Here is a 72,089-nt window from a genome sequence, read left to right as displayed (position 1 = left end):
GTCTTATGTGTACGTTCGCTATAACATTAAGGTCCCGTGTAGCTTATGGTGTTATGTGAGTTGGATGGCCCTCGAGATTCAGGTCACTATTGCACCTTAGTTATGCTTGGGTTTCATAGCGTATGGCACTATCTATCTCCCCGGGATTGGTATTATGCACTTGGCGTGCTTGTGGTCGATATTTGGGCATTTAGTAAGTATAAGCGTCACGACTTGATGTATGTTTTTTCTTCTTATTATTATGTGGCGATCGGGTGGCACGCTGCCACAGGTATATTGTCTAGATCGGGTGACACTCCGCCATGGGCATGTTATGTGAATCGGGTTGCACGTTGCAACAGTATCATGTCGGATCGGGTTGCACACCGCAACAACGAGATGTTGAGCATAGTTCCTTACACTTATTTTGTGTGCCTTTTTTTCATCCCTGAGGTAGGCTTATAGCATTTATTCGGCTGTTTTATTGGTTACGCGGGTTGGGTAGTTCTTTTTCCACAGTTCATTTATGTATCGCATTCGAGTTTGTAACTTGCTGGCGCACTATTGGCGTCATATGAGATTTTTGGCAGTATTTGAGATGGCTTATTGTCTGAGCAGCCTGCACTAGGTGAGGCGAGGTTATTGGACGTGGGATCAGTGAGATCAGAGTTATGAAGGGTATGTTAAAGAGAAATATTGTTATTCAATTCAGAACGATGTGATGGTTCTTGTCCGGAGGAGAGAGTACATGATTTATTGATTTGGCAAGTGGTTATGAGTTTCTACACGTCTATTTTGTCGTTGCAGTACTGCGAGAATTGGAACAGGGCTTATATGTGTTATAGGGTGTATTACGGGTATCAGATTTGTGAAATTGCAGCTATTTTGGTTGGATGATGTTATTATGTGCAACCGACTTATGTGGTGCATGGTGTGATTTCAGCACATGTGCATGATCATGTTTTGGTACAATGTGTGGTGATTGGTACAGTATTCGTATGTTAGAAGCAAGACTTGTAGGAAACATCGGAGGATGGAATTTGGTTCTAAAGCTTATTGACTGAATAAAAGGAAGGCTCTTCAGTCTGACTCGAGCTAATGTGTCTGACTGGGTTGTGGTGGCACGGGTAGGTGCACGAGGTGTTAAACAGCGATTTTGGACAACTCCGGAGCAGTCCTTAGCACGTTCGAGGACGAACTTATGTTTAAGTGAGGGAGAATGTAAAGACCCGACCGGTCGTTTTGAGATCTACCGCATCGTTCGGTGGTTTGAGTCCCTGAGTAGCTTCCATTCAGGTATTATGACTTGTGCGTGTGGTCGGAATTGAATTTCGGGAAATTCGGGAAGTTCAGGATTAATTTGGAAAGAAAATTCTAATTTCGGAAGCTTTAAGTTGTAAGAATTGACTAAGATTTGACTTTTGAGTAAACGACCTCGGAATCGAGATTTGAAGGTTCCAATATGTTCGTATGATGATTTCGGACTTGGGCGTATAGTCGGGTTGAGTATCGAATCACCCCGGGAGCATTTCGGCATTTATTTCTGAAAGTTAACATTATTAAAGTTTAAGAATCTCCTAAGTTTGGTTTGGGGTGGGCTTTGGTGTTATCGATGTCCGTTTGGGACTCCAAGCCTTGGAATAGGTTTGTATCATGATTTGTGATGTGTCCGCAAAGTTTGGTGTCATTCCGGAATGTTTTAATATGAATTAGATGCGTTCGACGAAGTTTAAAGGTTTGGAAGTTTTAAGAAGGGTTTTGATTGTTGATCCATAGTTTTGATGTTGTTTGGCTTGATTTGAGGCCTCAACTAAGTTTGTTATGTGTTTTATGACACGTTGGTATTATTGGTTAAGGTTCTGAGGGCCTCGGGTGGATACCAGATAGTCAACGGATCAATTTTTGGACTAAGGGAATGTTGGGATATCTGGTTGCTGTTGCGATTGCTTCTGCGGAAGCTGGGTTGAAGAACCGACATCACAGAAGGGAGGGTTGCGCCACAGAAGTGGCTAGGAGTTGAACTGGCTGAGGTTGAATTCCGCAGAAGTGGAACCCCACCTGCGGATGAAGCATCGCTGAAGCGAAGGCACAGAAGCGCTGGAGGGGCCGCAGATGCATATGTTGAGGTGCCTGAAGGGAGCCACAGAAGCGGACTCTGAGCCGCAGAAGCAGCTAATGTTCCGCATATGCGAGAGGTCACTGGGCAGTGTGTTCTTTTAAGAACGGGATTTGGCCCATTTTCACTTGGTTAGGGCGATTTTGGAGAGCTTTAAGGGGAGATTTTCATCAAGAAACACAAGGTAAGTGACTCCCACCTATTACAAGTTAAATACATGGTTTGTATATGGATTTAAACATGGAAATTTGTTGAAACTTGGGATTTTGGTAGAAAACCAAGAATTTGGAATAAGTTATATATTGTAGTTCGTGGTGTTATGGGTAAAGTTTATCTTCGAAAACTTTCAAAATTCGGGCAAGTGGGCCTGTCGGTTGTCCTTGTTGGCTTTTTTAGTGGAGTTGGGAATCATTATAAATTTCTAGATTATACGTATTGGGGTATATTTTGATTGGTTTGCACATTGTTTGACTAGTTTTGAAGAGACAGGCTTCGGGTTGAGGTGTTTAAGTGGATTTGGAGTCGGTTATGGGACTTCGGAGCGAGGTAAGTCTCATGTCTAACCTTGTGAGGGGGAAAACTACCCCTAAGTGATCTTTGTTTTGTTATGTGCAACTAGTTATGGGTGCTACGTACGCACGAGGTGGCGAGAGTCCGTACGTAGATAAAGCATGTTTATGTCTAGGTAGACTTAGGACCTTATCATGTAATATTTGAATTATTTGAACTCATTTTGTTGGCTTAATTAATTGAAGTTATAAATGAAGTTAATTTAGAAATAAATATATGTATACTAGTCCAAGCCTTACCACTATGAGTAGTGGGCGAGTTATTTGAGAAACAGTAAAGATTATATTCATTATGTGCTCATGTACGGTATTGTAAACACATGTCTCATAATTCGGTAACTTTCTTCCTTTTCTTGTGGAGCGGGTCGAACGTCATGGCAGTATATAGATACATCTATGGTTCACGCTGCATGACCCTCGGCAGTGTACACATAATTCTGGATCGGGCCGAACGACCTCGGCATAATTGTGCTATATATCGCTAGTAGTATGAATATTCACGAGCTAATCTTTCTACTGAGGACCGACATTTATATGGTATTACTTATTTATTTGATAATGACACTTTATATTTTCTGAGTTGTCAAGGTAGAATGCAAAATTTAGAAATTCTTGTTATAAAAGAAGTAATTGGAAGATTATGTAACTTACAGATTTACCCATCATTGTCGTATGCTTCATATCTACTCATGTTTTATTATATTGTTTTATTGGACCTTTAGTAAGTGTTGATGTTGACCCCTCGTCAATACTTCTCCGAGGTTAGGATTGATACTTACTGGGTACGCGTTGATTTACGTACTCATGCTGCACTTCTACACTAAATGTGCAGGATCTGACAGGTTCAGTTGATGATCACCTTGGCGCGTAAGCGCACCTGTTGAGGAGACTTTATGTCAGCTGCATTCCAGGCTATGCATCGCAGTCCATCGAGTCTTCATTTTACTCTTTATTTTATTCTATCTTAATACACTCGGGACAGATGTATTATTATTGTACTCCTTGGAAAATGCTCGTGCACTTGTGACATCGGGTTTTGGGGGTTCCTACTGGTTGTTTGTTATTGTAGTTCACGTAGTTATTATCTTTTTATCCTGTAAAATACATTTTATACTATTTAGGTAATGGAGATCATGATCTTGAAAGTAACAAAATGAGTAAATAAATGGATAAATCAACATTTGCTTGCCTGACGGTGGCGTTAGGCACCATCACGACCTATAGTGGATTTTGGGTTATGACAACTTGGTATCAGAGCATTAGGTTCACTTGGGTCTCACCAGTCATGAGCAAGTCCAGTAGAGTCTTGCAGATCAGTAGAAGACATATGTACTTATCTTCGAGAGGCTACAGGGCTGTTAGGAGCACTTCCCTTCTTGATTTTCTCATCGTGCGGTTTGATTCCATTAGGCCTTGTCCCTTTATTTCCTTCCTACTTAATCTTATGCGACGTGAAGTGCTTGTTGTCAATTGGACATCCAGGAGTTGTATTGGTACTGCAGACGTGGTGCAGGCCATTATCGTCATGTTCAGACAGGCTGTTGTTGTCGCCTTGCGGAAGGGTGTTATGTCGTTTTAGTTCAGTATCTGTACTTCCTATGATTTTGAGGCTATGCATGGATTGTTATGATGTTCATGCGTTGTTATCGCACAGTGTTGGTGTAATGGTAGGGTGTTGTCTATGTGTTGAGACAGTGACTGACTTGAAAGGAGGATTTTCAATGCATAATTTAGAGGTTCAACATTTAATTCCACCAAAAGAAGGGAAATTGGGCTATAGATGTTCATGCTTTGGTTGATTGAGTAACGAGACTTGATATTTTCGCACGTGGGGTAATTCTCATTTGTGATGTGGTATCGTCGTCCTTTTTGGATCGCATTAAGGATTCACAGGTGTTATGGTCTTCTTTAATTTTTGACTTCGGGGCAAGGTGTTGTGAAATGGTGCCTAAGACGCTGTTGTCAGAGATAGCAGTGTGTAGCGGTTCCGAATCAAATTGGTTATTCTAATGTTGATGGCTCGCTAAAGATGATCTTCCAGGAGGTTTAGAGTGGGTAGCAATTCATTAGTTCCGGTGCTACAAATATGGAGTTGGTATAAGGCAGCAGTTGGGCAGCAAAGTATGAGGGAGGACATGGCAGGAAGTGTCTCGCGGTAGTTGAATTACTAGCAGGTCAAGTATGAACAACAGAGGTCGAGGAGTTGCTTAAAGGAGATAGTTTAACCGAAGTAAGAGTGGCAGATTAACATATGGATCCTGTGGTAGGATAGCCGCGTGCCTTAAGAAATTGTAGAATGGTTTGGGAATCGTGATGGAAGGTGATTTGGTCTACGGATTTTATTTGGAATGATGGTTAATGTACGAAGAAAGATTGAATATGGCAGAAAGGAGGTTGCTTGAAATGAAGAGGCGTGTGAAGATTTGATTATCACTTCAGATGCAATATGACTTAATTTTGGAAGGTATTGTTGAACTTTCAGTTGATGTCAATGGGGAAGGAACATATCTATACGGCTGATGGGTGAGCATGGGCTGAGGAGAATTTACTGATTACGTGGTAGTTGTAGCCAGTGCAACATCGTTGGAAGATGTCGGTAAGGAATTCCACATGTGAGTGATCTCTTGTGAGCAAAATTAGCGGTTGTGTGATTTTGATGAAGTTTCTACGAAGAGTCCAACTTACTACCCAACAGAAGGTCAGGTGTACTATCGTGTCCGATAATTCAGAATGTTTCATGAAAAGGTTAACAAAAGAATTCGAGAAATTTGGCGGGTTAAGGGTGCGAGATCATGGTAACTGAGAAGGAGGATCCTCGTGGGTTCTCGGTTTATATAATGGTAGCTTAAAGCTAAATGGGGGAGCCCTACCATTTATGATTGGATCGCATGGTTGTCTTCTTGTGCGGTTGCAGTTTATCGATGCGTTGGTGGATTAATTATGACTAGGAAAAAGGAAATGTCAGGAGTAACTCGAACAAGGAACTCGATGAGTGTTTGCTATACTTCGCTTTATCGACTAAGGTGCAGCATTTAGGAAGACTCAGAGTTTATGCTTCTTATAGATGTATTGTACAAGGAAAATAATTCAGCCTCTTTGAGAGGGTGTTCATGTGCTAGCAGAGCGTTGAAGTTTTGTTATATTCGGGATCAACTCAGAGTGGGTGACTCTCAACAATGATTCTAGTGGGTTCAAGAATTAAAGTGCAGTGCCTAAGGATTTCGGGTCCGTTGTGTGGTTAAGGATCGAGTCTTCATAGTGGATAGAGAGCGGGACTTAGAATATTTTATGTTATCATCGGGTATAGAGTGCAGTATTAGAGGAAAGGGAGAAACAGTTTCGGATTCGCGAAAGGTCTTTCAGAATGGGTATACCAGTCGGAGATGCTATTGTGCGCATAAGGAGAGTATGGGATGGTCCAAGAGTATTGAGACAGTGTGGTCTCGTGATACGTGTCAGTCGGTATGAGTGCAGATTTGGTTCATTACGTTTGGGAATGGAGCTACAATTATTTCTAAGGCAAGTCGAGATTAAATTGAAAGAAGTTAGGTCAGTTTGTAATGATTGAATCAGCATGATTGTGGCAATGATCAGTCCCTTCAGCATGTGAAGTTATACATGTGGTTTGTGGTTGTACGCGCGGACTTGACAACCATTACAACCCGATTTATTTGTGAGGTATTTGATTCAAATGGCCTTGAGGTGTAAATGGATTTCGGAGGAGTCATGGAAGTTTAGATCACGACTTGAGGTTTGTATTTCTTGCGGTTTGGGAATTCATTTGCGTGTTGCATTGGCTCTTCTTGAATGAGCTAAGTGAAAGGTTTCTAGCCAATGAAGTGTTTATTCTACTGGTAGTTCAGGGGTTATGATGAATTTGTGTATTCCCACGTAGCGGCAAGATAGGTGCAGTGAGCACCATGGGAATTTGAAAGTTGAGGATCAAGGTTGTAGTTCGATGATGATAAGAATGTCACGAGCTCGAATGAGCAGGGGAGAATTCAGATGTTCAGAGTAAGCTAGCATTTTCTTTAGTGTCTCCTGAGAACGGCGTTCTATGTAAGAGGCTTTGTGTATTGATTTGCGGATTCTTGATTTGCTTTATAGAATTTGAACGGTTGGTGGTATGGATGTGCGGACTTTGATACCTAAGCGGAAGGTCGTGGGAGCGTACCCCACGTGGAGATTTGTATAAGTGTGGCATGTTAATCACTTGATTTTTAAAGATTAAAACCAAGTATGGAGTTTATGGTAGTATCGCAAATGCGAGAGTTTATGCCCGAGAGGTGTCCTATTCCTTGGACTGCGGACCGTGTGAGTTTGTTTTGGGTTTGACGATTGTTCTTATGTGTCACCAATAGGGCCATTATGGATCTTTGGAAGGTTATTGGCCTAGTATTGTATGATCAAAATCGGCGTGAGCTCCGTTGGTGGGTCTAATATGAGTGTGTGCTCTACGTCAGGTCGGATGTGTTCGTTCGTTATAGCATTTCTCGTGGAGGCATCGTCGAGCATGGGATGTTATTTCAGTCGTCAGCTATTCCTTGTAATCTCTATTGTTCCATGTGGGTTGTGAGACGACTTGATTATTCTCACACGTGTTGAGGTCCCGTGTAGATTGTTGTGTTATATGAGAAGGATGGCTCTCGAGATGCATGTCATCATTGCACCTTAGTTGTGCTTGGTTTTCGTAGCGTATGGCACTATCCGTCTCCCCTGGATTGGTGTTATGCACTTCGCGTGCTTGTAGTCGATATTTGGGCATTTGGTAAGTATATGTGTTACGCCTTGATGTGTGTGTTTTTCTTTTGGATGTTATGTGCGGATTGGGTGGCATGCCTCCGCGGGTATATTTCTGGATCTGGTGGCACGCCGCCACGGGCATGTTATGTGGATTGGGTTGTACGCCACAACAGTGTCATGTCGGATCGGGTTGCACGCCGCAACAACGAGATGTTGAGCATAGTTCCTTACATTTATTTTGTGTGACTTGTTTTCATCCCTGAGGTAGGTTCACAACATCTATTAGCTTGTTTTATTGGTTTCGCGAGCTAGGTAGTTCTTTTTCCTGAGTTCATTTTCCCTTATGTATCGCAATCGAGTTTGTAGCTTGCTGGCGCATTATTGGCATCATATGAAATGTTTGGTAGTATTTAAGATGGCTTATTGTCTGAAAAGCCTGCACTGGGTGAGACGAGGTTATTGGACTTGGGATCAGTGCGATCGTAGTTATGAAGGGTATGCTAAAGAGAAAATATCGCTATTCAGTTCAAAACTATGTAATGGTTCTTGTCCGGAGGAGAGATTCCATGATTTATTGATTCGGCAGGTGGTTATGCATTTTAACACATCTCTTTTGTTGTGGCAGTACTGCGAGAATTGGAACAGGGGTTATATGTGTTATATGGTGTTTTGCGAGTATCGGATTCGTGAAATTGAAGTTATTGTGGTTGGAGGATGTTATTATGGGAAACCGACTTATGTGGTGCATGGCGTAATTTCAGCACAGGTGCATGATCATGTTTTGGTACAATGTGTGGTGATTGGTACAATGTTTTATGTTAGAATCAGGACTTGTAGGGAAATTTGGAGGTTGGAATTTGGTTCTAAGGCGTATTGACTAAATAAAAGGGAGGATCTTCAGTCTGACTCGAGATAATATGTTCGACCGGGTTGTGGTGGCACGGGTAGATGCACGAGGTGTTAAACAGTGATTTTGGACAACTCCGGAGTTGTCCTTAGCACGTTCGAGGATGAACGTATGTTTAACTGGGGGAGAATGTAATGACCCGACATGTCGTTTTGAGCTCTAGAACGTCGTTCGACGGTTTGAGGCCTTGAGTAGCTTCACTTTAGGTATTATGATTCGTACGTGTGGTCAGAATTGAATTTCGGGAAGTTCGTGATAGATTTGGAAAGACAATTCTAATTTCGGAAGCTGTAAGTTGGAAGAATTGACTAAGGTTTGACTTTTCAGTAAACCGCCTCGGAATCAGGATTTGAAGGTTCCAATAAATTTGTATGATGATTTCAGACTTGGGTGTATGTTTGAGTTGAGTATCGGATCACCCAGGGAGCATTTCGGCATTATTTTGGAAAGTTAACATTATTAAAGTTTAAGAATCTCCTATGTTTGGTTTGGGGTGGTCTTTGGTGTTATCGATGTATGTTTGGGATTCCGAGCCTTGGAATATGTTCGTATCGTGATTTGTGACCTGTGCGCAAAGTTTGGCGTCCTTCCGGAATGTTTTGATATGAATAAGACACGTTCGTCGAAGTTTAAAAGTTTGGAAGTTTTAAGAAGGCTTTTGATCGTCGATCCATAGTTTTGATGTTGTTTGGTGTGATTTGAGGTCTCGACTAAGTTTGTAATGTATTTTGGGACGCGTTGGTATTAGTTTAGGTCCCTAGGACCTCAGGTGGATACCATATAGTTAACAGATCAAATGTTGGACTAAGGGAATGCTGGGATTTTCTGGTTGCTGGTGCGATCGTTTCTGCGGAAGCTAAGTCGTAGAAGCGACATCGCAAAAGCGAGGGTCACACTACAAAAGCGACTGGGAGTTGAACTGGATGAGGTCGTAGGTGCGAATAAATTCCTGCACCTGCGTGATCGCATATGCGTCCATTGGAGACCTTGCTAGGGGAGGCTGGGACCGCAGATGCAGTCGAATTCTGCAGAAGCGGAACCACACCTGTGGATGAAGCATCATAGAAGCGAAGGCACAGAAGCGCTAGAGGGGCCGCAGATGCAGATGTTGAGGTGCCTGAAGGGAGCCAAAGAAGCGGACTCTGAGCCGCAGAAGCAGCTAATGTTCCGCATATGCGAGAGGTCGTTGGCCAGTGTGTTCTTTTAAGAACGGGATTTGGCCCATTTTCTTCCATTTTCACTTGGTTGGGGCGATTTTGGAGAGCTTCAAGGGGAGATTTTCATCAAGCAACACAAGGTAAGTAACTCCCACATATTACACGTTAAATACATGGTTTGTATATGGATTTAAACATGGAAATTTGTAGAAACTTGGGATTCTGGTAGAAAACCTAGAATTTGGTATTTTTGGATTTTGACCACGAAGTTGGACATGAAATTTAGAATAAGTTATATATTTTAGTTCGTGGTGTTATGGGTAAAGTTTATCTTCGAACATTTTCAGAATCTAGGCAGGTGTGACCGAAGGTTGTCCTTGTTGGATTTTTGAGCGGAGTTGGGAATCATTATAAATTGCTAGATTATACGTATTGAGGTATATTTTGATTGGTTTGCCCGTTGTTTGACTTGTTTTGAAGAGACAAGCATCGGATTGAGGTGTTTGAATGGCTTTGGAACCGGTTATGGGACTTCGGAGTGAGGTAAGTCTCATGTCTAATCTTGTGAGGGGGAATACCACCCTTAGGTGATATATGTTTTGTTATGTGCAGCTAGTTGTGGGTGCTACGTACGCATGAGGTGGCGAGAGTCCGTACGTAGCTAAAGCATGTTTATGTCCGGGTAGACTTAGGAGCTTATCATGTCATATTTGAATTATTTGAACTCATTCTGCTGGCTTACTTAATTGAAGTTATAAATGAAATTTATTTAGAAATAAATATATGCGTACTAGGCCAAGCCTTAACACTTTGAGTGGTGGGCGAGTTATTTTAGAAACGGTAAAGATTATATTCATTTTGTGCTCATGTACGGTATTGTAAACATGTGTCTCGTAATTCAGTTACTTCCTTCCTTTTCTTATGGTGCGGGCCGAACGCCTCAGCATTATACAGATGCATCTATGGTTCACGCCGCACGACCCTTGGCAGTGTACACATTATTCTTGATCGGGCTGAACGACCTTGACTGAATTGTGCTTTATATCGCTAGTGTAACGACCCGACCGGTCATTTTTCTTTATAGATCCCTGTTCCCCTCAATAAGACTCATGTATGTGCTTTTACTGTTTAATGACAAGTGGGGATAGTTAGTTCGAGATTTGGAAGTGTTCGGGTTGAAATCGGAACACTTAGTTCCTTAATGTTGGCTAAAAAGGGTTACGTTTGACTTGAGTCAACGTTTTGAGTAAACGACCTCAGAACCGGGATTTGATGATTCCAATAGGTTCGTATGATGATTTTGGTCTTGGGCGTATATTCGGATCGGGTTTTAGATGACCCGGAAGCATTTCGGCGCTTAATATAGATAGTTGACACCTTGAAGGTCTTAAAGTTCTTTAAATTTGGTTTGGAGTAGATTTTGATGTTATCGAGGTCCGTTTTTGATTCCGAGCCTGGGAATAGTTCCTTATGGTGATTTAAGACTTGAACGCAAAATTTGGTGTCATTCTGAGTAGTTTAGGTATGATTCGGCGCATTCGGAGCAAGTTGGAAGAACTTTAAGTTCATAAGTTGAATTGATTTGGTTTGGGGTGTGATTCTTGCTTTTGGTGCTGTTTTCTGTGTTTCGAGGGTTCTAGCAAGTTCGTCTCATGATTACAGACTAGTTGGTATGTTTGGGCGAGGCCTCGGGGTTTCGGGTGCAATTCGGGCAATGCACGGATTGAACTTGGACTCAAAAAGGCTGCTGGTGCACCAGTTCTGGTGTGCCCGCACCTATGAGCATTTGGCCGCAGGTGCGAGCCCGTAGATACGTGCATTTGGCCGTAGAAGCGGCCTTGGAACATTTTATCAATGGTTCGCAGAAGCAAAGAGGTGTGCGCAGAAACAGCCTCGCTTCTGCGATGAAGGATTGCAGGTGCGCAAATGCCGCAGATGCGCTTCACTTCCGCAGAAGCGGGACCGCAGAAGTGGGATCCTGTCCATAGAAACAGCCAGCACTGGGCCTGGGGAATTCCGCAGAAGCAGACCAAGTCCCGCAGAAGCGGTACCGCAGGTGCGGCCCCGGGGACAGTAGGTGCGAAAGTTCTGCTTGGCAGAACCTTCATTTAACTCGGGACTCAACTATTTTTGAGTTCATTTATTACACACTTGGGCGATTTTGGAGCTTTAAAGAAGGGGATTACAACCTAGTTATGTAATGTAAGTAATTCCTACCCAATGTAAGTTTAATACATAGATTATGGGTATATTTTAACATGAAAAATTGTGAAAATTGTGAGTTTAGTTGAAAATTTTAGGTTTTGATAAAAATGGCATTTAACCACGAAAATGGTTGTGGAATTGAGTGAAAATTATAAATTTGAATTCGTCAGGTTATGGGTAACAACTTTCTTTGAAAATTTTCGGAATCCGGGCATGTGGGCCCGGGGATGAATTTTAGGAATCCTTCAATTTGGGGTTGGGTAATCACTAAAATAGTTAGAATATGAACTTTTGAACATGTATTGATTAATTTATATAACATTTGAATAGTTTTGGATTGTTTAGAATCGAGTTGAGGCTTTAGAGCGAAATTGTGACCGGAAAGTAAGCCTTGAGACGAGGTAAGTCTCTTTTCTAACCTTGTAAGAGGAAATGTTTCCCATAGGTGATTCAAATTAATAATTGCTTCTAATTGTGGGGGCTGCGTACACACGAGGTGACGAGAGATCATGCGTAGCTACTATTTATGCTTATGTACGGGTAGTTTAGGACCCAAATCATGAAGTACTTGAAATAATTGCACCCTACTTGTTGCTTTAAGTGCCTAAATTATATTAGAACTTGTTAGAGGAATTGTAAAAGGCCGAATTTCACTTACTTAAATATTTAGCGGAACCGTTAATCGAATTTTTATTACATTGTGTATTATCCTTGTTATAACATTTAAGTCAAATTCTTATAGAGTATCCTCTCTTCTTGTGGGGCGGGCCGTACGCCTCGGCAGTAGATTGACGCACGTCCTTGGGCAGTGTACACGTTATTATGGATCGGGCCATACGACCTCGGCATAAATCGTGCTTAATAATACTCAGACCCTAATCATACTTGAGATTATTTTGTGGCTTATGAGGTTACACTTATCAATGACGGGGATTTATTTGGAATTCATTAATTTGTGAAAGAATTATTTGCTCCTGCTTGTTAATGGGTTATTATTGTTATTTACATAACTCATGCTTATTTAGAATTTCTATGTTCGTATTGTTAGCCCATAGTAAGTGTCGAAGTCGACCCCTCGTCACTACTTCGTCGAGGTTAAACTAGATACTTACTGGGTACATGTTGTTTATGTACTCACGCTACACTTCTGCACTAATTGTGCAGGATCTGAGGCAGGTGCATCTGGCAGTCATTCAGGCACGCACCCCCGTTATCCCGAGGCCTAGTGGTGAGCTACCTCCTAAGTTGTTCCACAGCACCTAGAGTCTCTCCTTTGCATTTATTCCTAACTATTTTCATTCCAGACAATAGCTAGAGTTTTGTTCAATCTATTAGTGCTCATACACGTATGACACCAGGTCTTGGCACACACACTAACAGACATATGGTTTTGGATTATTCTATTATTATGATGGCACTCAACTGCTTTTGTCTATTTATTTACAAATTTGTGGTGTCAACCTTTTAAATTAATGGAATTTAATCACTTGAATTGGGTCATGACAACATGGTATCAGAGTACTAGGTTCATGTAGGTCTTACAAGTTATGAGCAGGCCTAATAGAGTCTTGCGGATCGGTGCGAAGACGTCCGTACTTATCTTCGAGAGGCTATAGGGTGTTAGAAAACTACTCTTTCTTCATCTCTTATAGTGCAGTTGATGTTGTACTAAGTATCTTTCTCTTATTCTCTGCTCCCCTTATTTTTAGAGGCCGAGGCAGAGGCCGAGGGAGGGCTCCAGCCCGTGTTAGAGCACGAGGACGTCCCAGTTTTTCTCCAGCTATGCCACCAGTATATCCAGTAGAGGATCCTATTATTGAGAAGCAGGGTGAGATGCCTGCAGCAGAGCCAGCCCTGGCAGATTTCGTGTCTGCACCAGGTTTCCAGGAAGTCATTGGCCGTATGTTGCGGTTCATGGATACTATGACCCATGCTAGTTTATTTCCAGCAGACCCAGCCACATCGCAGGCGGGAAGGGGAGCACAGACCCCTACCGCTCAGGCTCCAAGGCATGCAGCTGTCGTATATCAGACCCCGAGTGCACTACATATGGGTGGAGCTTAGCCAGTGGCAGCAGCTATACCCGAGCCTAGACCAGTTGCGGCCGGCAATCCGCAGAAGCTATTGGACAGATAGACTAGGCTTCATCCTCCTGTCTTTGGAGGTGAGAGACATGAGGACCCCCAGGACATTATTGATCGGTGCATGGACAGACCGCATAACATGAGGATATTGGAGTCCCATGGGGTAGATTTTACTACTTTCCAAGTGGAGGACAAGGCCCGTAGATGGTGGCAGTCCAATCTTCTCGGCAGACCAGCAGATTCTCCTCCCATGACTTGAGACCGGTTCACCTGTATTTTTCTGGATAGATATAACCCACCCTCTTAGAGGTAAGAGTTGTTATTTCAGTTCGAGAAACTCCAGGAGGGTCAGATGTCAATGACCAACTATGAGGCGAGGTTCTCTACGTTGTCTCGCCATGCACTTATGATCATTACCACCGATGCAGAGAGAGTGCGGAGGTTTGTTGCAGGTTTGCACATAGGCATTCATTCCACCATGGACCGAGAGGTTGAGATGGGGACTTTTTACCAGCTAGTTATAGAGATAGCTCGGAGGATTAAGGGTGTACGTCAGCGTACCCGGGAGTAGGCTACGAGAGATAAGCAGTTTTGGTATTCTAGAGAGTTCAGAGGCGCCCTGGGTGGGGGCAGAGGCCAATTTGTGAGGGGTCAGTCCAGCAGGCCCACATATTCAGCAGCGCCGCCTCCTCGGGGTGCTCCAGTGCGACCTTATTTTAGCTCCATGCCAGAGAGTTCCTACCGCCCACTAGCTATTCAGGGTTGTTCTAGTGGGTATTTAGGCCATCAAGGTCAGACTTTAGGTCAGCAGCTCACTGTACCGAGAGGTTGTTTCGAGTGCGGGGATCTCAGTCATGTGCTAAAGTTCTGCCCCAGGCTTCGGGGCAAGGGAGTGAAGCAGGGTTAGCAGCCTATGATTATAGCACCAGTTGTCCCACCAATCGTCCGACCGCCGGAGGTGGAGGGCAGGTGGGTAAGGTCCGTCCTAAAGGTGGAGGCCATCCAGGTGGAGGCCAGTCAGGTGGCACTCCAGCTAGGTTTTATGCTTTTCCAACCAGACCAGATGCAGTGGCCTCAGATGTTGTGATCACAGGTATTATTTATGTCTGCGGTAGGGATGCTTCAGTACTATTTGATCCAGGGTCTACGTATTTGTATGTTTCATATTTGTTTCCTCATTTCCTGGGTGTTCCTCGTGAGCCCATGGGTACTGCTATCTATGTGTCCACTCTTGTGGGTGATTCTCTTATTATGGATCGGATCTACCGGTCCTGCATTGTTACATTTTGTGGTCATGAGACTAGAACGGATCTTCTGTTGCTTGATATGACTGGCTTTGAGGTCATCCTAGGCATGGATTGGTTATCTCCGTATCACGCCATCCTTGATTGCCATGTATGTTTGGTAAACAGAAAAGGATGAAATTCAACAAGAAGGTGAAAGCACAATACCAGAGACAACTTAAATTATATACATTTAGACTCCTGGGGTCCAAACAGATTTTTCTCCAAGAGTGGTGCCAGATATTTGATGATTGGATTGATGATTACTCAAAAATGGTTTGGTCATATTTTTTGAAAATAAAAGATGAAGCATTTTCGACATTTGTTAAATGAAAGATGATGTTCCAGATGCAGATGGAAACAAAAGTTAAGCGTCTCCGAACTGATAATAGGTTGAAATTTTGCAATTCAAAGTTTAATAATTTCTTCAGTAGAGAAGGCATAGTGAGACACCGTACTTGCATCAGAACATTTTGTGATATAGTGCGAAGTATGCTTTCACACTTATGTATTAGCAAGAAATTTTTGGCCAAAGCAATCAATACAAGTTGTTATTTGGTCAACAAATCTTCATCCACAACTATCGAGTTCAAGGCTCTTTTTGAGGTATGGTCTGATTCGCCTGATGATTATTCCAATTGAGAATATTTGGTTGTCCTGCTTATGCTCATGTGAGGGATGAAAAACTTGAGTCGAGGGCAAAGAAGTGCATATTGTTTGGGTATGCAACTGAGTGCAAAGTTATAAATTGTGGTGCACATATCAGAAGACTCCATTGTTTGTTATTAGTATGGATGTGAAATTCAATGAATCTGCCTCACTGGATAGTTAGAGGAAGAACGTAATAGCCAAAATAGATCGTGGTATCAGTGACCGCATGTAGTTAAAAAGTGAATCTCCACTAGCTAGCCTAGTAGTGCAAAAGTAGAGGAAGTGAAGAAAATGCAAAATATTGATCAAAATAATAATGTTAATACACCTGTGCAATATCAACCATATAACATTGAAAAAGGCAGAGAAAAAAAGAGATTGATCAACTGACTACAAAGGTTTGCAAACGTAGTTGATGAATCTTCTTGGATTTACAAATCCTATTTTATGAGTTGTAGAGATCGTTGATGTACTTGAGTGTAATAGCTTATGTCGACGAGTGTAGAAGTAGATCAGTTGATTGGTATTATAGCCGAAGATATTGGGTCTCTTAATAAGTCTCGAAAAATTCATTACATTTAAAGGAAAGTAGTACGCAATTAATGATGTAAAGTGACAATCTAATTAATAAAAAGTTAGATGGCAATCTTTGAACAATATTAAATAGAATCGTAAGAACACGTTTGCCAAATGTTAAGAGATAAGTATTTTAGTTTTTATATACCCAATGAGGAATATAGTATTGTATACTAAGTAGAGTACTATATTTTTAACACAATTAGCAAACCCAAAGGGTACTGACATGCATGCCTATTTAAGCAGCATAGATTAGTTTCCTTTATCAGAACTGAAATTGCTGCCTGCTTTCCTTTTTAAACTTAATTCACTTTAGTGTGCAATTAACTAAGGTTGAGGAAAATGAGCTCTTTGTTAGCGTCCCAAGCTCAGCTCCTTATCCCATCCAAGACCTCTAAGTTGGGTCTTGGATCATCATTTCCATCTCCATCTCCGTGTTTATCTGCGCGTGGCCGTTTCTGCAAGATTTCAAACTCACTCAGCCAACTAATTGATGATCAGCTAAATATCCCTAAACATGTTGCTTTAATAATGGACGGAAACAGAAGATGGGCTAAGGCTAGAGGCTTACCTGTGCAAGAAGGTCACAGGTTAATTACTCAAAAATTAAAAGAGATTTGTAACATTTCTTCCAAACTGGGAATACAAGCTATCACTGCTTTTTCTTTCTCTACTGAAAATTGGAGTCGTTCCAAGGTACGCATCCTACATTAATGGGAAACTCCAAATTTTAACCTCATTCCTATTTTGAATTTCGGAATTTATCTACGTACGTATTTTTTTTTTACATGATTGCATGCATGTTCTCCCAATTACTTAGCCAATCGATATTAGTAAACCAAAACCAAACGCATGCAGAAGTATGTTGACTCGTGAATATAATTGTTTAGCAATAACTCAAGCATGATTTATTCCTCATTTGCAATTTAATAGTTTCGTTTTTCATCCATGACGTGGCGACTAGTATATGATATTTGAACAATATATTTTTTTCCGTTATTTATTTTGAGCAGGAGGAGGTTGATTTCTTGATGCAACTGTTCGAAGAGTTCTTTGAAGAATTTATGAGGTAATTGTTTGTTCTAATATTTACACACACACACAAATATTTTCAATTTTCTCATTACTTAAAATGAACAGGGTCGGGGTACGAGTGTCTGCTATTGGAGACAGATCCAAACTTCCCATCACTTTACAGAAATGCATAGACCTGACATAGGAGACCACAAAAGCCAATGCAGGACTTCATCTTATGATAGCAGTAAACTATGGAGGACATTATGACATATTACAAGCAACTAAGAGCATAGCCAATAAAGTAAAGAACGGTCTTTTAGAGTTAGAGGATATCGACAATACATTATTTGAGCAAGAACTAGCTACCAAGTGTACTAAGTTTGCTAAACCTGATTTACTTATAAGGACTGGCGGAGAACAGAGAATCAGTAACTTCTTATTGTGGCAACTCGCTTACTCTGAATTGTACTTCACAGAGACACTATTTCCAGACTTTGGAGAAGAAGCTCTCAAGGAGGCCATACTTTCTTTTCAACGAAGACAGAGACGTTTTGGTGGACACACATATTGAACCATTATTATTACTTTTCCGCCCTTGTATCTCAGCTTATTTTGTGTGTTTTAATATTTCGTGATAATAAATTAAATGATTTCTTTATGCAGCATGTTTATGAAGCAATTTGTTTGATTAATTTAAAAGGTAAAAAAGAAAGGAACAATAGAGGACTGATCTAAATTAGAATGAAATATTATATATCGATCGGCTGTAATAAGGAAAGTGCTCCTATCAGCCCTGTAGCCTTTCGAAGATAAGTACAGACGTCTCCGTATCGATCCGCAAGACTCTACTAGACTCATTCATGACTCATAAGACCTAGGTGAACCTAGCGCTCTGATACCATGTTGTCACAACCCAAATTCTATTAGAGGTCGTGATGGCGTCTAACACCGCTGTCAGGCCATCTAACAATAATTGATTAACTAAATTACTCATTTCAGTATTTTTGAAATCATAATTTCCTTCAATTAAATAGTAAGGGATAGACTTTACAAAGTAAATGATAGTATTTTCACAATTACAATACTGAACAGCCCATAATCACCCCAAAACCCAGTGTCACAAGTACATGAGTATCAACTAGAAAATATATTAGAAATACAATATCTGTCTGAAAGTACAATTAGACATGAGAGGGTAGATAACTCTGATGGAGACTTTGTGTGCTGCGAATTCGCAACATGGGATGCAGCTCACCTAAGTCCCCGAAATAGCCGTGCCTCTGCGCCCACAAGTCTGCTAGATATATATGTACCTGCACAAAAATGTGCAGCAAGTGTAGTATGAATAAGTAAATCAACACGTACCCAGTAAGTATCTAGTCTAACCTCGAAGAAGTAGTGACGAGGGGTCGACTCCGATACTTACTATAGGCTAACAATAAATACTGATATTGTACTTAAGCATGGATTGTATGAAACAGCTATAAACTCAATAACAAGAAGTGAGTGGACAATTATTTTATTAATAGGAAATTTTTTCAAATTTATTCTCGTCATTTAACAATAAGAAGCAATATCAATTATAATTAGTTCCAAAGATTTATCATGCGCAAATTATGTATAGCTCGTACGGCCCGATCCAACATAATATTTAAACTGTGCACTACCGAGGGTCGAACGACACGAACCATAGATGCATTTATCTGCTACCGAGGTGTTCGGCCCGCTCCACAAATAGAAAATATTTTAAGGAAAACACCAATTCTCAGTAACAGTCAAGTGTTCTATTCACAACTTCAAGTAAGTGAAATGTAATTCTTTTATCAGGTTTCAAAAGACTTAAGCAATTAAATTAATAAGTAGGGTACAAACATTGTAAGTATAGCATGATATGGGTCCTAGACTACCCGGACAATAGCATAATTAGTAGCTACGTACGGACTCTCATCACCTCATGCGTACGTAGCCCCCACAGATAGAAGAACATAATCCAATTCACTTATGGGGTTAATTCCCTTTTACAAGGCTAGAAAAGAGAATTACCTCGCCTCAAAGCCTACTTTCCGGTCCAATATTATGCTCAGACCCTCAATTTGATGCCGAACAAACCAAAACTAATCAAATAGTATATAAACTAATCAATACATGTTCAAAAGTTCATATTTCAACTATTAAAGTGATTACCCAACCCTAAATGTAAGATTCCTAAAATTCACCTCCGGGCCCACGTGCCCGGAATCCAAAAATATTTGAAGAAAGTTGTTACCCATAACCTCACGAACTCAAATATATGATTTTTACAACATTTCATAACCAATTTCGTGGTCAAACCCCATTTTTATCCAAAACTTAGGTTTTCATCTAAACCCTTGATTTTTACCAAGTTTTTACATGTTAATCTACTCATAATCTATGTATTTAACTCATGTTGTGTAGAAATTACTTACCTCAAAGTGCTAGGTGAACCCCCCCCCCCCCTCGAGCTCCAAAAGCGCCCAAGAGATGAAAGAAAATGAGTTAAATGGCCTAAGTCGTGCATTTAATAGAGTTATGCACAAGCCTCAGATGTCGCATTTGCGACACCTGGTTCACAAATGTGACAAATCCATCGCAAATGCGAACATGGGCTTCTAATGCCAAGGTCGCAAATGCGACCAAGGAGTCACAGATGCAGACACTATTGAGATCGCAAATGCGACCAAAGTTTCACAAAAGCGAATACTGCCCAGGTCAGGCTTATTCACAATTGCGAAGCCTTTCTTGCAAATGCGAGGTTTGCAAATGCGAACAAATTCTCGCATTTGCGAGACTTGAAACAGCTGCCAAGAAACATCAGAAAAACTGAAGTTTTTCTCTTCCTCACGAACGTCCGAAACTCACCCGAGCCCTCGGATCTCAACACCAGACACACACACAAGTCTAACAACATCATACGAACTCGCTCAAGCGATCGAACAATGAAATAACATCAAAACCCACGAATCGGACTCCAAAACGCATGGATTAACTCAGGAACTCAAAAACTTCTAAAAATACTCCCGCGCGTCCGTTTCCTATCAAATCAACTCGGAATGATACCATATTTTGCGTGCAAATATTAAATGACATTACAAACCTACTCCAACTTTCGGAACCGAAATCCAAACCCGATATCAAAAGTTTCACCCTCGGTCAAACTTTCCAAAAACTTCAAATTTTCATTTTTCGCCAAATGACCCCGAAACGACCTACGGACCTCCAAATCCACTTCCGGACACGCCCCTAAATATAGAATCACCATACGGAACTATTCCCAGGGTCGGAATCCCAAACGAACATTAATAACATTGAAATGCACTTCAACTCAAATTTATAAAATCCTTCCAAAATGCCAACTTTCCACAATAGGCGCTGAAACGCTCACGGGTCATCCAAAACTCGATCCGGACATACGCCCGAGTCCAAAATCATCATACGAACATGTTGGAACCTTCAAAACCCGATTTCGAGGTCATTTACTTGAAATCACACCATAGTAAAATTCTTCCAACTTAAAGTTTCCTAAATGAGAATTTTCTTTCTAAATCAACTACGGACTTCCCAAAATGCAAATCCGACCACACGTACAAGTCATAATACCTTAAGTGAAGCTACTCATGACCTCAAACTATCGAACGACGCGCTAGGGCTCAAAATGACCGGTCGGGTCGTTACATGTCACGACCCCAATTTCCCTCTGTAGGATGTCGTGACGACACCTAGTCTCTACGACTAGGTAAGCCTAACACTTATTGAATAAATTGACAGAAGTTAACTAACAGAACTATTAACCAGAAATAGGATATTTCGAAATGAACTCAACATTTACAACATGAAATAACATCCTAAAACTGGTAGTACAAGTCATAAGCTTTACTGAGTTTACTAGAAAAATCCCTAAATACAACTGTTCGGAAAAGGATTAAACAATAAAAGAACAGTATTAGAAGGTGACTCTGAGGCCTGCGAACGCGACGACAGGTTTACCTTGAGTCTCCACAGCAATGCTCGACCATCTAGCTAATAATCAACAATATCCGAGGCACTGGATCTGCACAAAAATGTGTAGAAGCGTAGTATGATTACACCACAACAGTACCTAGTAAGTATCAAGACTAACCTCGGTGCAGTAGTGACGAGGAACAGTCAAGACACCAACTGGACTAAACAACCTGAACATGTATAAATGTAGAGCTAGCAGGGAATGGTATCAATTATAAGCTACGCATGATGACAATAATAATACAATGTTTGTAATGTGGACTAAAAGAAATAGTAAGCAACGAGACAGAAAATGTAATAACACTATAGAGTAAGTTGATCACAGTTAAATATGGCGAAACCAAATAACGGAAGACAAGTGATAACTCAGTAGGAACAACCGCTTTCACACCAGGTTTATCCAAGAATTTCTACGAAGTACCAAACCTCAAAATCACAATCACAATCACGGGTCCCAATTCGTGAACCCTAATCACTTGGCATCTTGTGCCCACATTACAATTCATAATAGCACTGCCCAAGGGGTTACAATGTTAATATTCGCCCAGACCACTCACTTGCCGACAATAATAATGACTCATGACTGCACGGACAATTCACGTGAAAACAAGATAATTCTCACATAGGTACATTTAAATGGTCAAAACATCAGGATTCATCTTCATCGGTCGATATAGGTGATTTTTCTACGTGTATGCTTGTGCAAGTATTCTACCATAATTCAAGTCAACAAGTAAGAGTAGGGACAATGAATGATACATAAGAAGCGATCATCACAAAGTGTACAGAGTAATAAAGACAGCCATGAAATGGAAACCACAAATAGTACACCAAGATTAATACACAGAACTAAGAAAATAGTGCAACACGGAAAAAGACAATTAATAGTATGCTAAGGAAACAACAATCAAAGACAAGTACACAAGAATGGGAAAATGTCAACAAGAGCCCTACCGAGGTACCGCCTCGTAGTCTCAAATCATAAAATGAATCACAAACTTTCCTTATATCACCGCGGGAGCCTTTACATTTAGTTTTGAAAATTATTTTTCCTAAAATAACATCTCGCATTTTAGCCCACCTTATTACACTGCATGGCTTCTAGTAGTTCCCCTACTAGCCACGCGTATCAAGCCCACCTTATCTCACCATATGCGTTTCATCACCCAGACCTTATACCACCGCATGCATATCAATAATAATAATAGCACGGCAGAAACCTCGTGCAAACAACATAACAATAGCATGGTAGAAACCTCGTGCAAACAACATAATAATTCTCTCAACAATAACATGTATGCCAAAACATAACAACTCAACAAAATGACCTTCACAATATGTGCCTATATTCCACAATATTTTCTCAAAACAGTTTCAATATCACAACCACACATAGCCATCGGCTCAACAACACAGAATATTATAGCAACAATAACAATAACACTAGAATACGGCAAGTAAATCAACACAAGAACTTCAGAACACAAAGAAACGAAAGAACGAACTCACAGAGAAAGACACCACAGGAAATAATAGTCTCAATAAGAATAATTCAACAAGGGAGAGGTAATGTGTAACAATGATCCAACGAAAGTACAATTCGATAAGAAGAGAGATAACATGAATCAATGAATCCAAATTAGAGTACGTCAACAATGAAAGGGATAACAAACTTCAGTTAAGGCTAATCAATTACGGAAGAGATAATAATAATTTCAATTAAGGTTAAGAAATTACGGAAAGGATATCATGACAATTAGAGGCAACAACTTCAGTTAAGGCAAATAAGAGTTTAATCGGCAATAAGGGTAGAACATGAAGCAATTAATTCTAATTAAGACATGTAAGGGTGAATTTAGTAATTTGGGGATTTAACATGACAGACAACTTCATATCTAATGAACATAAGAACCTAAGAGCCCCAAATGGTCAAATTTCCACAAATAAGCCCGAGCACGTACTCATCACCTCGCGTACACGGCCTTCACATGAAACAATTAGCACGAATGACTCAAATCCAAAAGGGTAGTTCCCCCACAAAAAGTTAGGCAAGATACTTACCTAAAAAAAACTAGACTGATACTCTAAAATGATCTTCTCTGAAATAATCTCTGGACGGCTCAAATCTAGTCAAAATAACTTTAAATCAGAAATAAAACTCATAAGAGATAATTTCGGATAACAAAGCTTCAATCTTTAACAAGAACTAAAAAAATCAACCCAAAAGTCACCCCCGGAACCCGCGCCTCGAAACCCGATAAAATTCACAAAACTCGAACACCCATTCCGATACGAGTTCAACCATATAAGAATTACCAAATTCTGATATCAATTCGTCCTTCAAATCATCATTTTACACTTTTGAAAGATTTTACAAATGTTTCCCAAATTCCCAACTTAATTCACTAATTAAATGATGAAAATAGCAAGGGATGCATGAGATATGATAAGATGCGGGTAGAGAACACTTACCCTAATGAATTTCTTGACAAACCCACGAAATATCTCCTAAAGCCGAGGTCTACAACTCAAAATATGACAAAAACATCAAACCCTCGACATTTAAACATTCTGCCCAGCCTTTTCTGCATTTGTAGACAAAGTCCCGCTACTGCGCTCTCAATTTTACGAGAAAAATCTCCCATATGCGGCCTTCACTTGCCAACCCAAAATTACGCACCTGCGAGCCATTATTCACATCTACGATTGCACGGATGAGATTACAACACCGCAGAAGCAGATAGTCTACTTGAGCCACAAACTCGCATCAGCGATGGGCTCACCGCATATGCGGACAAACATATGCGTTCTCGAATATGCAGAAACGGAATTCCAGCCCAGGTCCAACATCGCAGAAGCAACCGAACTTTCACGGAATCGGCTCCGCACCTGGGCTCCAAAATGTGCAGGTACGACACACCCGAACCAGACCTGACCAAAAGCACATAAACCATCTGAAACTCATCCAAAACACGCCCGAGATCTCCGAGAACCCGTCGAAACATACCAACAAGTTTCATAACATAACACAGACCCGCTCGAGGTCTCAAATCACATCAAATAATGTCGAGACTTCGAATCACACCTCAAATCGAACTTATGAACTATCAAATCTTGCAACTTTCAAAACGCGTGCCGAAACATATCAAATCAACTCAGAAAGAACCCAAGTTTTTCACACAAGTTCCAAATGACATAAAGGAGCTAATCCAACTCTCAGAATCACATTCCAACTCCGATATCACCAAGGTCAACTCTCGGTCAAACCTTTCAACCTTCCAAAACTTCAAATTTCTAATTTTCACCGAAATGCTTCAAATTACCCTACGGACATGCAAATCCAAATCCAGACGCACGCCTAAGTCTAAAATCACCATACGAAGCTGTTGGAATCGTCAAAATACCATTTCAGAGTCGTCTACACAAAAGTCAGTACTCTGATCAACTCTTACCACTTAAGCTTCTAAAACAAGAATTGTTCATCCAAATCGATCCCAAATCATTCGAAATCTGAACTCGGCCATGCACGCACGTCATAATACAAAATACAAAGTTGCTCGAGACCTAAAGCCACTAAACGAGACACTAATCCTCAAAACGACTGGTCGGGTCGTTACATTCTCCCCCTCTTAAATAAACGTTTGTCCTCGAACGTGCCAAGAACCATTTCGAAGTCCTCAAATCACTTAATGAACTTACCATACATATACTCGCGGGTGATCCCACATCACCCCAATCCACATAGCCCCGAAGAGACCATCTCAACTGAAGATTATACCTTCCACCCATACTGATAGGCCTTAGAACCAAATTGCTCTCCATCCGTTTACTTCCAAAAGACTCGATTCCTATATCCACACACGGTACCAACCTCAACCAACTGCAACAAATTATGCCTACACCTACAAAGTATAATCACACGACATAACACATAACACATATGCCCATGACCACATCTCTGATCACGATAGCTACCCATAATCAAATCCAGCACCGCCAATTAACCTCATATCCATTAGAACCCCGTTCCAAGCCTCCACAACACCGACCACGATGCAAGAAACATGAAGACCTCATAACTATTCACCTGAATCAACAAGTCACATCTAACGCCACTTGGACACACGCCTCGTAAGCTAAAACCCAATAAGCACAACACAAATATGACTGAATATACAAGGAAACACACTAAAGAACTATTAAACAAGCCCGACAGGCGCAACTCCCTATTAGTACCATACTACGAACCAAATCTCACAAGGGAGAATCAAAACATATGAACTAATCACAAGGATTTCATCCTGATATAACTTCATCGTGACACATAGTGTGATTCGACACATCGAATCTCATGAAACTGCGAGGGTCTCATCCTCAACTCTGAATCACAAGTAGAATACATATCATACCAACCGAAATGTTCCTCTGATTCAATTTCGCCAACAACATCACAACACATACTGAACTCCCACACTGGTAGAGCATCCAAATCACAAGTCGTAACCCATCACCTAGAAATCACATCAAAACTATTGAAATGAGTAACAGGAAGGCTACAAGTAGTTTTATAGCTCTCAATAATGAATAAAAAGAAAATGATAGATACGGGATACCACTATAGAATCTCCCAAAATGGGCAAACACATTATGTGGAGTACCGAATCACTAAACTCATCTGTATGTGAAGTAACATAGGAGGACTCACCCCGATAAAAAGAACTGAAACAAAATAAGAATGACGCTTCTCTATAACAAATCGAAACCATACTCATACAACATTATCTGGTGCAGTGGCCTTAGCCCTACCGTAGAAAACACATCAACGAGCCAGGCCACCCCCTCTTAGGCGCCCTCTACTCACCTGACCTGCACCCACACTGGTGGTACAACCCCTCTGCTGATGTGGTTGTGGAAGTTGTCCGGCACTGGTACCCTGAGACCCATAGGCACCTAGAATATCATGCAAAATATGAAGTGCAAACTGAACTGGCTGACCTACAAAACCTTTACCATGTCGTACCCTGCCTCCAAAATAGGGATCAGTAGGTCCTCTCCGTCTGTAAGACCTCTTGACCTCTCTGTCGTCTCTCTCCTGACCCCGCATGCCCTCTCTCCTGGTCCTGCATGCGATCTCTACTATATGCTGAAATGGAACAGCTGACTCCAACCCCCGAGCCATGATGAACCGGAGATCATGACTAAGCCCCTCAATGAACCTGCGGACTCGCTCTCTAACTGTAGAAATTGGAACAAGTGCATGTCTGGATAAATCACTGAATCTAACAACATACTCTGACACTGACATAGTGCCCTGGCGCGGCTGCTCAAAATCCATGCGCCACACTTCCCGAAGGGTCTGGGGAACAAACTCTCTCAAGAATACCTCAGAAAACTAAGTCCATAAAGGTGAAGTTGCATCGGCCGGACTACCCAACTCATACGCTCGCCACTACTGATATGTCACTCCCTTGAGCTGGACCATAGTAAAAGCAACCCCACTCGTCTCCACAATACCCATAGTGCAAAGAATATGGTAGCACATTCCCCTAGGAACCCATGCACATCCTCTGAAGCCGAACCACTGCAAGTAAGAGGGTAATACTTCTTGAACCTCGCATGTCTGAGCTGTTCTTCCAAAGATGTTGCTTCCCTAACCACGGGCGGAATTAGGATAATAGGGTGTGTCGAGATGACACCTGGAACAAGACCAACATGGACTCGCTGCTCCGGAGTACGGGCGGCGGGAGTGTAAGCTCCTCCCCCAATCTGTGAAGTAGTTGGTGCAACCGTAATAAACCCCACCTGAGCCAATGTACCAAACATGCTCAGGAACTGTTCCAAAATCTCCTGAAGTCCCGGGGTAGCAACAGGCGCCTTCGGTGCCTGTCCCCCAACCAGAGCTACTGGAAACTCCTCAACTGTTGCTCTAACAAGTGCTCTAGCTGCGATACATGCTCCTCCTCAACCTCTGCCTCTGCCTCTGCCCCAAACCTTAGCAATATTGGCTCTAGGGGTAACGTCGTCGGTAACTGCAACTCGTGTCCTTACCATTTGTGAGATAATAGAATGACAAAGGTTCAAACTCCGAGATTAACAAACTCGCACAATAGGAATCAAAGAAGTGAAAGTATCCTAATAGTTTTGTAGCCTCTCGAAGATATGTACAGACGTCTCCGTACCGATCCACAAGAGTCTACTAAACTCGCTTATGACTCGTAGCACCTAAGAACCTAGAGCTCTGATACCAACTTGTCACGACCACAGTTTCCCTATGTAGGATGTCGTTACGGCACCTAGTCTCTATGACTAGGTAAGCCCAACACTTATTGAATAAATTGACAGAAATTAACCAACAGAACTATCAAGCAGAAACCGGATATTTCTAAATGAGCTCAACATTTACAACATGAAATGACATCTCAAAACCGGTAGTACAAGTCATAAGCTCTACTGAGTTTACTAGAAAAATCCCTAAATACAATTGTTCGGAAAAGGATTAAACAGTACAAGTACAATATCAGAAGGTGACTATAAGGCCTGCGAACGCAATGAAATGTTTACCTTGAGTCTCCTCGGCAATGCTCTACCAGCTAGCTAATAATCAACAATATCCGAGGCACCTGGATCTGCACAAAAATGTGCAAAAGCATAGTATGCGTACACCATAACGGTACCCAGTAACTATCAAGACAAACCTCGGTGGAGTAGTGACGAGGAAAAATCAAGACACCCATTGGACAAAACAACCTAAACAAGTATAAATGTAGAACTAACAAGGGACAATATCAATATAAAGCTAGGCATGTTAAAAATAATAATACAATGTTTACTAGTAACTAAAAGCAACAGTAGAGTAAGCTGAACAAAGTTAAATCCGGTGAAACCAAATAAGGGAAGACAAGTGATAACTCAGTAGGAAAAATCGCTTTCACACCAGGTTTATCCAAGAATTTCCATGAGGTACCAAACCTCAATATCACAATCACATGTCACAATTCCTGAACCCTAGTCACTTGGCATCTTGTGCCCACATTACAATTAATAACAGCACTGCCCAAGGGGTGACAATATCTAATATCCGCCCGGACCACTCACGTGCCGATAATAAAATGACTCATGACTACACGGACAACTCACGTACTGATAATAAAAATGACTCATGACTACACGGACAACTCACGTGCCAACAAGATAACTCTCACACATAAGGCAAGTACATGGGGGTACATATAAATGGTCAAAATATAAGGATTCATCTTCTTAGGACGATATGGGTGATTTGTCTATGTGTATCCTTATGCAAGTGTTCTACCACAATTCAAGTCAACAAGTAAGAGTAAGGACAGTGAATTCTACATAAGAAGCGATCACCACAAAGTTTACAGTGTAATAAAGACAACCATGAAATGGAAACCACGAATAGTACAACAAGGTTAACTACACATAACTAAAAAAATAATGCAACACGGATAAAGACAACTAATAGTATATTAAGGAAACAACAATCAAAGACAAGTACAAAATAATGGGGAAATGTCAACAAGAGCCCTACCGAGGTACCGCCTTGTAGTCTCAAATCATAAAATGAATCACAAACTTTCCTTATATCACCGCGAGAGCCTTTACATTTAGTTTTGAAAATCATTTTTCCTGAAATAGCATCCCGCGTTTTAGCCCACCTTATCACACCACATGACTTCTAGTAGTTTCCCTACTAGCCACGCGTATCAAGCCCACCTTATCTCACTGTATGCGTTTCAACACCCAAACCTTATACCACTGTATGCGTATCAATATCACAATGTATCACAAATCGTACCTCAAGTGCCCAATATCACAAATTGTCAGAGAAACCAAACAATAACAGAATTTCACAAAAAGGAGCCAACGATTCAACCACAATGTACACAATAACACGTGTGACAAAACATAACAACTCAACAAAATGACTTTCATGATATATGCCCATATTCCACAACATTTCCTCAAAATAGTTTCAATATCACAACCACGCATAGCCCTCGACTCAACAACATTGAATACAATAGCAACAGTAACAATAACCCGAGAATACAATAAGTAAATCAACAGAAGAACTTCATAACACAAAGAAACGAAAGAACGAACTCACAAAGAAAGACACCACAGGGAAATAATAGTCTCAACAAAAATAGTTCAACAAGGGAGAGGTAATGTGTAACAATGATTCCACGAAAGTAAAATTTGACTACAAGAGAGATAGCATGAATCAATGACCCCAAATAAGAATACGTCAACAATGAAAGAGATAATAAACTTCAATTAAGCCTAAGCAATTATGGAATAGATAATAATAATTTCAATTAAGGTTAAGCAATTACGGGAAGGATAGCATGACAAGAAAATAGGAAACAATTTCAGCTAAGGCACATAAGAGTTTAATCGGCAATAAGGGTAGAACATGAAGTAATTAATTTCAATTAAGACACGTAATATTCTATTTAGTAATTGGGGGGTTTAACATGACAAACAACTTCATATCTAATGAACATAAGAACCTAAGAGCTCTAAACGGTCAACTTTCCATAAATAAGCCCAAGCACGTACTCGCCACCTCGCGTACACGGCATTCACATGACACAATTATCACAAATGATTCAAATCTTAAAGGGTAGTTCCCCCACAAAGAGTTAGGCAAGATTCTTACCTCAAAGAAGCTAGATTGATACTCTAAAATAACCTTCTCGAGTGAAACAACCTCTGAACGGCTAAAATCTAGCCAAAAATAACTTCAAATCATAAATAAGACTCATAGGAGACAATTCCGGATAACAGAGCTTCAATCTTTAACAAGAACTAAAGAGTCAACCCAAAAGTCACCCCCAGGCCCGCACCTCGGAACCCGATAAAATTCACAAAATCCGAACACCCATTCCGATATAAATTCGTCCTTCAAATCATCATTTTACACTTTTGAAAGATTTTACAAATATTTCCCAAATTCCCAACTTAATTCACTAATTAAATGATGAAAATAGCAAGGGATTCATGACATATGATAACATTCGGGTAGAGAACACTTATCCCCAATGAATTTCTTGAGAAACCTGCGAACAATCTCCCAAAGCCGAGGTCTATAACTCAAAATATGGCAAAAATATCAAACCCTCGACATGTAAATATTTTGCCCAGCCTTTTCCGCATTCACGGACAAACTTGCGCTTATGCGCCCTCGCTTTTGTGAGAAAATTCTTGCATCTGCGGCCTTCACTTGCCAGCCCAAAATTGCGCACCTGCGAGCCATTATTCGCATCTGCAATTGCGCTGGTGCGATTACAACACCGTAGAAGCGGGCAGTCTACTTGAGCCACAAACTCGGATCTGTGATAGGCTCACCACAGATGCGGCCACACACCTGCGTTCTCGAATCCGCAGAATCGGAATTCCAGCCCTGGTCCAACATCACAGAAGAGACCGAACTTTCACGGAATCAGATCTGCACCTGCACTCCAAAATGTGCATGTGTGACACACCAGAATCAGACTTGATCCAAAAGCACAAAAATCACTTGAAACTCGTCTGAAACACGCCCGGGGCCTCCGGGATCCCGTCGAAACATTCCAACAAGTTCCATAACATAATACGGACCTTCTCGGTGTATCAAATCACATCAAACAATGTCGAGACTACGAATCGCACCTCGAATCAAACTTATGAACTTTCAAATCTTCCAACATCCAAAACGCATGCCGAAACATATCAAATCAATCCGAAATGAACCCAAGTATTGCACACAAGTTTTAAATGACATAACGGAGCTAATCCAACTCAAAGAATTGTATTCCGACCCCGATATCACCAAGGTCAACTCTCGGTCAAACCTTCTAAAACTTTAACTTTTCAATTTTCGCCGAAGTGCTGCAAATTACCCTACGGACCTCAAAATCCAAATTCCGATGCACGCCTAATTTCAAAATCACCATACAAAGCTGTTGGAATTATCGAAATGTCATTTCGGAGTCGTGTACACAAAAGTCAAGACTCCGATCAACACTTACCGCTTAAACTTCTAAAACAAAAATCCTTCTTCCAAATCGATCCTGAATCATCCGAAATTTGAACTCGGTCACACACGCACGTCATAACACATAATACAAATCTTCTTGAGATATGAAGCCACCGAACGGGACGCTAATCCTCAAAATAACCGGTCAGGTCGTTACAACTAATTAGAAAATTTAATGCATAATTTGCATAGGAATTACTTAGTCACCCAAATGTTGAATAATAAGGCACAATTAGGCACTTGGAGTGTACATAAGCCTCACAAAACTAAACTCCACATGTGAACCTCATACCATTTTGCAAGTATCGTACCCAAAGGCCGGCAAGTCCCGAAAAGCCTTTTAAAATATTGATTAATAATTTGAGAACTGATCTATTCTGTGGGTAATTATCACGATACTAAAAGAAATATAGTATTAAATAAAAATAATAATTTTTTTTGCTTCTAGACAAAGAATGATTTACAATTAATGTAAATGTTGGTAATTACTGACTAATAATATGACATTTAAAATAAACATCACAATCTTTTTGACATTTTATATCAAATGTCGGTGTTTAATTTTACGACATATTCTATCAAATGTTATTGTTTTTATGACATTTCATACAAACTGTCATTGTTTTTACCACATTTTGTATTAAATGTCATAATTTTTACAACACTTTGATTCAAATATCCTTATTTTTACTATATTTTGTCACAAATGTCGTTATTTTTACTATATTTTATCATAAATGTGGATAAATTCATTTTTTCCAACATTTATTACAAATATCACTAAATAAATATCGTAGTATCCTTACTTTCTTGTAGTGAAAGAAAAGAAAGAGAGAAGAAAAAGAGGAAGAAAAGAATAAGTAGTACTAAATAGTAACAACATAGACAAATCTAGCCACCACATGCAACAAATGAATCAACTGCATCAACCAAATGTACCGAATCTCAACTCAATAGCAAAAAAATAAATTACTTAATTGCTCCATACAAATAAAACATGATACATTTTAATTTTCTCTTTGTTCGTATTTATGATTTACAGAAGGATAACAATCTATTTGAGAAAAAATTTATCAATATAAACTTCCATTACATTGCTATAAACCAAACAATATAACTGAATAGCATAAAAGCTGAAGAATTTAATTGGTTAAACGTGTCCTCAAAGTATGCGTGTGGGACTAAATATACCCTCCAAAAAGGATCGTTTAGAATAAAATCATATTTGGAGCAAGTATCGAGCGACATGGACATGTTTGTGTCAAATTATTAACAACAGACAAATCTATTCAATTTCACATAAGTATATATATATATATATATATATATATATATATATATATATATATATATATATATATATATAGAGAGAGAGAGAGAGAGAGAGAGAGAGAGACCTTTTTTCCTTTACTGTATTTGGTGTAAGGTGATCAAAGTATACCTGTTGATGTGAGTTTATTATAAATGCATCATTTCCCATGCCCCAATTCAATAAGTAACTGAAGCTGATTAAACATAAGACATTACTTACTCTCCTTTCCATTTACTACTTTCTTATACTAAAATAATTTTTCTTTTACTCGTCTATTTTACCAAATCAAGAGAGATTTTCTTTCAATCCTATCCTTAGTATTACGTAACCATTCTTCCTAAATTTATTGGAGTTATAAATTTAATGAATAACTATTAATAAGGCTAAATTAATAAAATAAAATCTTAATAAATAATAATTAGCATGCCTAGTCAATAGATGACTAGAAAAAGGAAACCAAGGAAGTAAATTTAATTTACTATTATGCGTCATTTTCCATGCTTTAGTACCACTCACTTTTCATATTATTAAATTACTTGGCCATTGCCACTTTAGTCTTGAATTAATAATGATCTTATGGTACACCCTTCTAATGGTGGTTGCTTGTTGACTGCTTTTTAGCACATCTTGTCTTTCACATGTTCAAAAATATAAACGGCAAATGGCCAAATATATCCCGCTATTTTTGAAAATGGTCTAAGAATATTTCTTGTTATACTATTGGGTTATTTATACCCCTGCAGTCATATTTTGGATTCAAATATACCGCTCATTTAAACGGAGAGACACGTGTCATCATCCTGTTGGTCAATTCTAAATATCTCCTAATTAATTAAAAAGACTAATTATCCATTCCCGAAAAATAATATTTTTTTTTATAAAAACTGGAAAAAACTAAAAAAACAATATTTTTACTAAAAACTGAAAAAAACAAAAATATTTTTTTTTCAGTTTTTTAAAAAAACCACTTTAAAAAAACTGAAAAATATTTTCTAAAATAATATTTTTGTAAAAACTGAAAAGCAATTTTCTATATCAATTAAAAACTGAAAAAACTGAAATGTTTTTAACTAAAAACTGAAAAAAAAGAAGAAAATATTTGTTTTTTCAGTTTTTACAAAAATACTGCTTTAGAAATTTGCTTTTAAGTTTATGTTTTTTAGTTTTTACAAAAATATTATTTTAGAAAATATTTTTCAGCTTTTTTTAAATTAGTTTTTTGTAAACACTGGAAAAAAAATATTTTTATTTTTTTCAGTTTTTAGTTAAAAACAATTCAATTTTTACAAAAAAATTGCTTTACAAAATTGATTTTCAGCTTTTTTTTCGAGTTTTTTCAAAAGCATTGTTCTAGAAAATATTTTTCAGTTTTTTCTAAAGCAGTTTTTTTGTAAAAACTGAAAAACAATAATATTTTCGTTTATTTAGTTTCTAGTAAAAATAATTTCAGTTTTTACAAAAAATATTACTTTTCAGGTATGATTAATGGGTCTTTTTAATTATTTAGAAGATATTTAGAATTGACCAACATGACGATGACACGTGTCTCTCCATTTAAATGAGGATTATATTTAAACTTAAAGTATGACTCCAGGGGTATAGATACCCCAATAATATAACGAGGGTTATTTTTAGATCATTTTCGAAAGTAGAAAGATATATTTGGCTCCGAAATATAAAACATGGAGCGGTGTGTAGAATGAACACGTGATGTATTTTTTGATTGAATATGCGGCCTACCAGCTATTCAATATTCTATTATAATTACTAAATAATGTTAATGTATAAAAGCACATGGCTATTGATTATAATTGTCCATTGCACGTAATAAACAAATACTAACACATGGTTATTATACTAACAAGCACATAGTTATTATACATCAAACAAATACTAACATAAAGCACATGGTTATTATACATTAAACTAATACTAACATAAACAGTTCTTTATTAATATTCTGATCTGAAAACAATTTGTTGGAAATGATGGGTTGGTTTTATTTCTAACCAAGAGATTGTGAGTTCGAGTCACCCCAATATCAAGATGGGGAGTTCTTCGAGGGAGGGAGCTGAGGGTCTATCGGAAACAGCCACTCTACCTCAGGATAGGAGTAAAGTCTGCATAGACACTACCCTCCACAGACCCTACTAGTGAGATTATATTGTGTTGTTACTGAAAACAAAAAGGTCCTCGTGTTAATATAATAAAAGAACAATATAGCAAGGGACCCACTTAGCCATGTAACGTTCTTCAAATATGTACTACTGTAGTACTAGTTTTTTAACATCATTATTATTTAACATGCTCATAGGTAAGTTCCATTGATTTGGAGCCTTCTCTCCTTTTCGCTGCACGTTGTTAAAAAACAGACAGCGCCTCTCTTTTTTTGGAGCACATGCAAAATGATCTGAACTGCACTATATATATATGCATATAACTGCAAAGAAACCAGAAAAACAAAACCACTTTGGAGAAAGAGAAAGAGAGAGAGATGAGTCAAGCTTTTCCGTCATACTGTATTTGGAGATACAATACTAGTTGTGAACCCAGAACACATGACTCGTCATATGCTTCTGCCAGCTTTGGTCACAGGGCAAATTTTCAATCTACCGTTTGGGGATCATATAGAGAGCGAGAGAGAACATTAATTATGAGGCCATTAGCATTAATGGATCCTTCAGCTTCACGTCCTTTGGCGGATTTTCATTCAACCATTTGGGGACACCATTTCCTCAATTTTCGGCTGCAGGAAATTGGTACCCAAGAAAAACTTGAACTTGAAGCATTAAAAAAAATAGTGAGGAAAATGTTGGTGGAAACTCCTGATAATAGTACACAAAAACTTGTATTGATAGATACAATTCAACGATTGGGAATAGCATATCATTTCGATAATGAGATCGAAACATCCATTCAAAACATCTTTGATGCGAGTGAGAATAATGTAGTTGACAACTGTTTACCCGAAAAATCGGATAACGTTGAATTTATGTATGGTTCTTAGGGCAAGTAGATTCCTTTGATATGAAAATAACAATATACGTATTTATAGTGCAAAAATAGAAGATGATGAACAAAGATATCAGATGAGCTTTAGAAAGATAAACACAATGAATTCTTAATCCCAGTGAAAAGTGTGTTTTATTACAAACTCTCCTTTCTTTTATAGCCAAGGATCACTCTTTTATCTATAGCAACATGATGGAATAAATATTACTAGTGGAGGACCCATGATGGTGTGTCCCCTCCTTATTTCCCGCAGAGATTCTCTCCTTTGGTGCGGTTGTAATAGCTTTATGTCTGTGAGCTCGATACCGACTCGAGCTCGGTATCGGATCGGAACCCCGGCCTTGGTTTCGAGCTAGGTTATCACTTTTGTGCATCGATGTTCGGGACCTGTATCGGTCGATGTTACCATGGTCGATTCGAACGCCCGAGCTCGACACCCCCATCTCGAAATTCATTCGGGGTCTCCATGAAGATACCCCTCGATTGAGATGCCATCTTCGATCGATCTTCATGACCGAGGATCGGTTTTAACCGTATACAGATAGCCCCCTCGTTTCTTGGAAAGGAGATGACGAGAAACGATGTGATTTCCCTAAGGTTCGACCGAATCGATAATGACGTTTCTATCGGCTTTGACTATGATGTGCGTAATAGTTGTCCCATCGATTTGATTTTATCGAGGCATTTAATGTGTGTCAGTAGGCGGTCGGCCACCGCTAGAAACGAATCGCCATGCCTTATAAATGGTTTTCACATATAATGTCTTCCACTTTTGTGCTTCCTCTTCTCCCAGATTCTCTTTGATTAGTCTCTCTTATTTCGTTGCTTTAGTGCCGCTTATACTAGAGTTTTGGTGCTGTCCCCTCTTTCACCTTTCTTTGCGATTTTTTCTTCTCGTATTAATGGCGAAAACTTCAAAAATCGTACCTTACAAGGAGAAAGCTTCTTCCTCACGGTCGTGTGACGATAAGGCGCCGACCGAGCCGTCTGTTCAAGATTATATTCCCGGCCAATGTATTTTAAAAGCTGATTTTAAGGTGGAGAATCCTTCGTCCGTTCCGGGTCGGTGTGAGCATGTATCGATGTATATGTGCTCTATAGCGGAGGTTAACCTCGAGGCCATCAGGAAAGATTGCGGCTGGGGTTCTGAGGTTGTGATACAAATCCCCTCCTCCGATGAGAGCGTCACTACCTATGTGGAGGGATTTCTGAGTGTTTACACCTATCCCTTTACGTTGGGAGCTGTCGATCCCGTGATTTTTGATTTCTGCAGGAGATATCAGGTCACCCTCGGCCAAATTCATCCTTCCTTATGGCGTATAGTCATCTTATTGTGTTTCTTCTCTATCAAAGCTGGAGGGTTGGATTTTTCTCTGAGCCACCTTATACGACTGTATCTGCCTCAGATTTATCGTGGACTTATTAGGCTATATCGTCGGGCATCGAAGGCTTTGATGTCGAGCATCGATAAAGATAAGGATCGAGGCTAGATGGGTCGATATGTTCGAGTGAGGACTCGTGATCTTATCCCGGAGGAAAAGATGCCGTTTCGTGAAAAATAGAACTTCGACCGTAAGTGATCCGTGTTTGCTTTTCGTGTCTTTTTCCGTGTTTGCTAATATTATTTTCTGATGTTCAGCTGCACCTTGGATGCCACAAGCTGTGCCTGATCTCGAGGATTGGGTTCGAAAGTTAGCCTCGACTTTATCCTATGCCGAGCGTGCTTGGCGTGATTTGGCTAAAGGTAGATGGGAGGCCAAGAATCATGGTGAGGTTTGGTTCCTGTTTTCCTCGAGGTATATTCTGCGTTCATTTCGTTATCGATTTTTTCCTTGTATATAGGTGTAACTAGGGATGCCGTTCTGCAGCCTTCGAGCGTTGATCAAGGCAATAAGCCCCCGGTCCTGGAACAGCGAAAAGAAAAGAAACGAAGGGCTTTCTCTCGGCCGGAGGACCCTAAGCCCAAAACTCAAACGGTGAGGAGAAAAATCATTGCCCTTTCGATCGATTCGGTCCATCGACTGAGGGAGGAAGAAGAAGAAGAAGATAGCTCCTCGGCTTTGGTAGTACGACCTGCGGAGGCAGTCGAGGTTGTTAGAGCTGCTGAGCCGATGGCGGTCGTGCCCATCGGGGTTGGTTCCGAAGACCTAGGTCTCGATCGGAGTACTCCGAGTGATTTGCTCGGGGCAATGGCAATGGGTCATTCACCTTCCCTTCCGCCTTTTTCTGAGGAGGCGTTGAAGGAGGCTCGAGAGCTGAAGACTCTCGATATTGGTGCTGGCTCAGGTGCAGCGGATCCTTTTAAGGATTGTTTTACCGGTGTTGATGACAGTTCCGATATCGGTTATGCTTCTCTTTTGTTATAGGAAGCTCAACATTTTATTACTCAGGTAATGATATCTTTCGTACTTGGCTTCTTTGTTCTTTTCCATACTTGGCGGTTCCGATATCGGTGATCCTTTTTTTTGCTTTATTGATGTTGATGACAGTTTCTAACTTTGCAGGCCATCGGTAGGTTTCGAGTTGATCTTAGCCAGTGTGAGGCCGAACTCCGGAAGGTCTTAGGTGAAAGAGATGACCTTCGGCTTCTTTGTAGCAAAAAGGAGGAGGCTATCAAGGATCTTCAAGCGGATTTGGCTAAGGTTCGTGAAGAAAGGGTTGAGCTCGATCAGCAGGTGAGCCTTGTTCTGTTAAAGTATGGATTCGACTCGACTGTGGAAGTTAACCATCCGTTGTCACAGTTGCAGCAAAAGATCGAGAGGATCGGGCTACTTCGAGAGGAGGTCGATCAAATCCGGGCTGAATGCAACCAGTGGAAGGAGACTATTGACCGCCTGGCAGCGGAGAAAGAAACCATCTTAACCAAGTTATTATCAGCCGATGTTCAGCTTCGAAACGTCAAGCAAAAGGTGTTGGTTCAGACTAAGAAAATCGATGAGCTTGAGATACGACTTGCTGAGGCTAAGGCGGAGGTTGAGTCATTGAAAGTTTTTGCGAATAAGTCTATTGCTGTATATCGAGCTGATGCTGAGGCCGCTTAGGTGGAGGTCCGAGAAGCGGCGAAGATTGCCGATGCTCGAGCTCTTTGGGTTGCCGAACTTGTTAAGTGTAGATCTCGGAGGGATACCCTCGAGGAGATTCATGCTCGAGGTTTCGATCTTACCGAAGAGGTAAGAAAGGCAAAAGAGCTTGAAGCGGAAGCTGAAGCCTTGGCTTCTGATGATGATGACGATGATAACGATGATGGTAGCAAAAGCGGGTCCGAGGGTGGGGAAGACCCCGACCTAGAAGCTTAGAGTCTAATTCTCATTACCTGTAAATTAATTACGTAGGAAATTTTGTATATATATGACAAGGTTGATTTTACTTGTTGAGTTGATGATGATGTGGTGGTTAACGTAAACTCTGAGTAAACGTAGCTTTTTCAATGTTTCAAATTCGATTGGGTCCTTGTTCGAACTTGGCAGCCCGTAGGCTCAACGGTCGACTGAGTAATTCGAACATGATATAGGAGTAGCCCGTAGGCTTTAATGTTCGAGTGTTTATTTCGAACTCAAGATTATGTGGTAGCCCGTAGGCTTAATATTCGAATGATTATTTCGAACTCGAGATAATGTGGAAGCCCGTAGGCTTAATATTCGAGTGATTATTTCGAACTCGATGTTGAAGTAACCCATAGGCTCAACGGTCGACTGAGTATTTCGAACATGATATAGGAGTAGCCCGTAGGCTTAATGTTCGAGTGTTTATTTCGAACTCGAGATTATGTGGTAGCCCGTAGGCTTAATATTCGAATGATTATTTCGAACTCGAGATAATGTGGAAGCCCGTAGGCTTAATATTCGAGTGATTATTTCGAACTCGAGATAATGTGGAAGCCCGTAGGCTTAATATTCGAGTGATTGTTAATTCTGGTTGCATAATAAATCTCAAGCCATTGTACATATGTTTTGGGGCAATCTAATATGAGCATGGTTTATTTTGACCATTTTGGCTCTTACAATTTTTCCTCTATTGTTGTGAGAAGACTTTGTTGCATCTGAACTCGATGTATTTGAGGACCTGGTGCCCCCCTGGTATTCGAGGCCGTTCGAGCCAAGGGTCGAAAGCCTCGGATACTATTTTGACAGCGCAGCACGATCGATGGTTGCCTCATTAAAAACCTTGCCGCAAAAAACCCATTTGGGAAAAAGCCGGTCTAAGGAAAAAAGAGTGCAACACGTGCTTTTGAGTAAAAGAATACTTCTGTTCTTTGTTCGAACTTCTGTACGGGACAGTTGAATAAGGTCGGACCTTAGCAGTAGTACCGTTTTAGATGTGATACATTCCAACTGCTTGATAGCTGTTTGCCGTTTATGATGCCGAGCCTGTACGATCCTTTCCCAAAGTGCTCGAGCACCTGGTACGGTCCTTCCCAATTTGGTCCTAGTTTTCCTTCGTTTGGATTCTGAGTATTGATGGTGACTTTCCTTAACACCAAGTCCCCTGGCTTGAAGTGGCGAAGTTTAGTTCTTCGATTGTAATACCTTTCGATTCGTTGCTTTTGGGCGGCCAACCGGATGAGGGCATCTTCTCGTCCTTCGTCTGATAATTCAAGGCTGGTGTTCATAGCCTCGTTATTTGATTCTTCCGTCATGAATCGAAATCTTGGACTAGGCTCTCCGACCTCGACTGGTATCAATGCTTCGGAGCCATATATTAAGGAGAATGGGGTCACCCCTGTACTGGATTTCGATGTTGTTCGGTATGCCCAAAGGACTTCGGGCAGGATTTCTCTCCATTTTCCCTTAGCGTCGTTCAATCTCTTTTTCAGATTTTGAAGAATAGTTTTGTTTGTTGATTCGGCTTGTCCGTTTCCACTGGGGTGGTATGGGGTTGCTAGTATCCTTCTTATTTTGTGGTCTTCGAAGAATTTTGTGATTTTGCTGCCAATGAATTGCTTCCCATTATCACATACTATTTCGGATGGTATCCCGAATCGGTATATGATATGATCCCACAAAAAGTCGATAACCTATATTTCTCTTACTTTCTCGAACGCCTGCACTTCAACCCATTTAGAAAAATAGTCAGTCACAAACAAAATAAATCTGGCTTTACCTGGGGTCGATGGTAGGGGACCGACGATGTCCATTCCCCATTTCATGAATGGCCATGGCGATAGGACCGAGTGAAGTTGTTCTCCGGGCTGATGGATCATTGGAGCAAACCTTTGACATTTATCGCATTTACGAACAAATTCTTTTGCGTCTTTGCCCATGTCGATCCAATAATACCCTGCTCTGATCACTTTTCGAACTAACATGTCGGCACCGGAGTGATTGCCACAAGTGCCCTCGTGTACTTCCCGGAGGATGTAATTGGTATCTCCCGGACCTATGCATACCGCCATTGGTCCATCGAATGTTCTTCGATATAACGTTCCGTCTGCAGTCAAAGTGAATCGAGCAGCTTTAGTTCTAAGGGTCCTGGACTCTTTATGGTCTGAAGGGAGCTTTCCATTTTTTAAGTATTCAATATACTTGTTTCTCCAATCCCATGTTAAGATGGTAGAATTTATTTCGGCGTGCCCTTCTTCGATTACAGATCTTGAAAGTTGAACGACAGTTTCCGAGTTCAAATCATTCACCTCGACCGATGATCCCAAATTAGCAAGCGCATCGGCCTCGTTATTCTGTTCTCGTGGAACATGTCGTAGACTCCATTGTTTGAAATGGTTCAAATGACAAGCAATTTTTCCAAATACCTCTGCATTCTGCCTTCTCGGACTTCGAAGGTTTTGTTTACTTGACTCACCACTAGCAAAGAGTCACAATTGGCCTCAACGACCTCCGCTCCCAGATTTCTAGCTAGCTCGAGACCTGCAATTATGGCTTCATACTCGGCCTCGTTGTTAGTTAACCTGATAGTTTTAATAGCTTGCCTAATAATGTTACCCCCGGGAGATTTTAAAACTATGCCTAGCCCGGACCCCTTTACGTTCGAAGCTCCGTCCGTAAAGAGGATCCATGCCGTCGTTGATAAATTTGATTTTAACAGGAGTTCTTTTTCGACTTCGGGTACGAGGGTCGGCATGAAATCGGCCACGAAGTCTGCTAAAATTTGATACTTGATGGTTGTTCGAGGCCGATATTCGATATCGTACCCGCTGAGTTCGATGGCCCATTTGGCCAATCGGCCCGATAGTTCAGGCCTATGCAAAATATTACGAAGTGGGCAGGTGGTTAATACGCTTATGAGGTGGCATTGGAAGTATGGTCATAATTTCCTAGAGGCGCTAACCAGCGCAAGCGCCAATTTTTCCAAGTGCGGGTATCTAGTTTCCGCTTCCCCTAAGGTCCGACTTACATAGTAAACAGAAAATTGCGTACCTTCCTCTTCTCGAACCAGGACACAGCTTATGGCGACTTCTGATACTGCCAAGTACAGGTAAAGTTTTTCGTCGGTTTTTGGAGTGTGCAGCAGTGGTGGGTTCGATAGATATCATTTCAGTTCTTGCAATGCTAGTTGGCATTCCGGTGTTCAAGCGAAGTCGTTCTTCTTTTTGAGTAGAGAGAAAAATTTGTGGCTTCGATCCGATGATCTCGAAATGAATCGGCCTAAGGCTTCTATTCTTCCTGTTAACCTTTGTACAGCTTTCACGTTGTTCACGATGGTGATGTCTTCAATGGCCTTAATTTTGTCTGGGTTAATCTCGATTCCACGATTTGACACCATGAAGCCGAGGAACTTACCCGAGCCGACTCCGAAAGCACATTTTTCGGGGTTGAGCCTCATGTTGTATTTCCTCAGAATATCGAACGTTTCCTACAAATGGGTCAAATGGTCCTCTGCGCGCAGGGACTTGACTAGCATGTCATCAATATAGACTTCCATTGATTTACCTATTTGTTCTTCGAACATTCTATTTACTATGCGTTGATAAGTAGCTCCTGCACTTTTTAGCCCGAAGGGCATTACGTTATAACAATATGTTCCATATCTGGTTACAAATGCAGTCTTTTCCTCATCTTCTGAGTTCATCTGGATTTGATTATACCCGGAATAGGCATCGAGAAAAGTAAGGATCTCGTGGCCGGCCGTGGCATCGATCAAGTGATCGATGTTGGGCAGTGGATAAGAATCTTTGGGGCATGCTTTGTTCAAGTCCTTGTAGTCTATACACATTCTAAGTTTGTTTCCCTTTTTAGGCACTACGACCACATTGGACAACCATTCGGGGTATTTTACCTCTCTAATGGATCCTATTTTGAGCAGTTTAGTTACCTCATCTTTTATGAATGCGTGCTTCACCTCCGATTGGGGTCTTCTTTTTTTGCTTCACCGGTTTGAATCTAGGGGACACACTTAGTCGATGTGTCGTTATGTCCGGCGGGATTCCTGTTATATCTAAATGGGACCAAGCAAAGCAATCGATGTTATCGATAAGAAATTGAATGATTTTCTTCTTGAGTTCGGGTCTCAAACCCCTTCTCAGGTATACCTTTCGTTCGGGCTAGTGATGTGTCAAAATGATCTGCTCCAATTCCTCAATTGTTGATTCGGTGGCATCGGGGGTCACGAAGGATCGAGGGATCCACTGATCACTATCTTCTTCGATGCTCTGCTTATCTGGCTGGGTCGGGGCCGATGTCTTTGGTTGCTATTTGGCGTTCCGGTCTTCGACTGTGCCTCCTTTTGAACCCGATCCATTCACTGGCGAAGATGAAGATGTGGTTTTGCTTCTTCGATGGAGAACATTTCCTTTGCGGCTAGTTGTTCTTCGTACACTATTTTGACACCTGTCGGTGTTGGGAATTTGAGGACCTGGTGTAGGGTCGAAGGTACAGCTCTCATGTTGTGGATCCACGGCCTTCCGAAAAGGGCGTTATATCTCATATCGCCTTCGATCACGTGAAACTTTGTTTCCTGAATTGTTTCGGTGACGTTTATCGGTAGGGTTATCTCGCCTTTGGTGGTTTCGCATGCCATATTGAATCCGTTTAAAACCAAAGTTGCGGATACGACCCGGTTTTGTAGGCCGAGCTGTTTTACGACCTTCGATCTGATGATATTGGCCGAGCTACCTGGATCAATTAACACACGCTTAATTTTAATTTTATTCATGAGTACGGATATTACCAGTGCATCGTTATGGGGTTGGATGATTCCCTCTGCATCTTCATCATTGAATGGTAAAATCTCTAAGGGAGTGTAATCTTGAATTCGAGATCGCTTTTCCCTCACAATCGACGTTTTAGTGCGTTTGAGCATAGGTCCCTGAGGGGTATCGACGCCGCCGATGATCATGTGAATGATGTGCTGTGGCTCTTCTTCTTCATTTTGCTAGCCGACGTCCTTGTTTTTAAAATGGTTCTTCGCCCTATCACTCAAAAATTCCCTGAGGTGCCCTTTGTTAAACAAGCGGGCTACTTCCTCTCTTAATTGTCTGCATTCTTCCATTTTGTGACCATGGGTGCCATGATACTCGCATATTTGATTGGGATTCCTTTGGGCCGGATCGGTCTGCATGGGTCGAGGCCATCGGGTATCTTTGATGCTTCCGATGGCCGATACGATGGCGGATGCATCGATATTGAAGTTATATTCCGATAATCGAGGAACTTCTATAGGATCGGCATGTTTATCAAAACCTCTCTTGCTCATAAGTCCCCGAGAAATTTGCCCCTGATCATATCTGCGGTTATTCCTAACTGTCTCATGCGCCGAACTGTGGTTCACCCGATCTGTGACATACGGTTGATATCGGTCTCTGTTTGACCTTTGTTCTCTGTTGGTTTCCTTCAGAATTTTAGTGGTTGCGCGGTTCTAACGCGTGGGTTCATACGGAAATCCCAATTGATCATCTTCGACCCTGATTTTCGATTGATACCGATTGTGTATATCCGCCCAAGTTATTGCAGGGTATTCGATCAAGCTTTGTTTCAGCCGACGTGATGCTGTCGAACTCAGTCCGTTCAACCCTTGGGTGAAAGCTTGTACGGCCCAGTCGTCTGTGACTGGTGGCAAATCCATGCGTTCCATTTGAAACCGGGATACGAATTCCCTCAGTATTTCGTCACCCCTTTGTTTTACTTTGAATAGATCCGATTTCCTCGTTGCGACCTTTATGGCACCAGCATGTGCTTTTACGAACGAATCTGCTAACATGGCAAAAGAATCGATAGAATTTGGTGGCAAGTTGTGATACCAGATCATTGCTCCTTTTGCGAGGGTCTCTCCGAACTTTTTCAATAATACGGACTCGATCTCATCGTCTTCCAAATCGTTGCCTTTGATGGCACATGTATAGGAGATGTTCGTTAGGATCGGTCGTACCGTTATATTTGGGAATTACGGGCATACGAAACTTTTTTGGGATTGGTTTCGGGGCCGCGCTCGATGGAAAAGGCTTTTGTATGAATTTCTTCGAATCCAGCCCTTTCATCATGGGCGGAGCCCCCGGGATCTGATCGATCCTAGCATCATATGTTTCGAATTTTTTGTCGTTGGCTTCGGCTCGCTTTGTGAGTTCCTCGAGCAGTTTAGCAATTTTAGGAGCGGTTCCTGATTTTTGATCGTTCGGTTTCACTGTGTCGGGCTCCGTTCTGGGGGTTACTTCTCGAAGAAGTGGATTGGAGTTTGGATTACTTAGCATATGAGTTTGGCTCTGCAACTGAGCTATCGCCACTTGTTGGGCTTGTAGCATTTCGAAAATCATGCGCAAACTGATCCCGATTTTCCCCGTGCTGTGTGTGTCTCGGGCTATGGGTCGAGCGCCACCCTGAACGCTTCTTTCCTGCTCGGAACGTTGATTCGCTTCTAGAGCTATTCGTGAATTGATATCTACTGGTATTTTGGCTCGAATTTCGGGTTCCTCGATTCGAGCTTCGTTGACGTTGTTGGGTAGCCTTTCGGCCACGGGCATCAAGTTGTTGGTTTCATCCTGAAGGCCGGCTTCGAGGTCGATTGGCAGAGCCATTGCTGACATGAAGTTGTAAGCTAGAGTGTGCTATATATTTGTATCAAATAATCACTTGTTATCCTTAGCCCCACGGTGGGCGCCAAACTGTTTACCCGAAAAATCGGATAACGTTGAATTTATGTATGGTTCTAAGGGCAAGTAGATTCCTTTGATATGAAAATAATAATACACGTATTTATAGTGCAAAAATAGAAGATGATGAACAAAGATATCAGGTGAGCTTTAGAAAGATAAACACAATGAATTCTTAATCCCAGTGAAAAGTGTGTTCTATTTCAAACTCTCCTTTCTTTTATAGCCAAGGATCACTCTTTTATCTATAGCAACATGATGGAATAAATATTACTAGTGGAGGACCCATGATGGTGTGTCCCCTCCTTATTTCCCGCAGAGATTCTCTCCTTTGGTGCGGTTGTAACAGTTTTTTGTCTGTGAGCTCGATACCGACTCGAGCTCGGTATCGGATCGGAACCCCGGCCTTGGTTTCGAGCTAGGTGATCACTTTTGGGCATCGATGTTCGGGACCTGTATCGGTCGATGTTACCATGGTCGATTCAAACGCCCGAGCTCGACGCCCCCATCTCGGAATTCGTTCGGGGTCTCCATGAAGATACCCCTCGATTGAGATGCCATCCTCGATCGATCTTCATGACCGAGGATCGGTTTTAACCGTATACAACAACCTTTACATTGTTGCTCTTCGTTTCCAACTTGTGAGGCAACAAGGCCATTACATGTGTTCAGGTAAATCAACTTCTTTCTGCTCTATCACTTCCCTGTTTTCTTTTTCAATATTATATTCAGAACTTCCACCTACAGCTCTCTACTACTTGAGAACTCATTTTCAATAGTATTTTAAACCAGATGTGTTCAAGAAATTCACTAACAGCGACGGAATATTCATGAGAACCCTTGTTAATGATGTCGAAGCATTCTTAAATCTGTACGAAGCAGCACATCTGAGAGTGCATGGGGAGGAGATTCTTGAAGAAGCTCTAATCTTTACCACCACTCATCTCGAGTCCATGTTACACAACTTGAGCAATGACTCACTTAAGGCTCAAGTTACTCGAGCCTTAACCCACCCTATTCGCAAAGCCATTCCAAGGTTGGAAGCAAGGAAATACATAGACATTTATAAAGACATGGAATCGCACAATGATGTGCTTTTGAAATTTGCCAAATTGGATTTTAACATGCTGCAAAAGCTGCATCAAACAGAGATTAGCGAGCTTACAAGGTATGTACATATATCGATCATTGTTAATCTTATACATCCTCTTTATTAAAATTAGGCCAAATACATACGTAGGCCCTCAAACTTGTCCTTTTTTGTCACTTGGACACCTAAACATAGGGTTGTTCATATCAGACACTCTAACTAAATTCATTTGTGCCAATTAAACACCTAAACATAGAGTTGTTCCTATCGGACACTCAAACTAAATCACATATGTGCCAATTAAACACTGTCAAGGGAAAGGGCGCATGAACATGAGAAGAACTTGTTGATTTTTATTATTATTATTATTATTATTATTATTATTATTATTATTATTATTATTATTATTATTATTATTATTATTATTATTATTATTATTATTATTATTATTATGATGATTATGATTGTTTTATATATCCTAATATATTATTCCTATTAAAGCCAGATCGTCATTTTTTTTCTTGGCAAAATCAAAGGCAAAGTTGCTTGCCCTTTTTTTAAGGTGGTATGACCATGAAATTCTTAAGAAACCTAAGAGGGCAAGCAACTTTGCCTTCGATTTTGCCAAGAAAAAAAATGACGATCTGGCTTTAATAGGAATAATATATTAGGATATATAAAACAATCATAATATGGAGTATAATAATAATAATAAAAAAGATATATAAAATAATCATAATATGGAGTATAATAATAATAATAAATCAACAAGTTTTTCTCATGTTCACGCGCTCTTTCCCTTGATAGTGTTTAATTGGCACAAATGTGATTTAGTTGGAGTGCCTGATAGGAACAACTCTATGTTTAGGTGTTTAATTGGCACAAATGAATTTAGTTGGAGTGCCTGATAGGAACAAAACTATGTTTAGGTGTCCAACTGACAAAAAGGGACAGGTTTGAAGGCCAACATATGTATTTGGCCTTAAAATTATAACGCTATAACATGTAGTAATGACTTTCTTGTGATCTAGCTGGTGGAAAGATTTGGACCTTGTAAACAAATTCCCGTACGCAAGAAACAAATTAGTGGAGGGTTACTCTTGGACATTGGCATTGTATTTTGACCCTCGATTTAGTCGTGCGAGAATAATGTTGTTAAAAGTGTTCAAAATGCTCTCCATATGTGATGATACCTACGATGCATAGGCAACCTTTGATGAACTTGTGCTTCTCACCGATGCGATACAAAGGTAAAATATGTACCTCATTTAGACAAAAAAATATTTTTTACAATGTATAAAATAATTACTACTCTTTTCGTTTCAATTTATGTAAATATGTTTGATTGGACACGAAGTTTAAGAAAAAATAAAAATTTTTAGAATTTGTGGTCCTAAACAAGTCAAAAAGGGGTCCAGAGTATTTGTATAGTTATAAAAGGTTCTCATTAAGGGTAAAATTGAAAGTTTAAACTAAATTGTTTCCAAGAAAATAGGTTTACATTAATTGGAATGGAGGGAGTACTTATTATTATCGTGAAATAGTGACATATACAGCTTGGGGTAAAAGTTTGCTAGTGACTGAATTTGATACAAGCATTTGACGTGTAGATGGGACATAAGTGTCATTGATTCATTACCGCCATATATGAGACCATTTTACCAAGCCATGCTTAACGTCTTCAATGAAATGGAAGAAGTATTGGCCAAAGAAGATAAATCAGATCGCATCTACTATGGAAAATTCGAGGTAATCCTCGCTTAACTTATTCTTATCAATCAGTTAAATTAAGTTCTAAGGAAGTTAAAAAAGTTTGTTGACCAAGGAAAACATTCTCAATTCAAAAGTATATATATACCTTATTGACATATTATCTACTATTACTTTTTGCATTTCTTTTTAGGTGAAAAAGCTGGCGAGAGCCTATTTTAAAGAGGCCCAAATGGTTAAATGCTGGCTACATTCCAACATGTGAGGAGTATATAAAAAATGCAATTCTAAGCAATACCTTTATGGCGCTTGGAACACTTTCCTTGACTGGTATGGAGGAACTTATAAAAAAAGACATTTTTGAATGGATCACAAGTGAGCCTTCAATTGTTCGAGCTTCATCAACCATCTGCAGATTAATGGATGATATTAGTGATCATGAAGTAAGTACAATAAATTAGCATTTTCATCCCATCCCCCCTGTCAGTTTTCCCAATTACGAATATATTTCCTTAAAAATAATACTCCCTTCATCTCAATTTATGTGATGCACTTCTTTTTTTAGTATGTCCTAAAAAGAGTGATACCGTTCAATTTTTAAAAATACTTTAATTTTAAACTTTTTATTTTACCCTTACTAGCATGATTTATAGCCACACAAATATATATGAGTTATTCTTTACCACAGGTTTTCAAAGTTTTCTTTCTGTCTTAAACTTTATGTCCGATCAAAATTATGCATCAAATAAAATGAGACGAAGGGAGTAGTTAGTATGAATTGTTGTTTAAGAGGCAGTCCCGATACAAGATTGGAGTAATTAATAAATAGACACGTCACACGGCTAAGATACATTACAACTTATAGATTGGATTCAATTTTGTTTAAAGGTAAACTATGACATTTAGAATAAGATTGAAGAATATTTAAAAGTATGTTCTAATAAAGATATTGATGTCTAACTCATGTAGGTTCAGCAAAAAAGAGGACATGTAGCTTCAATTATAGAATGCTTCATGAAAGAATATGGAGCTTCAAAGGAAGAGGCCTATGTTAAGTTTCGGAAGGAAGTCAAGAATTCGTGGAAAGACATAAATAAGGCATTACTCCACCCTACTGAAGTACCAACATTAGTTCTCGAACGAGTTTTAAATCTTGCACGTTCAATAGATACTCATTTCCAAGACGAAGAAGATGGATACACAGATTCGACGGGTTAATTTCACTGATAGTCATTGAACTATCTTTTATTTTCACTAAAGTCATATAACTATTTTTTGTCACTTAAAAGTAACTAAACTTTATTATTGTCACTTAAAAGTTATTTTGCCTCAAACCCCTACCATAAATATGACATGACATTAAATTTTATGATAAAAATTCAAAAATAAATGCCACATAAGCTAATATGGGTCATACCCATTTTAGACCCATTTATCCTTTAATGTGATTTGATCCATAATCCAAATGATTTTCGATAAAAAAAATATTAATTCCACATTAGTTTAAAATGATTATCCTATACTATAAAGTTTTGTCTTTTCTGTCACAGCACATTCATAATTATTTTATACTAAAATAATTTATGTTAGAAAATTCTTATTTTGTTTGTATGCCCCATCTGAGTCATTCATAATTAGTCTATACTAAAATAATCAATGCTAGAAAATTTTTATTTTGTCTGTATGCCCCATTTGAGTCATTTTATAACTCTACTGAAGCTAAAATACTATAGTATACAATAATATTTTAAAATAACTCGGATGGGGCATACAAACAAAATAAGAATTTTCTAGAATAAATTATTTTAGTATAGAATAATTATGAATGACTCGGATGGGGCACACAAATAAAATAAGAATTTTCTAGGATAGATTATTTTAATATAGAATAATTATGGATGTGCTGTGACAGAAAAGGCAAAACTTTGTAGTATAGGATAATTATTTTAAATTAATGTGAAATTAGTATTTTGTTTTTATCGAAACTCATTTGGATTATGGATCAAATTACATTAAAGGATAAATGGATCTAAAATGGGTATGACCCATATTAGCTTATGTGGCATTTATTTTTTTATTTTTATCATAAAACTTAATGCCATATCATATTTATGGTAGGGGTTTAAGGCAAAATGACTTTTAAATGACAATGATAAAATTTAGTTACTTTTAAGTGACAAAAAATAATTATATGACTTTAGTAAAATTGAAAGATAGTTCAATGACCGTCAGTAAAATTAACCCCATATTCGACTTCCAAAAGCAAAGACGTTATTACCTTGTTGCTTGTTGAACCTGTCAATATATGACGATCATAATGTATGCATATGCACCATTTACCGAGTATTCGGAGCAAATGTGGAAATGTTTTGCATTGGTTTTCATTAATTAAATGGTTTGTGTTTGTTTCTGGGGAAGAATAAAGAAAAAAGGCAAGTCCAACAATATCTTTTTTGTTTCCAAAAATTACAAGTAGGCTATGTGAGGACCTACCTCATGGAACAAGATTCTTCCACCTGGATAGAACTTCCAAGGAAGAACCTATTAGTGATTATGAAGGTTTCAATTCAGATTTTTGTTGGAAGTGGCGAGTGAAGATAATTGAAGCTTCTCACGAATGTTCGAGAGAATAATTTCAATCCAAATAAAGCGAACTATTCTTAATACTAAATATTTTAGTAAATATACTTTCTTCAGCTGCAAGAACTAACATTACAAGAGAATATTGTCAATTCAATGTCATGTTTGCTTCACTACTAGAAAACTGCCAAAAACCATTCAAGAAAATAGACAGAAATCGGTCGGAAATAAAGGAAAATCGATCGATTTTCGACCGATTTTAATTCGTCGAAAAAACATTGATCGCTAATGTTCTACGACTGAAGAAGGTCACAATTTCAGACCTAAGTCGGTCGGTTAATTCAACAAAAGTTTGTCCACTTTATCTGACATTTTTTTGTTGGAAAAATAAATATACCTACCGAAATCAGTCGGTAATTTGTAAATTAATTTTTATTAATTTGTTAAAATAGCGACCGATTTCGGTCGGAAATATAATTATTTGATAATTTTTTTATTTCTTTTTAAATTTGAAATTACCGGCCGAAATCGGTCGGATTCATTAAAAAATAAATAAATAAAAAAGGTTATTTTCGATCGACTTCGGTCAGTTATTTCAAATTTCTGTAGATTGCACATTAAAATTACCGACCGAAGTCGGTCAGAAATTATAAATTTCTGAGTTTTAATATGAGAATTTCGACCAAAGTCGGTTGGAAGTCGGTCGATTTTCTGAGTAAAAATCTGGCAGAATATGGCTGCTTTTAAGCTACACCACGTGCCAATTACAACCAATAACCATCTTATAATGGAAGCATTACATTGCTGCCATTCAACCACAATTAACCAACGCCTACCACAACAACAACGCTAATAACAACCACAACAACAATAATACAAATATTCAATAACAAAATAATAACAATAATACAATCATCATTCAAAACTATTCCAACTAAATATTCAAAAGTTCAAGACTTTGTTTAGCAATACACACAATTCAAGGAGTATTTTGTACTGCATCATCTCCATCTTCACTACTAGAAGCTTCATCATCGGAATATTTGAAGGGTTGCGATGAGAAGGATTAGCATCCGGGGAAGACTCACGAGACCGAGGGATGGGGAAAGCACCACTAGCAAGAAGATTGGCCAGCTGACCTTGAAGGGCATTAAATTGTTGGTCCCTCTTTTCTAGCTCACCTTGAACGCTATCAAATTGTTTGTCTCTCTTTTCTTCTCTACCCTTTGCCTTTTCATGCTCTGCTGACAGCTTTGAGATCTTCTTCTTCATAGCCGAGAGAGTCAACCTATCAAGTACCTCGCCCTGGGCGGAAGTCCTTTTACCTTGCAATCCAACCCTGTAGCGCCGAAATGATCTCTCTGGAAGTCTGTATGCTATCCCCTTTTAGGACCAACGACAACATCCAACCATATCTTTTGCGCTTCTTCGTCTGAAATGGAATGTCGCTCGCCTTGCTCGTTCGGTGGCAAGCTCTAACTGTACTCCTCCACATTAATCTTGTAGCGACCCTTTATTTAGAAGATAGAAAATTATTAACTATATAATATTATAAACATTAATTTCAAGTTATAGTAGTTATGAAACTTACATATGTAGTCTCCGCCCGGTCCTCGACCCATCTACTTGGATCTGTCGGTGCCTTCTTCTTCCGGATGTGAGTCTCCATGAAGAACTCATCATGAGTTATCTTCCTCCCATATTTTTTTCCTACCAATATAATAAAACATGTTAACTAAATTAAAATATATAAATATAGCTCGATAAAAATAGATATAAATATTTTAAGGAATTACCAGTAATTTTCTCGCAGTCCCCATGCTCCTTGCACCCACACAGTGCAAGGAGCCACCCTTCTCAGATGCTCGGGCCTTCTTTCCCTGTTCACTCCTCTTTTCGAATTTCTCAGTGGTCCACTGCCTCTGCAGATCCTCCCATAAATACGGTAGAACCCATGAAGGCTTCTTTCGAGCAGAACAGAAGGAATCAGATAGTCTCTTACGGCATTTGAACTCAAAATTTGCAAGAATGATTTTGTTACATAATAAACTTTAGTTACAAAGTACAACATTTAAATAATTTGAGTGCATATTAATTTGAATACAATATTGTTCTAACCCTACCATTAAACATAATTAGACTCGCTAGAAGATTGAATTAGTTAAGCCATTTAATTAGACTAACTCACTTACTATTAATCATAATTAATAAATCCTAAATCATAATTTAATAAACCCTAAATCATGATCAATAAAATTGAAAAAAAATAAAATTTGCTAAGCAAAAGCATAATCATAACCTTCTACTATAATCTATTCTAAATTAGCTAAGCCAAGTACCTAACATGATATCAGAAACAAAATCAATAAGAGTAAACCCTAAATCTAAAGAATTATAAATCAATTGAAATAATCCCAAAATCCCAAATTGTAAACCCTAGTTTATACAATTGAAAGAATTTAAATAACTAAAATTAACAAATATAGATAACTAACCTTCAAAGAGAGGAGAGGGGTATGATTTAGGGAGTGGCGCGACAGTGGATGGCACGACAGTGGTGGGACCAACGGAGAACAGGGAGAGACAAAGTGGGGAGAGGGGGGTTTGATTTTGGGTGAGAAGGGAGTGATGAGTTGATTTTGGGTGGGATTTGGGAAGGGTTAGAAGTGATCGCGTCCAATTGCACACCTCAAAAGAGGTATGAAAAAGTTGTTTGCAATAATAAAACCCAACTAAGAGTCGTGTCGAATCCACAGGGAGCTAAGAATGGGAGTTAGAGGTATATATCTTAATGTGCGTGATTGAATTATCAAGATTTCACTTCCACAAAAGATTGATTTTCTATTTCTAATTTTTACTCTATTGATTGCAAATTAAAGAAATAAAACTAGAGATAACTATTTTTGGGAATTTTTCAAATTGATAAAAAGCCTAGAGCTGTGACCATTACTAGGTGTTTGCCTAATGTGATAAAGACCTTAATGCTTATTTTATTGATCGGGGTGTATTATAGCTATCAACTCTCAATTACTCACTCAATAACTCTAGGTCAGAGAGTGGTTTTGCCCAATTTGGATTTCTCAATACCAAATTGGTATCACACAAAACAGTTGATAAAAGCTCAAGTCGGGTTATTACTAACTCTAGGTTGAATCCTTTAACAGGGTTAATCAATCTCTCGATTGACCCAATCCTTGTTAGCCAAGTTTTCCTAGACTAAGTCTCTCTTTCTCAAGTAGAGACTAAGTCAAATAGGCATGAACTAATATTTGCAACTATTAATTCAACAAATTAAAGCATGATCTAGGCTAAATAACAAATACCCAATCATAAACAAGTACTAATTTAATTACCCATAAGGTTAACACACTAGGGTTGGGTCACAACCCTAGTAAAAATCTAGCTACTCATGCTTGGGTTTGAAGAAGAAGAAGAAAGACTAATTAAACTCATAATGTAAGATTAAAATAATAAAATATATTGTAAAATACACCAAAATATAGTAAACTTCCAAAAGAGGCAAAGAAAAACGGCTACAATAATTGCTGATGTTAAAACTTGACCTAATTTTGTGAAACTCTTCTATTTATACAAGCCTAAAAATCTCGAACAAAAATACCCCTCGGGAGGTTCTGCGGCCGCACAATTCCATGTGCGGTCCGTAGACTTCTTCATCTGGCAGGAGCTGGGATTCTGCGGCCACACAATTCTGAATTGTAGCCGCGAGGCAACATTTCTGCGGTCCGCAGATTATGTTTGCGGTCGCAAACCAGTCTTCTGCGATCCGCACATTTATGTCTGCGTCCGCAAGGCACTTCTTCTACAGCCGCACAATTCTTATGCGGTCCGCAATTCATAGGGACTCGGGACTTAGAAATTTGCACTCTCTATGAACTTAAGTCCTAGCCTAGCTCTTGCGGACGCACAATTTATGTGCGGTTTGCAATTTGCACAAATATCTGCTAAATTTTGCTTCTTTGTTTGCGGCCGTAGGTGGAATTCTGTGGTCCGCAGTTGCTTCTGCGGCTGCAGAATTGCTTTTGCGGACCGCACTGTGTATGCTTCTGTGCCCTTTTGTTGCCTTGTGCTTGGACTTCTCCTCTTTGAGTCGGATTTCATCTCGGGAGTCCAACTTCCAGCATTCCTGCAATTTTGCATATTTTATTAGTTTTGGGAATGCAATTCAATATTTTTAGACTAAAACAAAAGCTAAAAGGCGCTAATAAGTAGTCAAAATCCCCACTTATCAACTCTCCCAAACTTAAGTCTTTGCTTGTCCTCAAGCAAACAATTTAGTTCCCACCTTTATAAGTTAAGGGTCATTTCAACAAGTCAAAGGTGAACCATTCACACATCAGTTGGGACCAACAATTACCCACACTACTTATGTATTATCAACAAGGCGACAAGTTAAACATTTATGCACATATAGTTCTAATGTGACACTTGAGAATCAAAAGTTGACTTTACTCATTAAGGAAGCTCGTTCTCTCATGTAGGTCATTGTGGATCCCAAACTCTTCCTCCTCTACTTTCCGTTTGCCTAGCTCACTTAAGAATTTTAGTACTAAATCCAAAGATTTATGAAAGGTTCACTCATCTCTCTCAAGAGGATGTCGCAAGTACGGCTTCAAGTACCATTGTCTTGCCAATCATGTAGATCGCCACTGTAAGCTCACTCGGCTCGAGATCAAATAGGACTTCTTTCGAGATGTAATGAAGGCTTTTGAATTAGGGTTGGATACAATATAGTTGAGTGGTTACACCTTCCTTAAGCACTCCATCATTCATTTCTTGGCACACTTTGCCAATTCCTTGAGGCACTTTCTTTTCCTTAGGGAACTAGAGAGACTTAACTGCCACGCCCTGACCTCGGGGAGCGCGACCGGCGCTCAACCGAGATGACCTGGCCAAGCAAGCCTGCTAGATTTCCTTCTACCCAACTCACTCATAAATAAAGAGAATATAACTTCATTAATTGACACCAAGAGGGTTCATGAACAACACTAATTCCATCACCATTAGATACTTCATTTATAAAGTCTCAAAATACATACACTTTCAAAGTTGGAAGTGGAATATGTAACACACATGCAACATTACCATCTTGACTTTCCAAATACCAATACACAACCCACACTATGTCTACGGAGCCTCTAATAGATATAAAAGAGTACAATGATAGTGCCGGCAACAAGGCTCCATCTATACCTCAAAACATAATACACATAAAACAAAAGATGCACAACCCCGGAATGAAGTGGGGCTCACCAAGTCAGCTGGGAAAAGAGTGTACCGCTATCATTGATCAATGCCTCCTGTTGTGGAACCACCTGCATTCATTAAAGATGCAACACCCCCGACAAAAGGGATATTAGTACATGTCGAATAGTAGTAGTATGAAAACCAAAACATCTATTCAATTATTTGGAAATACAACATGAATATAATGAGTCATAATAACAATAATATGGCCTAGATAGCCATATAAGTAAAAGAAAATTTATTAAGAACTTCTAATAACATTTATACATTTCAATTCGAGGGTCCTATACAACTACCTTTACACAAAGCGGCCCTGCCGCCTCACCCCAATGTATGCGGGTGGAGGTGCAATCACAATACCAGAAACTCTACACAAAGTGGACCCGCCGTCTCACCTCAATGTATACGGGTGGAGGTGTATTCACGATACCACAAGTCTACACAAAGCGGCCCCGTCACCTCACCCCAATGTATATGGGTGGAGGTGTATTCACAATACCAAAACTCTACATAAAGTGGCCCCGCCACCTCACCCCAATGTATACAGGTGAAGGTGTAACCACAATGCCACAACTCGAATTCCCAAAATGATAATAATATGTACAAAAGAGTTCCTTTCCAATCAACTGCTTGGCACATTTGGCCTTAGCAAGTGTAAATTCATAAGGTTTCATCATATGAGAAATAAATGTTTAATCACATTGATTTCATACAAGGTCTTCTTCCCAAAGGGGTATAACATAATTATGTCAAAAATAGGGAATCATTAAACCATGAGGGTTCTAACACGTTATGCCAATCGGGAATCAATTTTACTAGTTTGAATACCCCACATCAATAGCATTTCAAGTTTGATTACACATGATAGAACTTTACATGGATTCGCGAATTTCGATACCAGAATAAGAGTTTAGGCTTCATACCTCGAAAGAGCTTTTCTTAATGCAACAATAATGTCCCAACACTCTAAACGATGCCAATCTATAGAGGAGGAGAGAATTACAAGCACAATTAGAGAAATTCGTATGGCAAGGGCTGTTACAACTATGACCCAACCTTTCCCTCAACCAATTCAACAACAAAACCACTCAAGATTGTTCAACAACTTCCCCAGAATCTCTATTAGCTCATACATGTGATAAATCTACCCTTATCACCCATAATCAACCCCAAACCCGAAATTGAAGAATTGGGGAAAGAAATTCTTACCTTTTTGAAGCCCTAGCAAGTTCCTTTTGATGGAATTCCAAGGTTAGATCAAAGTAGAGTAGTGAAATCCTTAGTCCTCCCTTCCCTCTATCTAGAATAACTCTCTCCTCTCTCTAAAATGTCAAGTAATCCCCCAAAAATGAAACCTTAGGCTAGATAAATGAAATGGGGGTCGGGTTATAAAATAGGAAAAATGGACCCTCTGAAATCCGGACCGGGCTACCGACCAGGCTAGGCATGCTCTGTAGCGATCTACAGACCAGGCTTCGCGAGGGATATTGCACGGTCTAGCACACTACATACCTTGCACCGCGAGCTCTATAGCACGATGTAGTGTGCTACAGACCTTGTGCCGTGAGCTCTATAGCACGGTCTAGCACGCTACAGACCTGGCTTCGTGAGATATATAGCATGGTCTAGCATGCTACAGACTTGACTTCGCGAGGTCAAAATGATTCAACTCCCCAACACACTATTCAACCCAAAAAGTCTAAAAATACAATACATTAGCCTACATAGGTACCACAAAACCTTAAATTACTTGCCGGAAATTTATGGGGCCTTACATCCTCCCCCACTTACGATCATTCGTCCTCGAAAGAGGGCCAAAATTTGTCCTTAGAAACCAATGTGACTCAACTGCTATACACACACCAACAGTTCCAAACTTTTCACCAACGCCCCAAATTTCCAAAAATTTCGCCAGAGTTTCCCCTGTAACTGGGCCTATCCACCTGTTAGAGAATCCCAGAACCAGTCATAACAACATACCCATAACACAACTATGTAAAACAATAGGGAAACAATACCGGCCACAATTCCATTAAACATTACATTACCAAGGAGAAGCAACCTCAACATAAGTCGTACAGGGGAAACATAATTTATAGAAAGTTAGCTTTCAGCATCATGGACACAATTACATAGCTATTCAAATAAATTAGGATACTTCTTCTTCATCTCTTCCTCGGCCTCCTAGGTGGCCTCTTAGACTTGTTGGTTTCGCCATAGCACTTTCATAGAGGCAATCTCTTTATTCCTCAATTTTCGAACTTGCCTATTAAGAATGGCAACTGGAATTTCTTCATAAGTCAATTCTTCATTAACCGCAATAGTCTCAACCGGAATGATAAGTGACGAATCTCCAACCACCTTCTTCAACATGGATACATGAAACACCAGGTGCACTAAAGACACCTATGGAGGTAGTTCTAGCTTGTACGCCACCTGGCCAATCCTCTGAATGATTCTGTATGGTCCGACATACCTCAGACACAGTTTTCCTTTATTACCAAACCGCATTACGCTCTTCATGGGGGAAACGTTCAAGAATACCCAATCATCCTCTTTAGACTCCAACTCCCTACGACGCACATCTGAATAGGACTTTTGACGACTCTGAGCAGTTTTCAACCATTCTGTAATTATCTTAACCTTCTCCATAGCCTGATACACGAGGTCCGGCCCTATCAATTCTGCTTCCCTAATCTCAAACCATCCAATGGAAGATCTACATCTCCTACCATATAAAGCCTCGAACGGTGCCATCTGAATGCTAGCATGATAACTATTATTGTAGGCAAATTCTATGAGTGGCAAATAATCATCCCAGCTACCCTTAAAGTCAAGAATACAAGCGTGCAACATATCCTCGAGCGTTTGAATAGTCCGCTCTTCCTGCCCGTCTATCTGCGGGTGAAAGATTATACTAAGATTCACTTGAGTATCCAAATCTTGCTAAAATTTCTTCCAAATATTAGCCGTGAACTGTGGCCCTCGATCGGAGATGATAGAAACTGGAGTGCCATGCAACCTGACTATTTCCTTGATGTACAATTGAGCATATTGTTCTACTGTGTCGGTAGCCTTAATAGGTAAAAGTGTGTTGATTTCGTGAGTCGGTCCACAATCACCCAAATCGAGTCGAACTTGCGAGGCATGTGAGGCAGTCCCACCACAAAGTCCATATTGATCATCTTCCATTTCCACATCGGAATTTCTATGTTCTGTGCCAACCCACCGGGCCTTTGGTGTTTAGCCTTCACTTGCTAACAGTTTTGACATTTTGCCACAAAGTCCGCTAAATTCCTCTTCATATCATTACACCAGTAGACTTTCCTAAGATCATGATACATCTTTGTAGATCCTGGGTGCACGAAATACCTAGAAGTGTGAGCCTCGGTCATGATTCTTTCCCGGAGACCATCCAAATTTGGAACACATAGTCGCCCTTGGTACCTTTGGGTACCATCATCCACGCCAAGAGAAAAATCCATGGTTTTGTGTTTATGAATACCCTCCTTCAATTGTACCAACAATGGGTCGTTGTATTGATTCTCCTTGACTTCCACCACAAGCGATGATTCGGCCCTATTTTGCACAATCACCCCTTCTTCACTAGAGTCTGCAAGACGAACTCCCAAACTAGCCAATCGATGAATCTCCTTGGCCAACGACCTCTGATATGCCTCCAAGTGAGCCAAACTATCCATATATTTCTGGCTAAGAGCATCCGCTACAACATTAGCCTTCCCCGGATGATATAAAATATCGATGTTGTAATCCTTGAGTAATTCAAGCCACCTTCTCTGCCTCAGATTCAACTCCTTCTGTTTGAAAATGTATTGAAGGCTCTTATGGTCCGTAAATATATCCACATGGACCCCTTATGGTAGGCTATAATCTCATATTTTAGTCACTTATCGCACTCTAATTTACTGTACTTTAATTGAGTTGGAGCTTTAATCGCTAGTGTTTTACACTAATTATGTGTTTTATGCCTTGTAGGAGTGATTCCGATCTATGTAGATGTTATGAAATGAATTCAAGCTAGTCGAGATCTTTGAAGTCTAAGTAAAACCCCAAGGATTAAGTCGGGATCGTGCTCGAGGATCAACAGATGATAGTGGAATGAAACGAAGAATCGAGCAGGCATATAGCGTAGTGTCGAGTAAAATGCACATAACTTTTCGCTTAGAACTCCATTTGGGCTCCACAATATATCGTTTGAAATCTATTTAAAAGGGCTACAACTTTTATGTTTTACGTTTTCCAAAATTCCCAACAGAATGCCACCGACATGCGCGGCCGCGCACTGGCCGCGCATATGAGGCAGAACAGGGTGAAACGTGCGCGGCCATGTGCGCGGGTACACTTCCAGGTGCACGTCCGCGCATGTCCTGTACAAAAAAAGTGTCCTATTTTGCGTAGGATAAGGTGTATTTGTTTGGGCCCGACCCTACTTGGTATATATACATGGAAAAATGGTATTTTGAGGACTTTTGACATAATTTAGACCAAAGGAAGCTAAGGAGAGGAGGGAGAAGCAAGAGCACAAGTATTTCACCATTCATCCTCACTCAAGATAAGGGTTTGGATGTTTTATGTTTTCCTTGACTTAAACTTAATTGTGATAAATTTCTCCATATCCATGGAGTAATTCCTCCTTAGAGATTGATGGATTTGGTGTTTTGAGAATTGTTTGTGGATATTAACTCTAGTTTTATGTCTTGAAGCGTTTTTGGTATTTTTATTGTTAAATATATGTTCACTTGTTTATGTAGTCAAAAGAGGCATAATTTGTGATGTTTTGCATTATCTTATTGGTTGAATTCATTGATTCTTATTAGTAATAGAAAGAGGCTAGTTGAATTAATGTTTAGACCTAGTTAGGAGGATAATTGAAAGAGGTTCTCCTAAGGATCAATCCACTACGAATTCTTGCATATTTTCACCAAGCTTAACCCCCATACAGATAATGACGCCAAATTTTCAATGCAAATACCACAACCACAAGCTCTAAATCATGTGTTGGATAGTTCTTTTCATGATTCTTAAGTTTCCTAGAAGCATAAGCTATCACCTTGCCATGTTGCATTAATACACACCCAAGTCCGATTCTTGAAGCATCACAATATACCACAAACCCATGTGTACCTTCTGGTAGGGTCAACACTAGTGCGTAATCAATCTCGATTTCAACTCCTGAAAGCTCGTTTCACAAGTATCTAACCATTGGAACTTAACTTCCTTCTGCGTCAATTTAGTTAACGGAGAGGCAAGAATGGAGAACCCCTCCAAAATTTTCCTGTAATACCCAGCTAAGCCCAAGAAACTGCGAATTTCCGTTGGAGTTGTGGGTCTAGGCCAATTCTTCACCGCTGCAATCTTCTAAGGATGAAACTTAATTCTTCTCTGGAGATGACGTGACCCAAGAATAAAATAGATTCAAGCCAAAATTCATACTTCGAAAACTTCAAAAACAACTTATGCTGATATAGAGTCTGCAGCACTGCCCTGAGATGATCAGCATAGTCCTCTCGACTCCGTGAATATACAAGAATATCGTCAATGAACACTATCACGAAGGAGTCGAGAAAAGGTTTGAAGACTCGATTCATAAGATCCATGAAAGTTGCCGGGGCATTTGTTAGCCCAAAAGACATCACCAAAAATTCAAAGTGTCCATATCGGGTTCTGACAGCTATTTTCGAAATATCCTGCTCCCTGATCTTCAATTGGTGATACCCAGATCTGAAATCAATTTTCGAGAAGTACTTAGCACCCTGCAATTGATCAAAGAAATCATTTATCCTTGGTAGTGGGTACATATTCTTGATCGTGACCTTGTTGAGCTGCCGATAGTCGATACACATTCTTAGTGATCCATCTTTCTTCCTTAAAAAAGGACGGGTGCGCCCCAAGGAGACACTCTCGGTCGGATGAAACCTTTCTCTAACAAATCCTTCAATTGTTCCTTTAGCTCCTTCAATTCTTCCGGTGCCATTGTGTAGAGCGGAATAGATATAGGCTGCGTGCCTGGCATCACATCAATCCCAAAATCAATCTCCCTGTCCGGCGGGATCCCAGGGAGCTCATCCAGAAAGACCTCCAGAAATTCATTCACAACTGGCACGAACTCAAGTTTAGGTGCCTCAACATCGGTGTACGTAACCCGGACCAAATGGTAGATACAACCCTTGTTAATCATCTTTATGGCCTTAAGGTAGGAAATAAACCTAATCTTCGGCACCACGTCATCCCCCTTCCATTCAATCACTGACTCATTTAATTCAAGCCTAACGGTTCTGGTTCGACAATCAAACTTAGCAAAACATGAATAAAGCCAATCTATCTCCATTATTACATAAAAATCAACCATCCTCAATTCAACGAGATCAGCCATGGTCTCTCGACCATGCACTGTGACAACACAATCCCTATAAACCCGTGCGGCCATAATAGACTCACCAACTAGAGTAGATATAGAGAACGACTCATGAAGCTGTTCCGGTTCTATCCCAAATTCCATAGCAACATAAGGAGTGGCATATGACAAAGTGGAACAGGGATCAATAAGAGCATATAGATCATGGGATTGGACAGTCAATATACATGTGAAGACATCTGGAGAAGCCTCTGAATCCCGACGCCTCCGCATAGCATAAAATCTGTTGGGTCCTCCCTAACTCTGTGCACCACCCCTAGCTGCACCATGCCCTGCGGGTTTTGGGGTGCCTCAAGCTGGAGGTGATGTGGATGTAGTAGCTGCAGAACTAGCTGGTTGCGCTGCACCTCTGCCCATGATCCGGTGGGACGAGCGGTAATCCCTATGAATGTGACCCCTCACACCGCACCCGTAGCATATAGGTAGATCCATGAAGTAGGCCCCAAAGTGCATCCTCCCACAATTAGGGCATGGGAGCCTCCGCTGCTGCTGGAATCTTCCTCCAGGCCGACCCTTCTGGTGGGGTCCCCTATTGCCTTGACTGGGCCTAGATGACTCTGCACTCATCGAAGACTGAGCGAATGATTGAGACGGACCTGATGACTCTACCCTGAATGTCGACCACCGCCCCCATCACCAGAAGAACCACCAAAATTGCTCGCGGACTGGGCCTTGCCGCTACCCTCACGCTCCATTCTATTTTTCAATTTACGGATCTCTGTAGCTTGAGCAAATGCCACCATCTTCCCATAGTTCATATCATAATTCAAGGCAGCTGTAACGACATCATTAACAACCAAGGGGCTAAGGCCCTACACAAACCGATGCACTCTAACCTCCATAGTGGACAACATGTGAATAACATATGGCGTAAACTCCATATGGTACTCCCACACATTCATACTACCCTGCTTCATGCTTTCAAACACAGTGGCACGGGCCGCCTTATTCTCAACAAGAAAGAAATGATCCATAACGTCATCGGTGAACTCACTCCATCTCGCCGGAGGGTTCCCCTCCTCACGGAACTCCTCCCACATTTCAAACCAAGAATAGGCCACCCCTTTCAGGTGGTAGGAGGCCAAGTCCAGGCCCACTGTCTCAGTAGCGTGCATAACTCAGAGAGTCTTGTGCATATCATCAATGAAGTCCTGGGGGTCCTCCTCAGGATCATTACTTGTGAACATTGGAGGATCCAACTGGAGAAACTTGTTCACCCTTGAACTAGATGAATCCCCTGGCTGACTGGAAGGAGTGGGTGCAACATTTGATCTCTGGGCCTGGGAGGCCACTATTTGAGCCAACATCTGTATGGCTCCCCTAAGATCCCTATCAGAAACACCGGTACCGGAATCTAGAGCTGGAGGTGGAACTGGAATATCACTTGGAGGGACCGTTGCACCCTCAGTAGATGTAGGGGTAAGTGCGGTCTAATCAGTTGGAGTAAAATCAGGCAGTGTAGTAATTGGGGGAATATCCTCACCCCTCGGGTGCTAACCCACATCATCAAATATAGAATCAACTGCTATTCCTCGGGTGACATTAGCTCTTTGGCCAGTTCTTACCTTCTTTTTGGGCGCCATGTACTGAAAGTTAGAGCAAAGCACGAGCTAAAAGAGGAACAATCTTACAATCAGCTCTATCGCACGATCGAGAACATGAAAGAAGGGTTTTATTCCTAAATGCCCAAGTAGCCTCCTAATTATAGATATGATCGACAACACACCGATAAGAAGGCCTCTACTAGACATGGATCTGATACATCCTAGGACACTTTAAAACCTTAGGCTCTGATACTAAGTTTGTCATGCCCTAACCTCGGAGAGCGTGACCGACGCTCAACTGAGATGAGCCGACCGAGCAAGCCTGCTAGATTTCCTTCTACACAACTCACCCATAAATAAAGAGAAGATAACTTCATTAATTGACACCAAGAGGGTTCATGAACAACACTAATTCCATCACTATTAGATACGTCATTTATAAAGTCTCAAAATACATACACTTTCAAAGTTGGAAGTGGAATATGTAACACACATGCAACATTACCATCTTGACTTTCCAAATACCAATACACAACCCACACTATGTCTACGGAGCCTCTAATAGATATAAAAGAGTACAATGATAGTGCCGGCAACAAGGCTCCATCTATACCTCAAAACATAATACACATAAAACAAAAGATGCACAACCCCGGAATGAAGTGGGGCTCACCAAGTCAGCTGGGAAAAGAGTGTACCGCTATCACTGATCAATGCCTCCTGTTGTGGAACCACCTGCATCCATTAAAGATGCAGCGCCCCCGACAAAAAGAACGTTAGTACATGTCGAATAGTACTAGTATGAAAACCAAAACATCTATTCAAGGACTTGGAAATACAACATGAATATGATGAGTTATAGTAACAATAATGGGGCCTAGATAGACATAAAAGTCAAAGCATATTTATTAAGAACTTCTAATAACATTTATACATTTCAAGTCGAGGGTCCTCTACAACTACCTTGATATAAAGCGGCCCTGCCGCCTCTCCCCAATGTATGCGGGTGGAGGTGCAATCACAATACCAAAAACTCTACGCAAAGCGGCCTCTCCGCCTCACCCCAATGTATATGGGTGAAGGAGTATTCACGATACTACAACTCTACACAAAGCGGCCCCGCCGCCTCAACCCAATGTATACAGGTGGAGGTGATATAACAATACCATAATTCTATACAAAACGGCCCCGCCACCTCACCCCAATGTATACGGGTAGAGGTATAATCATAATGCCACAACTCGAATTACCAAAATAATAATAATATGTACAAAAGAGTTCCTTTCCAATAAACCGTTTGGCATATTTGGCCTTAGCAAGTGTAAATTCATAAGGTTTCATGATATGAGAAATAAATGTTTAATTACATTGATTTAATACAAGGTCTTCTTCCTAAAGGGGTATAACATAATTAAGTCAAAAATTGGGAATCATTAAACCACGAGGGTTCTAACACGTTATGCCAATCGGGAATCAATATTACTAGTTTGAATACCCCACATCAATAGCGTTTCAAGTTCGACTACACATGATAGAATTTTACAAGTTCGGGAATTTCGATACTAGAAGAAGAGTTTAGCCTTCATACTTTGAAAGAGCTTTTCGTAATGAAACAATAATGTCCCAACACTCCTAACGATGTCTATCTATAGAGGAGGAGAGAATTACAGGCATGATTAGAGAAATTCATATAGCAAGGGTTGTTACAACTATGACCCAACCTTTCCATCAACCAATTCAACAACAAAACCACTCAAGATTGTTCAACAACTTCCCCACAATCTTTATTAGGTCATGCCTATGATAAATCTACCCTTATCACCCATAATCAAACCCAAATCCGAAATTGAAGAATTGGGGAAAGAAATGCTTACCTTTTTGAAGCCCTAGAAAGTTCCTTTTGATGTAATTCCAAGGTTCGATCAAAGTAGAGTAGTGAAATCCTTAGTTCTCCCTTCCCTCTCTATAGAATAGCTCTCTCCTCTCTCTAAAAAGTTAGGTAATCCCCCAAAAATGAATCCTTATGCTAGATAAATGAAATGGGGGTCGGGTTATAAAATTGAAAAATTGGACCCTCTGAAATCCGGAACGGGCAACAGACCAGGCTAGGCACTCTCTGTAGTGAGCTGCAGACTAGGTTTTGCGAGCTCTATAGCGAGCTACAGACATTGCACCACGAGCTCTATAGCACAGTCTAGCGCGCTACAGACCTTGTGTCGCGAGCTCTATAGCACTGTCTAGCGTGCTACAGACCTGGCTTCGCGAGGTCAAAACAATTCAACTTCCCAACACACTGTTCAACCCAAAAAGTCTGAAAATACAATACAATAGCCTACATAGGCACCACGAAACCTTAAATTACTTGCCAAAAAATTACGGGGCCTTACATTAACATCACTCTTTCTTTATCATTAAATTCATATTTCTCCTTGTTTGGGATCATTGCCTTTCTTTGAATCCCTTCAACTCTTCTACTTATTCGTTTTGTTGCATTTTTCTTTTTGTTCTTTTCTTTTATTTGCCTTCTCTTCTCATCATTTCTTTTTCTCCTTTTGTGCCTTGATACCGTTTTTCAATTTCCTCGTCTCTCCCTCAAACTTACGTTTTTAGCCATTTGTTTCACATGAGTGTTAAGGAAAGCTCAGGCGCCAAGAGAGGGTCACAATAGAATGGGTAAAGGCTTGTAACATAGTTTTCAAATGAGAAAGGCTAAAGGCTCGAAGAGGTTGACTAGGGATGACATCATTGGTAGGCAATAGAAAACTCAAACGGGCCAAGGAAAGCCTACAATCACTTCTCAAGCCAAGCAAAACTTAGGATTTCTCTTTGAAACACATTCGGGGCAAGTTCTAGACCTTTCACACGGTACTTGGACTAGCAACAAAGCATCTCACCTCTCACGCAACTGGATTGTTAAAGAGGATAGAGTCAAGGGCCCACAACGACCACATTCAAGATTGAAAATCACTATGGTTCGATCAAACCACTTGATGGTTGCTTAAGTCAACACAAGAGTCACAAAGTCACTAACTAGAGCTATTTCTTCCAAAAATCTTGTTTCTAACCATAAGCACGTAGTTAAGTGTGTTGGTACCAAATGAAGCATGTTTGACTCTTCGAGCATGACTTAATTAGGTCTTTTTATTAATTACTACTACTATTATTACCTAAACACCAAAAACGGACTCAGTCCCTTAAGAAGGTTGTCACGCCATCCATTGTTGGGAAGAGTCATCCGGTTCACACAAAAACTACCTTTGGAAAGAACCGTGGCATTAAGAAATCCAAAAGGGTTATTATCTACTAAAACATAAAATAAAGCTACTAAATTAAACACTAACTAATAAGAAAACAAACATAAACAAGCTACAAAGTAAAAACTATTGAAAGCATAACGAATATACATAATGAGAGAGAAAGAGAAGATATATACATAATGAGAGAAGAAGGGGAAAATAGTATCAAGTTATTACAAGCCAAATGTCTTAGAATCATCAAATAAGATCAAATAGACTCTACCCCCTGAATAAAAATAAGCATTGTCCCCAATGCTTAACAAAATAAGAGTAAAGGAAGGGAAAGAGTGAGGAAGACTCCCTATGGATCCTTGGACATCTCTGTGTCCCCAACAATGTCACCACTCTCAGTCTCTTCCAACTAGATCTCATCATCCTCAACTCTGGGAGTGACTGGGTTAGTGAACATCTGACGCACTGCCTCGGCAGCGTCGTCAGCAGAGTCTGGCTCCTCAGACTGGCCAGCTGGTGCCACCGGTGCTGTAGGATCTAGGCGTGGGTGGTGTGGGTCAATTAGCATGACAAATGGAATATCTCCGACTGCAGGAAGCTTGGTAACCTGTCTCCGGAGCTTCTTCACTGACTTCTTGGAAACCTGGACTTTCTTATCTTCTTTACTTCTTTTCCCAGCTCTTCGATCACTGACCTATGCTGTACCAATGTAGACATGATGGTATTCTAGTTTTCCATGAGCTTCTTCAATGTCTCTTCCACTGATGGGGGCATTTGAAGTGCCGAAATAGAAGACTGCGCTACAACAGTACTGGATAAGTCAGACAGCTTTTCAGTTTTTGTCTACATCCAGTTGTTGAGGCTCGCCAATGTTTGGGAGACTCGCAGCGTAGAAAGTGGAGCAGTAGGCATGGGCACCGGCTTCAAAGCCGGGGTGGAACCTGTGGAAGGAACTGCAGTGGGAACTGAAGATGGTGGTGGAGGCATAGTTGCGGCACTAGATGAAGGCTCAGCCAAAGTGGATGGAATATCAACTGCCTCTGCAACTACCACCGATGGCTCATCAGACTGGCCTATGGTGATAGATGACTGACCCTTTTTTCTTAGGGTTGTGTGCATCCATTAGTGAGTACCATGAGAAAGGTTTCTTCAGTCGCACCTTTGTATCAAAGTCCCTTGGCTCTACCCTCGCATCCGTGAGATACTTTGTAATAGTGTTGGGATATGGGTAGGATGTGTCAGCTTACCGAGCAATCATAGAGATGTTGGCTGACATTACGGAACCCACATTGATAGGGTACCCATCAATGATGGACGCAACTAGAACTGCCCGAGGGATCGGGAGATATGTCTCATTCTGTCATAAGTCCAGTCTGCTGCATACAAAGGTCTGCCACCACTTTGCTTCAAAGCTTAGAGTACTCTTGTGAATAGAAACCACTGCTGTGATCCATGGTGGTGGTGGCCCAGGAGCTGCTAGAGTATCTACTAGCTAAGGACGAGATGCATCCCCAAGTGCACATTTCTCTAAGTACTCTGTTGACTCGACATCATCAAATCCTAAGTATGTTTTCAATGTGTGCTGATCAAATCGCACTTTGAGGTTTGTCACTTTCGTCACCTTTGTCCCTTTCTTGATATGCGCCATATCGGCATAGAATTCCCGGACAAGGTACTCCTTAGAATCCACCACGCTTTGGGTAAACCACATCCACCCTTTGTATTCTTTAAACTGTCTCAATACTGCAGGGTTATACTTCTCCAGATCTTTCAACTGAAACTGTCACTCAAGAGTGAGTGACCTCACTGGCCACCAATCATGGAAGCCAGAGTAGGGGGCCAAGCTGACAAACATGTCCTCCCATACCTCTTTCTTCTTCGACTTTCAAGGCTAGCAACTATAGCAACTCCCCCCTGCCATCATCGGGGATGTCCTGAACTGATGTCTCTGGTGCCTCAGGGATAGGTGTAGTGGAAGGCTCAGAATCCTGACTAGCACTTTTCGAACCCAAGGAAGTACTGTGTGATATGGACTACTCGTCCCTGAGCTGATACCTCCCCGGTGGCCTTGACTGGACAGCCGACTGCTCATGTATAGAGGCTGAGTTGCCCTCTGATGCTTCCCTAGATAGGGCATAAGAACTGGTTTTGGAAAGGTTTGCACCTCTCCCTCTGTTGGCTGCTATTTTCTTTCTGATTTCATGCTGTTGGGCACTAAGTAAGGGTCTCTACCCTTGTCCCCGAGAAGGGTCACCCCTTACTTTCGAAGTGTCGCTTCTGCCTCTATATCGAACCATTTTCCGTACCAAGCAAAGGCGATTGTTAGTTGTAATTCAAGTTCAGACATACAATGAATGTAAGGACACACCAGAAGATACAGTTAGGAACACAGTTGAAACAGACGGGTTTCTTCCCCATTTCTCTCTTTTCTCTTTCTCCATTTCTTTCTTCCATAGCTTCTTGATAAGTTGGGATTTTGACTACTTATTAGCGCCTTTTATCTTTTGTTTTAGTCTAAAAGCATTGAATTGCGTTCCCGAAACTAATGAAATGTGCAAAATTACAGGAATGCTGGAAATTGGACTCCCGAGATGAAATCCGGCTCAAAGAGGAGTAGTCCAAGCACAAGGCAACAAAAGTGCACAAACGCATACAATGTGCGGTCCGCAGTAGGAATTCTGTGGCCGCATAAACAATTGCGGACCGCGGAATTCCACCTGTGGCCACAAACAAAGATGCAAAATTCAGCATATATTTGTGCAAATTGCTGACCGCACATGAATTTTGCGGCCGCAAGAGCTGGGCTATGACTCAAGTTTAGAGAGCGTGCAAATTTCCAAGTCCCGAGTCTCTTTGAATTGCAGACCGCACAAGAATTATGCTGCCGCAAACATAAATGTGCGGACCGCAGAAGACTGGTTAGCAACAACAGAAATGTTGCCTCGCGGCCGCAATTTAGAATTGTGAGGCCGCAGAATCCCAGCTCCTGCCATATGAAGAAGCCTGCGGACCGCACATGGAATTGTGCGGCCGTAGAACCTCCCGAGGGGTATTTTAATTTGAGATTTTCAGACTTATATAAATAGAAGAGTTTCACGAAATTATTTCAAGTTTTGACATCAACAATTACTGTAGCCGTTTTTCCTTGCCTCCTTTGGAAGTTTACTATATTTTGGTGTATTTTACAATTAGATTTTATTATTTTAAACTTACAATATGAGTTTAATTAGTCTTTCTTCTTCTTTTTCTTCAAACCCAAGTATGAGTATCTAGATTTTTACTAGGGTTGTGACCCAACCCTAGTGTGTTAACCTTATGGATAATTAAATTAGTGCTTGTTTATGATTGGGTGTTTATTATTTAGCCTAGTTCATGCTTTAATTTGTGAAATTTATGGTTGCAAACATTAGTTCATGCATATTTGACTTAGTCTCTACTTGAGAAAGAGAGACTTAGACTAGGAAACTTGGCTAATAAGGAATTAGGTCAATCGAGAGATTGATTAACCCAATCAAAGGGTTCAACCTAGAGATAGTAATAACCCGACTTGAGCTTTTATCAATTGTTTTGTGTTATACACATTTGGTCTTGAGAAAACTGAATTGGGCAAAATCACTCTCTGACTGAAAGGTATTGAGTGGGTAATTGAGAGTTGATAGCTATAATACACCCCGATCAACAAAATAAGAATTAAGGTCTTTATCCCATTAGGCAAACACCTAGGCAATGGTCACAACCCTAGGCTTTTTACCAATTTAAAAAACCTCAAAAACAACTATTCCTAGTCTTCTTTCTTTATTCTCCAATATTTAGTGTAAAATTAATAAAAACAAAACCTTTTTGTGGAAGTGCAAATCAAGATAATTCAATCACGCGCATTAGAATATATACCACTAACTCCCATCTTAGCTTCTTGTGGATTCGACCCTGATTCATAGTTGGGTTTTATTATTGCAAACAACCGTTTCATATCTCTATTGAGGTGTACAATTGGACGTGATCAATTTTTGGCGCCGTTGCTGGGGAGTTAAAAATGGTGTTAGCTATGTATTTGGGTGTGTTTTTGGAGTATCTTCTTTTCCTTCCATGTTACTAATTTGTTTGAGAAATCGCAGGTACAACCATGGCAAACAATGAGCTCGAAAATATTGCTTTGGGGGATGTGGACATTGAGGATGACCAAGTGGATGATGTTCCTCTTGAACCTCAAGCCAATAGAAGAGGCCGAGTGCCTCATGGCAATATACCCGTTCCACCCCCACCTCCACCACGAGCGGCTCCACACCGGGTGTTACCCAATGAAGGATATGCAAGTGCAATAGTACCTCCCCGTATTCGGGCGGGCAACTTTCAAATCACCAATGTGATGCTCACTTTGTTAGAACAATGAGGGTTCTTCACCAGTGCTCCAAGTCAAAATGCATACAAACATTTGAAGGGTTTTGTGGATACTTGTTGGGGGAGCAAGCAAACAAATGTCTCCGAGGATGCTTTGAGGCTAAGG

At 40.3% G+C, this 72,089-nt stretch overlaps 2 pseudogenes; both read left to right on the top strand.

Annotated features, from left to right (window-relative positions):
• Positions 1 to 16,518: 16,518 nt before the first annotated feature.
• LOC142176526 ((2Z,6Z)-farnesyl diphosphate synthase CPT6, chloroplastic-like) lies at positions 16,519 to 17,945 on the top strand (annotated as a pseudogene).
• Positions 17,946 to 35,123: 17,178 nt separating this feature from the next.
• LOC107762459 (sesquiterpene synthase 9-like) lies at positions 35,124 to 50,821 on the top strand (annotated as a pseudogene).
• Positions 50,822 to 72,089: the final 21,268 nt, after the last annotated feature.

The sequence above is a fragment of the Nicotiana tabacum genome, chromosome 22 (assembly GCF_000715075.1).
Source record: "Nicotiana tabacum cultivar K326 chromosome 22, ASM71507v2, whole genome shotgun sequence".
In the NCBI taxonomy this organism is placed as follows: domain Eukaryota; kingdom Viridiplantae; phylum Streptophyta; class Magnoliopsida; order Solanales; family Solanaceae; genus Nicotiana; species Nicotiana tabacum.
The sequence above is the reverse complement of the archived record's forward strand: the minus strand, read 5'-3'. Positions and strand labels throughout refer to the sequence as shown.